General features: G+C 35.8%; 2 protein-coding genes across 3 annotated transcripts in view; both read right to left on the minus strand.

Annotated features, from left to right (window-relative positions):
• The window catches only part of LOC125657867 (ATP-dependent RNA helicase DHX58-like), an 18,307-nt gene extending 9,713 nt beyond the window's left edge, over positions 1 to 8,594 (minus strand). Inside the window, exons 1-8 of the mRNA XM_048888728.2 lie at positions 8,478 to 8,594; positions 5,009 to 5,105; positions 4,757 to 4,888; positions 4,030 to 4,377; positions 3,376 to 3,843; positions 2,875 to 3,042; positions 2,420 to 2,502; positions 1,399 to 1,650 (exon numbers count right to left, since the gene is read on the minus strand). Coding sequence (XP_048744685.2) covers positions 1,399 to 1,650; positions 2,420 to 2,502; positions 2,875 to 3,042; positions 3,376 to 3,843; positions 4,030 to 4,377; positions 4,757 to 4,888; positions 5,009 to 5,093 — 1,536 coding nt within the window. The 5' untranslated portion in view covers positions 5,094 to 5,105; positions 8,478 to 8,594. The remainder of the gene's footprint in view (positions 1 to 1,398; positions 1,651 to 2,419; positions 2,503 to 2,874; positions 3,043 to 3,375; positions 3,844 to 4,029; positions 4,378 to 4,756; positions 4,889 to 5,008; positions 5,106 to 8,477) is intronic.
• Positions 8,595 to 14,335: 5,741 nt separating this feature from the next.
• Positions 14,336 to 50,667, minus strand: LOC125657868 (cadherin-23-like). Of its 2 annotated transcripts, none has more exons than XM_048888731.2 (17): positions 50,480 to 50,667; positions 35,770 to 35,841; positions 35,368 to 35,538; positions 34,837 to 34,918; positions 32,024 to 32,202; positions 28,765 to 28,938; positions 27,105 to 27,220; positions 26,279 to 26,459; positions 25,963 to 26,124; positions 25,538 to 25,681; positions 25,310 to 25,432; positions 24,407 to 24,589; positions 23,185 to 23,375; positions 20,858 to 21,212; positions 20,193 to 20,589; positions 17,706 to 17,746; positions 14,336 to 15,449 (listed from the first exon to the last, which is right to left on the minus strand). In XM_048888731.2, the coding sequence occupies exons 1-17, from the start codon at positions 50,547 to 50,549 to the stop codon at positions 15,379 to 15,381; spliced, it is 2,712 nt and encodes a 903-aa protein (XP_048744688.2). In that variant the 5' UTR covers positions 50,550 to 50,667; the 3' UTR covers positions 14,336 to 15,378. The 2 variants fall into 2 exon arrangements, with proteins under 2 accessions (XP_048744688.2, XP_048744687.2); XM_048888730.2 differs by having other exon boundaries at positions 17,706 to 17,749; positions 50,480 to 50,665.
• Between the last annotated feature and the right edge of the window lie 21,422 nt (positions 50,668 to 72,089).

A 72,089-nucleotide genomic window follows, 5' to 3' on the forward strand; every position in this document is an offset into this window, starting at 1 on the left:
CACGCAGCAGATCTGGAGACTAGCGTGACTTTGTCACAGCCCATCAGTAGCCATGACAGTCATTCGTTTCTATGTGACTAAAATTATCCAAATATAAAAACTAAATACATGTACGAATTCGCTTCAGAGTAAAAATCGATTTTATCTTTACCAATTAAAGCCCATGGTGAACATTTTGGAAGTTGAAATGTTTTAAAAAGTTATCTTCGAGACCACCAGGGAGGGGGCATTTGTACAATGACTGTGTATGCTTTCATTCTGGGATTTTGTCTCAGCCGAACTAAAAAAAGATGTGGTCAAATCAGAATTTACATCATTCAAAAGGTTACAACACGTTTGTATGACAAAGGATAATTGGTTGTGTCGCAACACTTATCTGAGTCACCCATAGCTCTTTATACAAAGACTCCGAAATTAAGAAACTACATGTGGTAATGCAAAATCTAAAACTACCAAGAGTGGTTACAGAGACTTTGTTTAAACGAAACTGAATCTATTAACGATGCTTGCATGGTGATATATTTTGTAGCCTTATGAGTCTGGGGGGAAAGGTTTTACCGTTTTCCTAACCATGCAATCCTTAATGTGGTTCCATCCTGTCCCACGGGGGTCATGGCGTACAACTGCGAACATGAGGAACGCTTGCGTATTGATTTATTAATGTTATAATTCAACTTATCGAGTGATAGACCTGCAAGAAGAAATTATAAACCACGGGATTCTGAATGCCTGTTATAGTTAGAAACGTGTTATGTCATTTGAGGACTCCAGTCCTTTTAGACCAAAGGCTAGCGTAAAAAAGGACCTTTTGTGGTTCTCTTGACAATTTTAAAAGACTTTTCTCATGGTACGGTCCGTTGCAACGCCTTAAACCCTATTTTGTCTCTCCTTTGAATCTACTCTACGTTAGGAAGCTCCCTGAAAGTTTGCGAATGTTTCTTGGTCAAATGGTTTTAAGGAGAATATTTTTGAAATCCAATAATTTATCTCAATTCTAAAATCACCCCCCCCCCCCCTTTGAAAGGAACATGGACCTTTAATTGAATAGAATTGAATTCCCTCTGCATGAGGATTTTTTGTGTGTTAAGTCTGGTGGGTTTTAAAAAGTTCAACAAGTAAACAAGTAAAAAGACAAATGGAAATACTTCGATCCGGATAGCTTATTTGAGCCTTCTTGTCAGATAAACAGTACTTCTTTCTGACAAAGCATGATGACCATTTATAAAAAATTTGAAACGATCCAAAAAGTAAGAAGACCTCTTCTGGATCTCGTGGAACACAGTTATCAACGAATAGCAGACGAACGCCAAGAGATGGTCAACACTTACCTTGTCCTTAACCAATATATACTACAAATATATAGAGTTCACAAAGTACAAAACTGTTAGACTGTTGAACCTGCGGTAAGTTATCTTTTCCCTGTCGCTTTAAGGTCAGGTACTGCTTCATGACGTTGTTGTAAGGTTCTCGCTTCCGTGTGTGATGGCACTCGTCTAAGATCAGTAGAGATATATCCGGAAGGGAGATCTGCTTGCTGTTCATGTTGTTCAGTAGGATCTGTGGAGTCATGAAGAAAACTTGATGCTCATCCTTCGCAGCAGTCAACTTCCGTCCCATGGCTGCAGTCTTATCCGTTTTTAGATAATAAACCTTTAGAAATGAGAAGTATGAAAACTGTTTAATGAGGAGAACTACATTATCATAATGGTTGATTTCCTTTTGATAAATGTAAATATCAACAATACATGTTTATTCCTTTTAAATCTAATCGCTTAACTAGGTAGCTCTGTGGGCTAACGTGTCAACTTGTGACCTGTACTTCATGCGTTAGAGTCTTCTGGGGTTTTAATTTTTTCCCCAGATTGCTTTTTACTAAAACTATTTTTCACTAAATCTGTTGAATTTGAAAGTTTTCAATTTCAACATATTATTGTACACATCCCCCACTTTCAAGCCATATCACATTTCCCTGGTGTGTTATTCATCCTTAAAGTTCAACGTGAAAAGGGCAAAATAAACATTTAATATTTTATAAAAGGAAAGGCGAAAATCATAACCAGCGAGCGACCAACCCAATAACTCCTATAAGGAATATAAAATAGAGAACTGGGCAAACACGAACCCCCTGGGATCAGGTGATTAGGAGGAGTAAGCATCCCCTGTCGACCGAACACGCCCACCGTAAGCCCCACATCCCGATCAAACAAACGGAGTAACCCGTAAACAAAATCAGTGTGCCAAGAACGGCCTAACAATTGGTATGAAAGAAGTCAGACGATGTCTGATCCAATGACAGGTTGTATTGGCAAATTAGATCTTTATAACGACCATAGAATTTGCGAAATCCTGACTTTGAACGAGACAAAAGTAAGAAATAAAGGTTCGAAATTGCATATACATTCATAACCATCGTACTTACCTTATAATTGTAAAGAAACTTTGTGAATATTTCATACTGCTGCTCCACAAGGGCATTGGTTCGAGCCAGGAAAACAACACATGCTGTAATATCATAAGATTACTTCATTGGTTCGAGCCAAGAAAACAACACATGCTGTAAAGTTCTAAAATTATTTCATTGGTTCGAGCCAAGAAAACAACACATGCTGTAAAGTTCTAAAATTATTTCATTGGTTCGAGCCAGGGAAACAACACATGCTGTAACGTTATAAGATTCAGTCTCCTGTAACAAGTCAACTACTAAAGTTTAAGAAGAGAATTCAAGTATCACCAATATAGATGTTTTCACAACTGTACCTTACTTCCGGTGTGCCTTACTCTCAACGTTACTAGGAAAGGAATATTACTTCAAATATATAAACTACATCTGAAGGACATTAAGTATGAGATATGTCATATGAAAGTAGTTTGTACCGTCGTTTTTCTTGGAGAGGTGTTCTTGAGTTACATACAGAGCCACATAAGTTTTTCCTGTCCCTGTTTCTGCACAGAGTATTGTGTTTTGGTCTTCGATCGCCAGTTCCGCTAATTCTAGCTGGTACTCCCTCATCTCTAATAATGGAAAGGCTTCTTTCTCTGTTGCTGTAAACATAAACACGCTTTCAGATTAAAACAATTCTTATAAGATGTGTTATTATGCGATAAGAAGAAATAAAAATATTTCCTCATTTTTGAAGATAATATTTTAGATATTTTGGTTTCATTTGTAAAACAAGGCACGTCCTCAAACAATAGTATAGGTGAGAAGTTCACAGGAAACTTTATCTCTTGGAAATGCATTTTGTATTGCAAGTCAAGTTATGGAAAAGTGCAAATGATTGAAGGGAAATGTAAAAACCATTGTACTTTATGCCCATTTTGTTATAAATTCTTTTGTAAGCTTCCTCATCACAGGTTCGTAAATTAAAACAACACCTTCGTCTGCGTCTTTCTCGTCTTTTTCCGAAATAGTTAGGTCTGTCTCCATTCGCAGTCTAGAACGTTCTACTGTGGCGTCCAGTTCCGCCTCTATTTTTGCCACCATACCAGTCGTCAATTCACTGGTTCCAACCGGTGTTTGTGGTCCGTTATCAGTCTCCTGCACGTGTGCACTTTCAACTGGTTCAGTCAGCCCTGCTTCGATATCAGCAGGCGTGACATGCGTTTCTGAATTTAAAATAGATGAAGACAAACTTATTCCTGTCTCAATGTCGAGTTCTCCTGAACATGTCCCTTCTCGACTTGATATGGTGTCAATTTCCAATGCTGTTTTAAGTTCTGTCTCATCCAGTTCACTTCTTGATTTGGCGTCTGTACTCTGCTCTCCGCTATTCTCGTTACGTTTTGGTTCCTCTTGTTGCAATTGAGTGGCTTGGACTATTTTCGGTTCTGTTTCATCCTTTTCTATAAAAAAAAAAAAAAAACAAAAAAAAAAACACCAGTATGGTCGAATTTTTTAAAATTTATTTCTTTCATTCACTATGGAGAGGTGAAAACTGCAAATCAAGGCATCATAGCGTATAAGAAATTTAATATGATTATTGAGAATGCTTCAATCTATATACGTATATACGTTAGTAATAGAATTACTTGTGATATAGTCACGCAGTTTCTGTGATAACTCTTTGTGTTTCATTGATGAGAAAATACGGGATAAATCTTCAATCCATTTCGACATCTCGTTCCTTCTCCACAATCGGTCTAGAAAAACCAAGATGGCTGCATTATCACTCCCGGTCATCTCCTTTTCATATATGATGTTCTGACTGTCTTCGCTTGATATCGATTTTCTATCGACCATTTCTTTTTGTACCTCTGGTGTTAGCATGTCTTGTATGCATACGATATTTTCTGGTTGTAGTAATACTTCGCAATATAGCTTTCGAACGCTGTCGGGGACATCTGCATCCTTCAATGCAGCTATAACGTGTTCAAAATCTACAATAAAAATGGTTATGAACTTATGAATTATATATAACTTGAGTAGACAGATTGAGTGTATATTGTTTAACGTCCTTTTCGAGAACCTTTCATTGATATGGAGACGTTACTATTGCAGGATAAGGACTGCACAATTAGGCTTATGCTCGACGCTCACAGCTTTTGAGCAGGGAGGGATCTTTTATCGTGCCACACCTGCTGTGACACGGGGCCTTGGTTTTTACGGTCTTATCTGAAGGACCGCATCATTTAGTCGCCTCTTACGACAAGAAGGGATACAAAATACCTATTCTAATCTGGATCCCCACGACAGTTGAATATTCAGAAGTAAAACTGAATTCACAAGCTAATGAAAACATGAATTATTCGTGTGTACCATTTCTCTTCAGTGCTTTGTAAAAAATGTTCCACTTGTCATTGTGTTGACAGTTTTCCATTAGATCCATGAGAACGTGCATGGAGCGTTTAGGACCTTCCCGTCCAGCCGCCCGTACTTGTAGCTTACCATCTGAAAGAATACATTGAGTCAAGCATCTTTATTTAATCTTCTCTTGAACAGTATGGTATTTATGACTTTAGCAAGCATTGCATCTTTCAAAATTCTTCTTCTATAAATGTCGTACTATACCTCTGTCTATGATGTCACTGAGGTCAGATAGGAGATCGGTACCTCCAATACACTCCTCCAACAGGGGTCGATATATAGACACCATCGTTACGCTATACTGGAAGATACGATTTGTATAATTCATGAGATTGATCACTGTTCGTTATCGTCACCTCTCATCATTGAGAATTGTGTATCAAGGAAATGTTTAGATTTCAAATAAATCAGAATTATGTATCAAGGGATTGCAATGATTTTAGATCATTGAGAATTATGTATTCTACCACGGTTATTGCAAAGATCAAAGGAATACCGCGGTCATTATTCTATGATATACCTTCATACGCATCAACTGATTATGTGAAAAATGATACACATCTCGTTTAAATTGCACTTTGAATTTTGCTGATGCAATAAAGTTGATGAAAAGTGAAGATAACGAACAGTGATCAATCTCATAACTCCTATAAGCAATACGATGACTAATAATTCAATCTTAAAATCATAAAAATCAATCAATATATGTTGTAAAGCAAATTTCATAAATGACTGAAGAACATTGGTCAATCAGTATAAACCAATCGTCTACATTTTGAGAGCAATACACATGTAAACATGGCGATGCACAGAAAAGTTTTTTTCTTGAGCTGTATTCAAAGCAATTGATATCATCCGTTAACATCAAACTAAATACTTGAAATATTTTCTCAAAATAGATTCAGAATACCCCTACCATTTCCATTTTAATAATGTAGGCCGTTTCGGAAACTGTCATGACATGACAGTGACCTAATTAGTAGCTACATAGGAAAACGATCAGTTGTATATTTCTGAGCCGTAGTAGAATAAAAATAAAGTTCTTGTTTTCATGTATGTTGTAGGATACCCTCCTTGGTCTCGAAATGTTGTTTGAAATATAAAAGCCTCGGCTAACGCCTAGGCTTTTATATTTCAAAACAATATTTCTCGACCTCGGAGGTTATCCTGCAACATACAAGAAAACGTGATCATTAGTCCATTTCTTAATTGAGAGATGGTCGTTATAATGATCTAGTTTCCTAATACAACCTGTCATTAGGTGAAAAGGTGAAGATAATGAACTGTAATCAATCTCATAACTCCTATAAGGAATAGAAAAGAAAGAGTTGGGCAAATACGGACCCCTGGATATATCAGAAGTGGGATCAGGCGCCTAGGAGTAAATATCCCCTATCGCCCGGTGACACCCGCCGTGAGCCCTATATCTTAATCAAGTAAACGGAGTAATCTTAACTTCTGAACTCCGGTATTGATCTTTAACATTTTTTAATATTGGCCTTCCGACAAACTGCTCTCATTGACCAGAACTTCTATTCCCAATCTACTTCACACAAAACGGTATTTTTTTTTTCTCAAAAATTTCTCCTAACTCTTACTTTGATGAAATATTTACAGCATCATTTGAAAATTTCATAGTAAGTCTACAACCCCCTATTGTAGGGATGTGTTGAATTCTAGTTTGAGGGTACGTAGTTAATTTTTTTTTATGTAAGTGTGGGCAATTTTCTAATTAAAAATTGTGCATATAGTGTTGTCTGGCTGCATTACTTCTTTGTAACAACTTTTTGAAAAATCATGCCAACAACTAGATATTTCTTAACCATTAAGGTGTTTATTTCATCGAAATTGAGGGGAAAATGTCTCTATGAGAAGCGTTTAAAAAGATAATGTTTTATGGAAATATATAAGGAAAACATCTCCCTGGGAACATTTTGTCACGTGACTGAATAATATATAAACGTTCTGTGCAGCGAATACGTTCTCACAATTAACATACATAATGTACAGTGCTATATACACGTACTATACGTATTGTTTCTTAAAATTCGAAACGTCGTCCTACAATACACTATATTGATATGGTTGATACCCAGTTAGATTCCATACGGGTGTAAATATGTATGATTCATATAACATGATACAGCATTCAGTTCTAGTGCATGTTGAGTTCGTACATATATATACCGTGGATGAATGCAGACTCAGCAGAAATGGACAAACTTATAGGTAACGCGATATCTCGAGTTGTTCAATCATAGCAAGACGCAGTTCTTACTGTAGGGCAAAATTTCACTTGTGAAATATTCACCTATACGAAAAGCAGTACATGCAATCACAAATAGAGTAATTAACAGAGAGCGCCTTACATACTCACTGTTCCCATTCATAAAGTGAAAAACTGAGCAAGATTTTGTTTTGATGCAGAGTATAACAAGAGACGGTGCTGTAGGAAAATGACCACGTGTACAACATATTTGTATAATGCTTAATATGATTTGACGAGTGTTAAATTTCATTGTAACAAATATTCACGTGGAAATCACACAATCCTTAATAGCTTTGCCTCGCCAGCACCCCCACACAGGCGCGCGACGCGAATACAGTATTTTCATGACATTATATAGCAATCCATTCAATAATAAAACATAGTTCATTCAAGGAATTGATAACAATACACATCTACATCAAACATTTATCACTTTCCTCGAGTGTTGAATTGAAAGAGTTCGCTTGTAAGAGTGAATAAATCCACTAGCGACAGTTTTCCCTGCACTACACCGGGCTCAGAGTGGCCTTTCAGTACACATCAGAACCTCCCACAAAGAAAACTATGAATTATGAATTTAATAACCTTCAAAAAGTATTAAAATTGATTCATGACTTTTAATCAATTTATGAAACAGACATCCTACTTACCGAGCCGAGGCATTAATTAGCCTGTGCTGTGTAGATTTAAAATTAGATATGGAAAAACCCATGTTCTAAATTTAGAATATCGCCTTACTACAAACATTATTAACATACCATTTCTTTACATGTATTTCATAATAAATATTCGCCTATAGCCTAAGACTTAACATTGTTTAATATTTGGTACATATATTACATGTAGCACTGCATGGCGCTCACCTGTACACAGTATGATGGCGCGGATCACCTGTACACAGTATGATGGCGCGGATCACCTGTACACAGTATGATGGCGCTAGTCACCTGTACACAGTATGATGGCGCTAGTCACCTGTACACAGTATGATGGCGCTAGTCACCTGTACACAGTATGATGGCGCTAGTCACCTGTACACAGTATGATGGCGCTAGTCACCTGTACACAGTATGATGGCGCTAGTCACCTGTACACAGTATGATGGCGCGGATCACCTGTACACAGTATGATGGCGCTAGTCACCTGTACACAGTATGATGGCGCTAGTCACCTGTACACAGTATGATGGCGCTAGTCACCTGTACACAGTATGATGGCGCTAGTCACCTGTACACAGTATGATGGCGCGGATCACCTGTACATAGTATGATGACGTACGTGGTTTGCATTTCAACAGACATATAAATTGTGTATCATTGTCTCTGATTTCAATAAACCAATTTTAAGTACATTTTACTGTTGTAACCTGATCTAATTCATCATAGTCATTATCAGTGTACTTACAGTGGACGACTGCGCATGTACATTCACTTGTCATTGAAGACGCTGAGATTAATGGAGTCAAACACAGATCATTTTGAAAAAGTAAGATTCCAGTAAATAATATCGAAAGTAAAATGTAAGGCGGGCCGGAACTGCCACCCGGAACTATTCTGTTACAAAACAGAAAATCTGCAAATGTCGGATTCTGGATTTGTATATATAACGGAAACCAGATTAAAGAGTCAATTAAGGCTGATATGTACACATGTATCTGGTCCAGTTATCCCGGGTTTAATATTTGGATTCCTTGATTATGTTCAACACCTCAATAAAGACAAAGGTTAAAGGACACAACGCATGTTTCTAAACTTTTTCATTTTTTCAGCAAAATTAACTCTTTTTATGCCTAAAACTACTTTAAATGTGTTTTAAATGAAATATTTTGCGCAGTTTTCGAGTTTGAAAGCGATGAAATTCAAATCTTGCGATATGCATATTTTCTTTCGCTAGTTTACGCGCCATTTTGTGTGACGTCATATGCGCCCTCGGGTTTGAAAACATCTATTAGCCATTTCATAAACAGATTAGATTTAATCGACAAAAAACCAATTGTCACGTTAACGGCTTGTAAATAATAATGCATTAAGATGTTTTGTGCCGTGATCGGGTGTACTAGTTGTCGGTAGAAAGGATTTAGACTGAGTATTTTTCAATTTTTCGAAGGAAGGTACGAGAAAAAAGACGTGGATATTTTTTTTTGTTGGAGCAAGAACTTTACCTTTAAAAACACACCCAGTCACCTTTTCAAACATCGCTTGGACAGAGACCCTGATAAACTGCGAGAAAATGGATATATCGAAGCTATAAGCACTGGTAGGCCTATAACATACATTCTGTTTTGCTCTTCAAATTCAATACACACTCGGATCAACTGACCTTCACCTTGTAACAACATATATCGACGATACAATGTAACTTCTACCAACAGGTAGATTTACAACAACAATAAATAAAGATACAAAATAATTGAACTTTTAATTATACAAATAATAGAATATTGTATTTCCTAACTTTAAATTGAATTATAAAATTATTTCTTTATTGAACTCGTAGCATATTGAGTGCGTCAGTAGGCTATAACGCCGTGCTCCCACTTCGTACTTCCTAAAGACGTGCAGATCACAATTCAAAAATAGTAATAAGATTGCTTTATCAAAATAAAATAATGTGATTACCACTTTAAATTTGAATATTTTTATTGATTTGTGTGTGTGTTGTCTTTTTCTTTTTTTCCGAAATGCACGCGTGACAATAGCTTGGCATAGGGCCTAGTTGTCAACAATTTAACGTAAGGAATAACATCCCCAAACAGTTTGTAGACAGCGGCCCATATAAACATTATTTACTCACAATATTGCCGATTTTATACACGCTTTACTCGCTATATTTGGGTATTTGCATCGTTATATGTGCGCACTGGTGGCGAACACATATAAAACTCGGACAATTTATCAACATCGATTAAAATGTTGCCCATGGTAAATTAATTAGGCCCCTAAAAGTTGAGTTTTTAATAATATCTCGCAGTACTTTCACAATCCGAAGGGCGCATGTGACGTCACTGTACCACGTGACTACCTACCTAATTAACTTGACTTTTTGAAATCGGGGCTTAGATTTAAGTCTGTATTGTGGTTAAATATCGCAAAATTTCGGCAAACGAACTATTAGAATTAATTACTATAAGCATAAAGAAGACAAAATGCATGTAATATTGTATACTTTGAAAACATGAGATGTGTCCTTTAAGTTTTATAAATTTATTGATTTAAAGAATTCATTGATGTATTTTGGCAAAAAATGTAAATGATAACAGGAAACAAATAAATATTAAAAAGAGCTAGATGAATAAATTTGAAGCTGTAAATGTAAATATCAAGAATTTAACTTAGATAAATACTTTGAAACTTACAATGAAATACAAATGTAAATGAGTCTCAAAAAATAAGAGAGAGGAGAGTAAAGGGATCCAAAAACAGTTCAGTAGATAGTGAAATTGAGGCCTTGTTCATAAAAAGAGAGAGAGAGAGAGAGAGAGAGAGAGAGAGAGAGAACCTTTAGGTTCTTTGTCCCTTGCCAAAGTGATATGAATTTACCACTGAATGGGCTTTTATAGTACCCATGACCAGTGAAGGTGACCATGTAAATTTATGAGACAGATTTTGATTTGCTAACAAAAATAACTTTAGCCAATAGAAATTACAAAAACAAACATACTTTAGGAAACATGATTTCAAAACAACATACATGTGTAAAGCATGTGTTTACCAAATAAGGTTTACTTAGACTTATAATTATAGAGAAATGCACAGAGTATACTTAAATGGAATGAAGGTAAAAGTAATTTAATATTTACTTACTTACTTAGTCCTCTTCGTGCTGGTCAGCACATAAGGCCGTCACCAGAGACTTCCATGTTGGTCTGTCTTTCGCTCATTTCTGGACCTGTCCCCAACTCCAGTTGTTATCTTTCATTTCTTTCTCCACCGATCTTCTCCAGGTCTCTCTTGGTCTTCCTCTCTTTCTCTTGCCAGTTTGTGTCCATTTCAAAGCAACCCTTGGGATGGAAGTTGGGTACATTCTGCATATATGTCCTATCCACATCCATTTTCTCTTTCTGATCGTCTGGGATAGAGGAGTGGTGTTTGTTCTTTTGTACAGTTCGTCATTTGAGATGGTGTTAGGCCAGAAGATGTGCAATATTCTGCGAAGACAACAGGTCTGAAATACATCCAGCTTGTTGGAAATAGACTCGGTTACTTTCCAAGATTCAGCAACGTATAGTAGGACCCCAAGCACGTTGCTCTTGAAGATCTTAGTTTTGGTGTTGGTGCTAAACTTTGTTGACTTTCAGATGTTCCGCAGAGCAGCATACGCTCCTGTGGCTTTAGAAATGCGAGCTTGTACATCTGCCTCTGAATCCCCCTCAGTGGTGATCTTGCTTCCTAGGTATAGGAACTTGGTTTCATCTTCTATGTTAGAGAGATAGGTTCCTCTGATACGGTGTTGACCTTCATGATCTTAGTTTTGGACGTGTTTATATGAAGGCCAATTGTTTCAGCTGTTTTTGCGAGCTGGGTGGTGTTTTTAATATTTAAGGGCTATGAATTATATTGAGTGAAAAAGAATGCAATAAATATTTTTAAAAATGCCACACACACACACACACACACACACACACACACATACACATATATATATATATATACAGGCACAGGGTTTTGACACAATCTGAGCAAACTTGTGTATATAGTATAATACGAGTAAAGAGATCTAGCAAGCTGTCATCAAATTCCAGGTTGCTCGCTTCAAAATCCCCAAAACTTCGGTATTAATCGTGATAATGCATGAAAAGTTTTCCCACTCGAAAGCTAGAATATTGCTCTGTTTTGTAATACAAGGGATCTTTATGAACATATTTGAGGGGATAGAAGAGGAATGATCTCGTTCCTTCAGCTTTTCCATCAGTTTGTCAGAGGGTGGGGCTTATGTCATTGTTAGATACATGTATAAATCTATTATCCTCACTTTTTTCTTAATTTTCATCATTTAAACACAATAGCTTTCGTTGCATCAGGGAACCAGACGCAAAGAGAAGTTTTTTTTAAAGGTTTTATTTCGTTAGTTAAACTAACACTCGTACACGTTAGACTTCTCCCAATAAACTCACTTTAAATAGATTGATTGATTGTATATTGTTTAACGTCCCTCTCGAGAATCTTTCACCCATATGAAGACGTCGCCATTGCCGATGAAGGGCTGCAAAATTTAGGCATATGTTCGGCGCTTATGGCCATTGAGCAGGAAGGGATCTTTATCGTGCCACACCTACTTTTCAAAGGCTGGAAATTCCGAGATAAATAAAGTAGAATATATGATATACATTTTCAATTTTGAAAATACACGAGGGTGTGAACTGTCACGCTTCACCGGTGAAATAAATTCTATATCCAACAACAGGACATTTCTATATACGTATCTATTTGTCTGTCTGTCTGTCAAAAATATAAGTTTACTTTGAGTTTTATAACTAAGTATTCATTCTTAAATTGAAAATACAACAAAACCATGTTCAATTTCCTGTTCTCTTTGTTTAAAACTGCAACAATGAATATACGAATAAATTAAGATTCGACGGTGTAAAACACTCTTTTTGAAAGCCATCTGGGTTAATCACATTATTGAAATTATTACATAAAACATGCACATTTCAGTAAATCAATGGGGAAAAATGGAGGAAATGTGTTTAAAAATATTTGGTTCTGAAATGTCCTCTCTCAAGAGTAATTGTTCTTAATCTACCAGGGCTCAATTACAATGGGACTATTTTAATACCTGGTTTCAATGAATGCTAACAAGACATTTTTTTAAATAAACAGATAAATAACAATATATAATCGAGGATTAAGGAAACAGGAACATGATACAGAGAAATGTGAAACGAAGAAAAACGATTGGTAACAATTCAGAGTGAATGCATTTGTGCTATTTCTTTGTTGTTCCAAAACAAAATCAGCAGATATAAGTTTACACTCTTTAACAATGATGACGACACAAAACTAAAAAAAAAACCAAAAAAAAAAAAACCATGGTCACGCCATGTATAAGTTCACCATATCATGATAAAAACTTTGCACCTAGGTCACCACCGCGGTGGCCTAGAGGTTAGAGCGTTCGCCCCGCATGCGGAAGGCCGGGGTTCGAGTCCCGGACGCAACAGACCAAAGTCGTTAAAACAGGTGGTGACAGTTCCATCCCTCGGCATCAAGTGTGAATGTCACGGGTCCTCGGAGATGACCTTATCGCAATTCACCTTTGAATTAGAACGCTTTACCCGATATAGTATTGCGTTGTGTGACGACACAATTGAATGAGACGATTGAACAATTTGAATGACATGTTTGATGTAATACATCAAGAGTTTTCATTGGCCAATTACAGCCCGCCCACTTTCTCGAGCGGATTCAGTGTAACTGGAGAAATGTACATAGCTCTCTGGAAAGATCCACCTCTTATAAAAACCTTCGATTTACGGGTCACAAAAAGCTGCGGACGGTTGAGGCCTGAAATCGGTGTATTCTTGTGTTGCTGTCTCACAAACTCAATATAAAAAAACATATTTTCCTACTATATACTTGCGTCCAAACATACCTTCAAATATTCATTAAAGCCACACACCACCCGAAAACTCGCAGCTTCAAATGATTTCGTTTGTTGACGTAGCCATGTTAGGTAGCTGGTCAATTTGAACTCTTGCTATTGGTACAGTGTATCTATTCATAAAATCGGTTGTAAGTTATGTATTCGCTCTTCATTTATTATCAACACGAATAATTAATAGAAATTAAAACATTTTTGTACCAGTTTTTGTAAAGGTAAAATAAGCTCTAGATGAACGAAAATGCTACATAAGGACATTAGATGGCGACCGGCCGGCGCGGCCGCTCATGACTAATGAAAGCCGCACTTCCGTGAGTTTAGCTATTTCAATAATTATCATTTAATAGGATTGGGGTGGTATGTTATTTAAACAATTTAGCTAAAATATGTGTGGGGTATTAGTACACATCTAGACGCTATTGTGCCAATATGGAAATGAACTGGAATTCGAATTGACTGGCTACCTAACATACGTCTACGAACGAAATCATCAAAAACTGTGATCCGAGTTTTTGGGTCGTATGGGGCTTTAATAAATATTTGAAGGTATGTTTGGACACAAGTATAGTAGGAAAATATGTTAGGATTTTTTAATATTAAATTTATGAGACAACAACACAAGAATATAACTTTTTCTCTTTCTTCCTTTGAAGTTTTTTTTCCCAATCTAACATCTGGCCGTCATGTTTTCAAATGCTGACTACTCCCTTATAAGGGAATTTGGGCGGACTTATACATATGAACCAATGAGAGTTTCTGTTGCATTTCGCAATTGTATTACAAACAGATTCAATTGTGTCGTCACACAACGCAATGCTATATCGGCCAAAGCGTTCTAATTCAAAGGTGAATTGCGATAAAACGGAAGTCAAGTGATCACAGTGTCACAGTAGGTGTGACACGATAAAGAACCCTCACTGCTCAATGACCGTAAGCGCCAAGCAAAAGCTTAAATTTGAAGCCCTTCACCGGTCTTGGTGACGTCTCCATATGAGTGAAAAATACAATCAATCAATCTAGGTCACCACGTCATGGTGTACAACGACTATTTAGTGTCAGTTTTTAAAATTGCTGTCTCAATCGCATACATAATAAATAACGTTTAACCATCTGTATGTAGCTATGAAGTGGGGCGGTAGGTGATAAAATCCGCTGAAAAGGACTTCGAATTTTACAGGATTTGATCACATAACTATCATACTTCATATCATAAAGACTATTTGTTTCTATATTGCAGGATAAGGTCAGAATGAAAAGAGAGATGATAGCATCATTGCACAACATTTATTACACGGGATTTCCTGATGGTCAGCAGGTTTATGCATGCACAGACATATGGATCTGGATAGTTAGAGGTACGTTTTAAAGGAAGAAGCCAAAATGCATAGTATTGACTTATGAAAATAAACTTTCAAAATCATATTTTGAAGTTGAGAGATCAAAGACCATTAGACATAACCTGATGTTGGTACATTTCAAAGATTATTATGATGCTATGATAATAACTTAATTAGATGCTATTTCTTTTATGATGATGAAATGCCACGTCAAAAATAAAGAAAACAAAAGGAAAAAGAATTGGAAAATCAGGCACAGAGAAAGTTTATTATCTCCATTTATCTTCTTTGTTCATCCAACAAACATTCATGAATTCGTTTAAAGAAGATCGAATACTGCACATGTGCTTCCATTACTCCGGTGTTTAGCTAGGATTAAATGTATCCTCTATTCTCCATGCCTGCCACGTCTCGAAAGTTGATGGGGTTCGAACATCTACAAATATCGTAATCAAATGAGATTAGAATAGGAGAATTAACTCATCATTTCAGATTGGTTGGTTGGTATATATATATATATATATATATATATATATAGATATAGATATAGATATAGATATATATAGATAGATAGATAGATAGATAACGAAGTGATCAATCTCATAACTCCTCCAATAATAATCACAATCTCAAATGCTGTCTGACGTGTTTCATGCCGATTGTTAGTCCGTTCTTGGCACACTGATTTTGACTATGGATAACTCCGTTTACCTGATCAGGATATAGGGCTCAAGGCGGGTGTGACCGGTCGACAGGTGATAATAATGTGACAATCGTGTCACAACGATGTAACAATCGTGTTTGCCAATACAACCTATCGTTGGGTCAAATGCTGTCTGATACCAGAGGTGGGACCAGGTGCCTAGGAGGAGTAAGCATCCCCTGTCGATCGGTCACACCCGGCGTGAGCCCTATATCTTGATCAGGTAAACGAAGGTACCCGTAGTCAAATATCAAATCAAATCGATATATGATTGAAATTAGTATTGGTAAGAGGATCATATCAGGTTCACACGGAATTTGAAATATACTAGGCAAATAAGGAAACAATACAACGTAATACTCAGTTACAATTATTGTGGACTTAGATGAAACATACATGTATTTTGTTTGCTAATGTGCTCTTTAATAATCATCAGATGGTAAGCAAAACGCTAAAAGGTGGCATAGATTTTATACATCATTCCACTGTTTTTCGAGTTTCGTAAACTTGCCGATTACTTTAACCCAATTACTGTTTTTCGATTTCACGATGGTCTTTAAATGTCCGGTTTAATTGTGTTCACAAAGCGTGATTTAATCGTGCTCTCGAAATTTTTGTGAAACAATGCCACGGCTAGGTAAGGATGGTTCAGGTAAGAATGTACCAAAATGACGTTGAAGCTCGATTTGGTGTGTCTCGGATAACAATTACGAGACTTATGAGTCGTCTAAGAACGAATGGCACCAAGAACGACAGACCACGTAGCAGCCGTCCTAAAGTAATTACACAACGTCAAGACCGTCAAATTTGACTAGCACATCTACGTAACCGGTTTCTGCCTGCCACTGTTACAACAAACCAGACGGCTGGTAGGCACAGCAACATAATTTCTGCCCAGACGATACGTAATCGGCTGAGAGAGATATGAATACACCCAAGACGCCCAGTAGTTGAACCTATACAGCACGCTTACACTGGGCCAATGCACGTATATTTTGGAATCGTATTCGGTGGAAAAAATGTGCCGTTTAGAGATGAAATTCGGTTTCTTCTTCGTCGTGGTGATGGAAGGATAAGAGTCTATCGACGGCAAAAGGATCGATACCGTGACTCTTGTACGCCTGAAAGCAATAGATTTGGTGGTGGGAATGTAATGGTCTGAGCAAGGGTCACATATTGTGGACGCACAGAGCTAAATATAATCGAGGGCAGTCTTACTTGAGTCCGTTACCGAGACGAGATCCTATCTATTATAGTGCAGCCGTTTATTGCGAAGTTTGGAAATCACCATACGTTTCAGCAGTACAACGCTCGACATCGTGTGGTGCACATTTCTATGGAGTATCTCGAACAGAATAACATTGACGTTCTGCCATAGCCGGTGATATCTCCAGATCTCTCACCAATTAAGCATTTCTGGGATGAGCTTGACAGATGGATGCGCAGACGCCCGAGTCCACCGGAAATGACGGACCCGTTACGAGCCGCATTGCTAGAAGAGTGGAACATCTCACAGGCTGCAGAGCAAAGACTAATTGCGTCCACGAGGCGCAGATTGAGATAGACGGAAGAGGCGGACATACTCGTTATTAGTCTCAAATTTTGCATTCTGAAGCCTCCACTTTCATATAACCAATATATTTCATAAAAGTAAAATTTATATATAAATATGCAATTGTTGTTGTCTCTGGTTCACCTTCTTCTGTTTGATACAATATTCATATTTCCTACAAGGAATTATATGTTGTCTGTATCGTTTCTTTTTTGCCTAGTATATTCTGTAAAGCACAAAGATTGCCATGAACTCTTAATTAACTATGACTGCCCTAAATGATGAAATATTTTAATATAAAGCATAGAAAAATTCAATATTGTAGGGGTACCCACATCCGTCCCTGCCCGGGGTTGAACTCACAACCTGCGGAACCAAATATCTCTCTCTCTCTCTCTCTCTCTCTCTCTCTCTCAACTATCCACGTGAATACTTACCTGGTACCGGAGACGGTTCTCTAGAGACAATTCGTTTTTTACTGCTGAAACACAAGAATGGATTTGTTCACAATACACATGAAGAAATAGATTTCTACATAATATTCCACAAATAAACCTGATGAACATCAATTCAAAGATGGCTGGACATAAAAAAAAAATAAGAGTTGTGAGATCGCTTTTTTCTTATAACGATGTATCTACAAATTGTACCTCATCAAAAATCTATAGTTTTATTTTCCATTTCATCTTTTACTTTGGAATTAATTAAAATTTAAAGTGAAATAGAGAATGATATTCACATATCACCCTTTTTAAAGTTTGTACGACGAAACTTTGAACGTTTTTTACTATAATACTGAACTATAGATATTTGTTAGCGGTGATGCGACCATTTGTAAATCACTCAGCTCCAACTCGGCCGATCAGAATAGGCGTTAGTGTAAAATCTGTCTACACAGATGTATTATTTTCTTCGTTACGTGATGACGATGTATACATTATGATGGCTTGCTGCACAACAATTGGAAGCTGTGATATATGCATCTATATAATATCTAAGAGATATTTCTAATTAATATCATTTTCTATTTCACAAACCTTTGTAACTTGTTACTATCTTTCGGTTAAAAAATACTTTTCCTCTACGTTGGCTGTGTAATTATCTGATCTGACGCTTTGACATTTACCATTGTTTCATCAACAAATGTCAACAGCTACGATAATGCTCCAGGGTGAGGGACTCTTAAACTTGCATATAAACATAATTAACTGTAATTCACAATTGTAATTTCTTGCATTTGGCAGGGTAAAGAAGGAAAAATTGACGATTGACCTTCGGCTGATTCCGCAAAGGAGGACAATTAAAATCACTATTTGATATGTGTGTTACAAACATGTGACTTCACTTATTCAAATTCTTCTCATTTGTCCGGTTTCGAAACCTCATACAGAGCCAACCAAACGTGTGCTCGAATTTTTTTTAGCAAAAATGTTGTGCATTGAAAAGTCCGGTGCAGTCGATTCAACTGTATGATAATACGAAAATGACTATGTTGGAGAGTGATAAATTGGTTGTCACGGCTATTTCAACGAAAAGGAATAATGATTGAATTAGTACATTCGTCAACATTTGTAAATATCGAGTCATACGTAAATCTCTAGTTACGTAAATTTAAAAACAAACACCCATGCTCCTTCAATAACGGGTTGATAGTATATTGTTTAACGTCCCTCTCGAGAATTGTTCACTCGTATGGAGACGTCACCATTACAGGTGCAGGGCTGCAAAAGTTAGGCCTATGCTCGACACTTATGGCCATTAAGCAGGGGGGGGGATCTTTATCGTGCCTCACCTGCTGTGACACGGGACCTCGGTTTTTGCGATCTCATCCGAAAAACCGCACCATTTAGTCGCCTCTTACGTCAAGCAAGGGGTACCGAGGATTCTAACCCGGATCCCCAAGGGATCAATAATGGAAGGTTTTTATCTAATTTACTAAAGTTTTTAGAACATTGTTGTTAAAAAAAACATCTTACAAGTTATTCGGATTTAGACAAATAGTTGTTTGCAAGATGTTGAAATGCTTACAATTCACAGAAAAAAACACATGAAAATGATGTAACAAAGTACATGTACTGGGTTTCGATTTTTGCCAGGGAGAATTTTCGCTATATTGTTAAATGATTTGATATGAGTACAAACTTTGATTCACTTTGGATGGAAAAATCGATGCTGAATACAACACCAAAACTAGCCTTTAAGAAATGGCATTTTAGAGGAATATAATTGACACATCTGCAACCAAAGAAAGTTCGTCGCCGAATAATGTGCCCATCGATCACCAACTTTAGAACTATGATTCGGTAACAAGGGTTGAATATAGGATCTCAACATTCGTAAACGTTCTCTAGACGAAACGGACCGTGCCATGACCGTTGTCATCGACCCAGTTAACTCCGCCTGAAGAGTCCTTTATAGGACAAATGAGAACTCTGGATTAGATTTCTCAAAACAATCTTAAACTTAAATTAGAGTTCTCTTTTATTTGGCGGTCAAAATTTGAGTCAAATCTCAGACATCAGTCCAGGTTTCAACTTACTCTTTGTTTTTAGAAATCCAGGCCTGAACGAACAGATCACTAGCATTCAGTAGTTTGGGTATGTTCGATTGATTGATTACAGTTTTACGCCGTTTTTGCAATATTTAATTCATCTTATGGCGGTTAACTAATTGGGGTATGTTTGGTTGTGAGTGTTTGAGTTTCTCTGACGGCCCCCAGTGACTTACTAATTTTTGAAAATTTTGGAAACGGTCTTTTCTGTGCCAAGGGGCTTGTGATCCTTAACACGGGACGCCCTTTAACATACCATTTGACGGATATTGATTATGTTCGAAAAATTTACAGGGATCCATTAAATCTTTGCGATTGTAAAATTAGGTTTCCATTTAAAGTTGGACTAAAATGCCATGAAAATAAATCTTACGGTTTCCACTTCCTCTTCCGTCGGCACATCTTTTCACACGACCTCTTGATACTCTGAAAATCTGTATACCTGACAACGAGATACGTTATAAATGATAACAGACCAAGCAAAAGCGCCATACACGCCACAAACCAGGCCATGTTTCGCGTGTCCTCAAAGAAGGTCATATAGCGGTCAGTGGTGGTGGACACGGTGGTAGTTGTGGCAGCTGGAATTACGAGTGTTATTGTGGCGGAGTCTGTGAGACCACCACCATCTGTGGCAGTAATGGTGACCGTCAAAGTAGTTCCTGACGAGAATGCCCCCAGATTGGAGGTTACTAAAAGATCACCGGTGTTAGAAATTCCAAAGTAGTTACCGCCTGTTGATGCTTGGTTTATTGTGTAAGTAATATCACCTGAAATTCACATCATAGTAATACTGAATCACGGTTGCGTCAATAATCGGTTAAAAACAAAACATTGGAGAGGGGGACTTGTTCATTTATCCATTTTCTTATAGTTTTATGCGAATCTTTCAATGAAAACACATTCTAAATCAACATAGAAAAGCAAAGCAATGAGCTTTCATAAAATTTTATGAGTACTAAGCTAGTTGAAGTCTTTTAGTTGTTTGTAATCTTATACGATAAGCATCGAATTAAAGTCACAATTCTGACAACATACCAAACGTGCCAATGTCCCCATCCGTGGCGGGAAGACTAGCGATGATCGTACCAACGTCAGCTGTGGAGAAGGCATAGAACGAGTAGGAACTAGCGGTAAATGTGGGAGTGTTATCGTTAATGTTGTCGATGTTGACGTTTAGGGTAGCCGTGTCTGTCAGTTCGCCATCAGATACCGTCACTGTGCACGTTAATGACGTAGGGTTCCCAACGTCTACATCATAGTCGGTGCTTAATGTCACCAGTTTCGTTGTAGGATCCATAGTGATCTGTGGGCAATTTTGAGAGTACGTCTGGGTAGCCCCTGTATCGGGGTCACTCACCGAGAATGGTGGAGTACCAATAGAAGATCCTGCCTATTTAGAAAATGTTCCAGTGTTTAGAGGAAATTTTAGATCATTATAAGGAGAAGTAACACTCAAAGAAAATTGATATAAATGGAAACTGAATGCCACGTACAATGATATTTGTATGTTGAAAACTTTCAAATTGAATTTAGTTGGTGATCAAATGCAGTTCTCAGTAGATAGTAATTTGAAAAAAAAATCGAAATCCCCTCTAGACTCGATCCCACGATTTCAAGATCGGCAGTACGACGCATTAATCCACTGAATTACCAATCCGGGTAGTGAATTATAAAATACATATGTATCATAGAATATATTGCTGATATTTATTTTTCCATAGAAAATATTTCTGTTATTCCTTTTTGCAGTTGTGTTTCTAAAAGAAGTCAACCATTAGCCTTCTTTGGTAACCTCATCAATAAATGAAAGGGTTTACACATTGTAAAACTAGTACCCCTTAATGGTTTTGATTTAGATGTTAGACACCCGATTCCACTTCTGGTATGTCAAGGGATCCGTGTTTGCCCAACTCTTTGTTTCGTATTCATTATAAGAGTTATAATGTTGATCACTGTTCGTTATCGTCATCTTTTATTGATTATATCATGCTTGACAAAGCAGTCGTGGTGGCTCAGTGGTTAAAGCGTTTGTTCTGGGAGGTCGTGGGTTCGAGCTCCGCCGCGTGTATTTTGGTCGCGTCAAATCTCAGACGCGAAAATAGGTTGTAATTGCTCCTTCATCAAATCCATGGAGTAGTCGGATGTTTCGACCCAAAACGTGGGACACTTCAGCTCAAAGACCATTCGGTCCATATATTGTTTTCGTTCGAAACACATCGATCCATTTTTGAGGTAGATTAACTGTGAGGAAAATCGCATTGATGACGTCAGAGCGTTCGCTGGACCGTTCCCTTGTGAATAATGTGTAATTTATTACTGTTACCTCTATTATCTTGTCATATAATGTAAATAAAACCATTTACGTTACATTATAATATTCTTAGTTATTCTTTCTCTAATATAACAAGGCAATAAAGGATGAAATAAGAATGGAATGAAATAACATTCGAAAAAGTTATGCAGTGTATATATATATATATATATATATATATATATATATAAAGCACTAAATAATCACAACTAGGTACTGGAAATTTTCGCCCCAGCCCGGGGTCGAACCAGCGACGTACGGCACCCACCGCGTATATATATGAATTGTTTAATGTGCGTCTTTATTCCTTGTCAATGGACCGAAGTGTCAAAACTCTATGATGTAGAGTCGAAAATATCGGTGATAATATCAGGCAAAAAGGCTTAAGAGTCTCTGGGCCAACATATTGGGCAAACTATCAATTTTCTACATGCATATATTGTGTTGAGGAAAATACGGGTGAAATATAAGGCAAGCATATCCAAATGTCTCTTGCTCGAAAATCATTAGGCTGAAGTGTCAATGTGTTATATATGCTATTGAAACATAATAAACGGGTGATAAGGCAAGGAAAAACCATGGACTGAAAGGTTTCGGACAGAAAAAATTACATGTGCTGAAATGCCTTGTATCAAAATATCTTTGGGTCGAAGTATCTCAAAAGGTTGGACCAAAGTGTCGAACTGTTTAGACCGAAACGTCTGGGCCGAAGTGTACATGTCTTTGGACCAAAGTGCCTGACATTCACCCTCGGCATTTAGAAGTGACAGTCGCTGGTCCTTCAAGTGAGACCTTAAAAACCGAGGTCAAGTGTCATGGCAATCTATTGAATGATAAAGGACCCTGCTATCGCCCTGTGCGCCATGCATAGGTATAAATTTGTTGCACTTAACGTACAGCTGGTGATGTCTCAATAGGAATTAGGGTTGGTTAGTTGTATAGTGTTTAACGTTCCACTCGAGAATTTTTCACTCATGTGGAGACGTCACCATTGCTGGTGAAGGACTGATTGAAAAAATAAACAAAAATAATCATACGTGACAGGACGTACCAGACCTTCATTCCCTGTAATAGTGTAAGTGGAAAGGAGAAACGCTGGAGCCTCGTTTTGGTTGGTGATGGATATTGTGACGGTTCCACTGACCGAGGCTTGACCATCAGACACGTAGGCAGTCAACAAGAATGTCGTGGTTCCTACTGTCTCGAAGTCAATATTTGTAGACGTTGTCTTAATGGCACCGGCTTAAAAATGGATTTACGCATCGTTTTAGTAAATATGTATTGTCTAGAATCATAAATGGTTTGTGAGAAATATAAAAACATATCAAAATCATCAAAGACTTTTACATAATTAATTCATCTTAACAATTGTCAAATTCGGGAAAGTGATCAGCACGTTAATGATACAGCTTTGTAAGTATAAGTTGTATTCGCCATATCAATCAGGTCGGATGACCAATCAACTTCCTGCTGGAACCATGAAACTGATAATCCAATACTAGTGCTCTATTGTCATGACATCATGAATTGATAATCCAATACAGTGCTCTATTGTCATGACATCATGAATTAATAATCCAATACAGTGCTCTATTGTCATGACATCATGAATTGATAATCCAATACAGTGCTCTATTGTCATGACATCATGAATTGATAATCCAATACAGTGCTCTATTGTCATGACATCATGAATTGATAATCCAATACAGTGCTCTATTGTCATGACATCATGAATTGATAATCCAATACAGTGCTCTATTGTCATGACATCATGAATTGATAATCCAATACAGTGCTCTATTGTCATGACATCATGAATTGATAATCCAATACAGTGCTCTATTGTCATGACATCATGAATTGATAATCCAATACAGTGCTCTATTGTCATGACATCATGAATTGATAATCCAATACAGTGCTCTATTGTCATGACATCATGAATTAATAATCCAATACAGTGCTCTATTGTCATGACATCATGAATTGATAATCCAATACAGTGCTCTATTGTCATGACATCATGAATTGATAATCCAATACAGTGCTCTATTGTCATGACATCATGAATTAATAATCCAATACAGTGCTCTATTGTCATGACATCATGAATTGATAATCCAATACAGTGCTCTATTGTCATGACATCATGAATTGATAATCCAATACAGTGCTCTATTGTCATGACATCATGAATTGATAATCCAATACAGTGCTCCATTGAAGCGAGTTTGTATTTACCATAGAATAAGATTCAATTACTGACTTACTGCTGGAGTCGATGGTGAAATAAAGATGTCCACTGGTCGGTGAGATGGTGGACGTCCATGTGTGGGTGTCCAGAGAATTGATGTCAGATTTGGTCACCGTGAAGATAGTGGTAGAGGCTGCTGTATTCTCAGGAACAGACACTGTTGTCGGCAGGTTGGTCACCAACGGCGGGGTGTTGACATCTGTCAACAGATGATAACTTAAAGCTGAATAAGATTTCCGGCTAAGGTCCATCACAATATATCAACATTACATTGCTTGAACGATGTATTGCTGTTCCCAAAATCAATATATTACACGATGTATTGCTGTTCCCACAATCAATATATTACATTTTGGGCTCTATTACCGTGACAGTGCATTTCTTCTATCATTGTGAGGGAAAATTCAACGTTGGAATTCCCATGTTAAAACGCATTTCCGGTAAATCAGCCGATCTAAGGCCTGGTCGTTCAGAAACTAGAAATAGTGTTCTAAGGCCAGTCCCTTAAACGCTGCAATAGTTCAATACATTGGACGTTGGAAACAGGATCGCATTTGTAGGATCGTGATTGTTAACGGTCCTGCATAGCGTGCTACGAGAAGATGTGAGCAATGCGTGCATGCATCTTGATAAATATTGTACGTCTACGATTTAAACGGCTGGGAATTCCAACATGTAAAAAAGAAATTCCTTTTTGGAAAATGAACTACAATACTTCATGCCGGCATGTTTTTCATGAAGGACTAACGCGCTTTATGAAGTATACCATTGTGAAGCCTCGCGTTTGATACCCCACGTATTATCAAATATGACACTTGTTCCTGAATTGAAAGCTGGAGTATGTTTGTTTATCATTCTAATAAAACAGCTACATTTAAAAAAAATGACGAAAGATCGAAACTCTTTAACATTCACTGACCTGTGATTTTAACGGTCAAGCTTCGTGGTCCAACCAAAGTATGCCCATCATAAACGTATATGTACATGTCGTACGCCGTGTCATTGAGTCCTGCCAGGGTTTTATCCACCAGAATGGCTCCGGCTACAAAAACATAAGAACTAGTTACGAACCGTTATACCCTTCAAAATACGCTTTTACCAAAATAATGAATTGCATGTATAATTGAAGTGAATAAAAAGTAATCACAATCATAGATCTTAAATGGACACGTGACAGGAGTACACGTCATGTTGTAGAACAGCTGGTCGTTTTCCTGATCTGTTGACGTCACAGTAAACACTGTTGTACCAATGGAGGCCCCCGAGGATGCTACGTCTACAGAGTTGGCCGCTGTGTATAATGTTAAGATATAAAAAATATATCAGATACAATGTCATTTTTTAGATCCTTTGGACTTCTCGTAAACCCCGATACATGTCTACTGTCAATGGGAGAAAATAATTTGTATGTTGTTAAGCTTGTTTTCGTCAACAAATATCCAACACCCTTGGAATTCTGTCATGAAATTCAGCGAAATTAGTAGTGTCCTAAGAACAGGATTATTTACATTTCACCTCCAATATCAAATAGTTCATTTTAATCTAATACACATTTAATGGATTATGACGTACTTGATGGCAGGTTTGTGATGACAGGTGGCTGGTTGCGGAGAACATAAATGGTGAAGGTCCCGCTAGTCGTCTCCTTGGTGTCAGTACAGTTTACGTTGACAGTATAAGTTTTCTCGGTATCGTAGTCCAGTCCAGCGCCCGCCCGTAAACTAATGGCGTAATCTGAACAAACATTTAACAAATACAATGCATCGTGTTCCGATATCAAAAATGGACTATACAAAAAATTGACTGAAATTGGTCGTGTTTAATATACTCAATTATTTTATCAAACATTTGACAACATTTTTCTTTAGACGATATATAATATGCTTACTCGATGTTCCTACTGCGTATCTTAGATATAACGCTGTCAGAGTAGGTGTGACACTGGTAATGGTACACGTGACCGTGTCGGCCAATGAGGCGTCAGTTACGTCGAGGACAATTAGCTGTGTCTCCACACTCACATCCTCGCTGACTTCTACTGAGGCTGGGAGGTTGTTTATCACTGGAGGCTGGAGAAATGACACGTCAGGTTTTTGTCAGGTGTGTATAGTTAGATGATTTATGCACAATACAAGTGGTACGCTAATTTTGTATTGTATTGTTTATTACCAAGAACCATGCAGTTCATAGGTTTAGTACGTGATTGTTTTGTTACAGGAATTTTATGTAACATTCTTATCGCAGATACAATGTATCAAGCTCGAATGTCTGTTATTCAAATACAAGTTATACATTTGTATACTTCATAATTGAAATGTTTTCATAATGCCATTTTAAAAGAAGTCAATAATTGTTTATTTCTTTATAGTACATTCTGTAATTTTACAAGTACATCTTACTTACAAAATAATGAAAATGTGTTACATGTACATCCACATTCACGAATATTACATTTGGTTTGTTGTTTACTAAGAGAGCCAAGTACCAGGCAAACAGCTTCGTACATTATTTCTCTATTTTGTATTGTTGATGTTTATAGGAGCTATGAGATTGATCACTGTTCGATATTCACCTTCCATGTTCCACATATCATTATGATCTACAACTCGTTCATCTTATGACACTTGAGAAACTTCCGTCGACGAGTGATATATAACATATATATATATTGTAACCGTATATTCAATAATAATGATTAAGGAATAAGAACTTACAAAGTTTGTGACAGTGAGAGTAAACGTGTGATCGGCAAAATTACCACACAAGTCAGTGGCTCTAAAAACAAACACTGTGTTTCCAATAGGTAGTTGCGAAACAGTGGAAAGGACACCTGCAAAGAAAGTCCAAGCTGATAAGAATATTCTTCAAAGACTAAACATTAAATGCGAAATTACGGTAGTGGTCAATAGTGGCCTGGTGAAACGTACTCGTAATATGAAAAGCAATAAAATATCTAAGAATGTTCAACATAAGATTTATGCAGTCAGAGGAAGAATACCGATTGTCTTCATAAAATATCGATACTCCGTGATGTTCTTCAGATTGCTGCAGGACGTGTGGACCCGGGGTCCACGCAGAATATATATATATATATATATATATATATATATATATATATATATATGCGGGGTTAGACCGGTTGCTATGTGACAAAATTAGCTTGCACATGCCCTAGTGCTTGTTTAGAGGGACTGGCAGTGTTTCACAAGGAGAATTAAACAAAATTATCCTTATATTTTGCCCCCCCCCCCCCAATAAAAAACGTTGTTAATACAACAATTTATATTACGGAGTATAATTCATTCATCTATACATGCACATACACGACAACATATTCACTCCAAAACGCTTAATCAAAATGGGGGAAAAAGATGTTTAAGCTTGTGAGCATCAATATTTTTGTAAGAATTGTATCATTGGATTAAGGTATTTTATTACCATATTTACCGGTATATCATTAGATTAAGGTATTTTGTTACCATATTTACCGGTATATCATTGGATTAAGGTATTTTGTTACCATATTTACCGGTATATCATTAGATTAAGGTATTTTGTTACCATATTTACCGGTATATCATTGGATTAAGGTATTTTGTTACCATATTTACCGGTGTATCATTAGATTAAGGTATTTTGTTACCATATTTACCGGTATATCATTGGATTAAGGTATTTTGTTACCATATTTACCGGTATATCATTAGATTAAGGTATTTTGTTACCATATTTACCGGTATATCATTGGATTAAGGTATTTTGTTACCATATTTACCGGTATATCATTGGATTAAGGTATTTTGTTACCATATTTACCGGTATATCATTAGATTAAGGTATTTTAATACCATATTTACCGGTATATCATTAGATTAAGGTTGGTTGGTTGTATTTTGTTTAACGTCCCGCCCGAGAATTTTTCGCTCATATAGAGACGTCACCATTGCCGGTGAAGAGCTGCAAAATTTCGGTCTATGCTCGGCGGTTATGGCCTTTGAACATGGATGGATCTTTATCGTGCCACACCTGATGTGACATATGACCTCTCATCCGAAGGACCGCCCTATTAAGTCGCCTCTTACGACAAGTAAGGATTACTGAGAACCTAGTTTAACCGGAATCCCTACCATTAAGGTATGAAACGCAAACGTCATAATCTAGACCGAACTGTGTTCCTTGTTGAATTTGAACTTTAAGGCTGGGATCAAATACCAGGATGAGTCTTAATTCCGAGGTTAAAACTAGAAAAATAATTTAACTGTGCGACATCTAACTCCGGACACGACAAACGTCCGGATTTTCACCAACCCGTTTTAAAAGGAGTCTTGTTATAGTACATCAATATGTTAAAAAAGAGAAAAAGAGAGAACGAACCTGTTGTGGGGTCAAAGCTGACGGCGGCATTCGCTGGGGTGGCAGACTGAAGTGAGAGGGTGAGTGTATCCCCAGGATCTGTGGCTACCACGGTGAGGAGAGTGGTTCCTACTGTCGTGTCGTTAGTGACCGCCTTGGTGGTGTCCAGGCCAGCAGCAAATGTTGGAACTGCCCCTGTGAGTACCAGTGATGCATTTGAATTATGATTTTAATACCAAATGTAGTCTGATTAGTTTTTATATTAAGGTTTTAACTATATAAAACTGACATTGTTCTTTTAGACCGATTTCAGTTCATTGTATTTAATCAATATGATATACATTGTTTAACATTGTAATATGTGATACATATTTGTTTCACCTTCAATAAAATTCTCACATCCAATAAAAACACACCGGTCGCGGTAGCTCAGTGGCAGAGCGTTCGCTTCGTAACCTGGCCTGGAGGTTATAAAACTTTTACCGTACTTGTACTCAAACTCAGCCATATCTCTTTTGAGTACAACTCTGAGCAAGTTCAAAACATACTCGAAACATCTTGAGCATGTGCTCCATTTGAGGTTGAGATTGATTCTATAAAAGTTTTATAACCTTGACTTTTGAGTATGATTATGATTTAGAGCACAGAGTTTGAGTATGAAAACGTGCTCCAAAACGTTTTATAACCTCCAGGCCAAGAGGTCGTGAGTTCGAGCCTAGCTCACGCCATGGCTGCGTCAAACCTAAGACGTTAAGATAGGTGGTGATTGCTCCTAAGCTAAACGCTCGGCATTTAGAAGTGAGAATGACTGGTGTGTCGCTGCAAGTGTGGACACGATAAAGAACCTGCTACGGCCCTGAGTGCTAAGCATAGGTCTAACATTGTGGTACTTCACCTACAGCTGGTGATGTCTCAATATGAGTGAAATATTCTCGACGGGACGTAAAATAATCAATCAATCATAGTATAATACATGAAAATATTTTTTTCTGCTTCTCACAAAGAAAGCAAATACTAGTACATCAAACAATTGGCTCATATTTAACGGTAGTGTATTTACTATGGAGAACAACGTCAAGAAACAGACCATTTTTTATGGATGTATCTATAAAGAGATACCATGTTATGGGGTAGTCCCTGAAATAGATATCAAGATTTGACATCTTAACAGTCAGTTTCCGCTTAAGTCAATCAATCGTGATTTCTTGTAGATATTCTAGCCCTTTTTTTTTTTTTTTTTTGGTAATCATTTTCAACATGTCATTATCAAAATTGTGAACGAGAAAAAAGCCATCAAGCTCGACTCTAATGCCGTATCTTCTTATTTAGAATTAAAAAGACGTAAGCATAATGCCCAACTTACCGGGAAATAAGAAAGATTTCAAAAATGCTTGACATTTCAACTCAGAACATCTGCGCTTATGTTTGTTGTTGTTTTATTATCTTTCTTCTTTTTTTTTCTTTTTTTTTGTTCTACAGGAATGTTAAAATTGATATAATGTCGTATTTCCCCGCATCGTTACATACCCACTCAACTTGTCTTCATCGTTTAGAATGTTTACCCTCTCTAAATATATTTCAAGAGATGCCGTGCGGTGTGACAATTCACTACAAAAATATTACACGTTTTAATTGAAAAATTAAATAATATAATACTTAAGTCAATAATTCAAAAACAAAGTTTTCGTAGATGTTGCAGGATAACGTCTGAAGTTGTGAAATGTTGACGTATCTAATTCAACGGGGTCATAATTTCGCGGAATTGCATACGACTTATTATTTTCAATAATTCTTATGATTATCAATTGAATATTCAGTTATCGACTTTATTGTTGTTTTAACAAAACACGATGTGAAAGTGAGATGTTAATTAATTTTCTCATAATCATTTATTAAGTAGGAATGTGCATGTATATCGCAGAATAACGACCGCGGTACTCCTTTGATTTTTACAATAACCGTTGTAGAATTCGCAATATACATTATTTTGGTGTTCCCGGTAAACACTGTATAGTAATGAGTACCTTAAATAACAGAATTTAAAGAACTCTATCAAATATCAAACAGATTGACTACATCATTGTAATGGCTTCTTAATTAAAGCATTGGGGATCATATAACTGATTCCTAAACAGAATGAGCTCATCAACTGATAGACAGAATGAAGTTGTAGATCTTCACCCTTTCTCAAATGTATAGGTCAATATGTTTCAGAATAAGTTGATGTATCCATTGATATTGGTAGATAGATCGAGGACTTCTGCAATGATGTAAAAATTGTGCAGGTTGAATTAACTTACATTATTCAGTGTAGTGTTCTCATTACGGCAGTGGCTCCTTCGCGTTTATGGCAAAAGGGCGAGGGAAAAGGGGCGAAAGTGCATAGGCGAGGGGAAAGGAGCGGAAGTGGGGCGAAAGTGCGAAGACGAAATGGCTAACGTTTGAAGTTGCATAGGCGAATGAGCGAAATCAATATGACTTGATATTTAGTTCTTCCACGTTGGCTGTGCTAATACTGAAATAAGATAATTGGTATCTAAGTAAATTATTTTGGAATGAAAGGCGAAGATAATGAACAGTGTTCAATCCCATAACTCCCATAAGGAATACAAAATAAAGAGTTGGGTAAACACGGACCCCTGCAAATACCAGAGGTGGGATCAGGTGTTTAGAAGGAGTACATCCCCTGTCGACCGTTCAAACCCACCGTGAGTAAAATTTGTTCATGTTCGCACAATGATCTTTTATACCCTTAGTTCCACTGTACCTGTGTATGGTAGTGCAATAGCTCTACAACTTCATTGTTATTTCGGATTTCAAACATTTCGGTTGAGCATCACTGAAGAGACATTGTTTGTCGAAATGTGCATCTGGTGCATCAAAATTGGTACGGTATAAGTTTTACATTGATATTTTTAGATATACATATTGCGAAAGATTAATTATCAATAATCAAATTGATAAAAAAAAAATGCACAGAGGAATTGACATCTATAGTCTCATACTAATGTACATGTAAGTCCTATTCCAACAAACAAATCTACCAAAATATTCACAATCTCGCACTTCTGCTTCGTCGTTTTCAAAGTTTCGCTCCTTCGCATAAAAAAATCGATTCTTCACATCTTTTTTTCTATGAGCGAAGGAGCGAAACATCCCTCTCCCTAACTTTGCTTGTTCTTCGCCCTCTTTCTCTCCTACTTGTTTTCTATTGATAACATCTTCAAATAAAGGACAATGTATTATCATAACAAACTACACAGATTTCAGAGTATTTTACCGGGGCCTAGAGTCGCTTTTAGTCCAAACTCGATGTTTGTTTCTGTGGTGTAGGTAACAAACGTTGACGTAGTAGATACTGTGTGCCCGGATGTTGTGGAAAACTGTACTTCCTCTGAGCTACTCCCCACTCCATTGTTTGTTTTATCATATGCAACTATCGTATTCCCGGAAGACTTGCTACAAGAGAAAATAATAGGTTTTATATATCAAAGGTAGCGTTTGTTTTGATTTGTTCGTTTTGTGTGTGGGGGTGGGTGGGTGTTCTGGTCGGGCTCCGAGTCCTGCACGTGCAATTCTCTCTCTCTCTCTCTCTCTCTCTCTCTCTCACGCGAACTCTAGGCAAGCGGACGTGTATTGAAATGCGCAGCATTGTAGCCGTTGTATTTGTCGAGTTTTTGTAAGTTGTTCTGGTTATTTGTTAATGTATGTGTTTCTAAGTGTTTTTCCGGTGTTTTCGTTTATAGGAAATCACTTTAGTTTGATTATTCAGTCGTATGTAAGACAATCGGAGAGTAATGAATAGGAAGAACTAGATGGTTTGTCACAATGAATAAAATGTATACGGGGAATATCAAAATCTCGTGTTAGACACGTTGATACTAAGATGCATGCCATCTATCCTTCTGTGTTGAGTAAACCAGAAGGGATAAAAGAATTAGATTGCATGAAGACAATGTACTGCGTGTACAGTGTAACAACAATGTCTCTGTAAGGTTCATGAATTACTGCGACTGTATTTTTAATTCTATAACCTTTAATTCTATAAATTTTAATTCTATAACCTTTAATTCTATATTTGGTATTCCAAATCAGACTCTTAAGTTCCCTTTCAAAAGGTGAAATTCTTGAAAATCGAGTTTCAGTTTTAAACATACTTAATATCCCAGTCAGTAGTAAGAAAAGAACGATTATGAGTTACCGTACCTATACTGGATTCCAAAACTTCACAAAACACTAACAAATAAAGATACGTCACAGGGTTCAGTTCTACCGAGCCCCTATCTTTCCTTCTCATCAAACATATTAACTGCTGTGAAGGAGAAACTTCCAACGTATTGTGCCATAACAGATGCGAGAAACGGTGTGACTAGATTGTCCATATAACCTATCAGTGGGTCAAATGCTGTTTAACGTGTTTCATACCGATTGTTAGGCCGTTCTTGGTACACTGATTTTGACTACTTGTTTCCCTCTATACTAATCTGATACGATGATATACTAACAATCCTATATATCCGTCATGTACATATAGAATATCACACTCTAATGTTGATCTCGGACCTGGGATTGGCCCCGAGAGTTGATATCGGCCCGAGCCCGTAGGGCGAGGGCCGAGATCACTTGAGGGGCAATCCCAGGTCCGAGATCAACATTAGAGTGTGATATTGTTTATATCATATACCTAAAACACAACAAGTTGATAAACATTTTTTTTTAAATTGGGGGGGGGGGGGGGATTGACCCAAACATAAATACATGGTATACTGTACAACGATATTTGACTATTTTATTCCTTCAGTGAGTTTACTTTAATGGTTATGTTTCCAGTACTATTGGCATTGTGAAACATGCTAAAGTCTGGGTTTTGTAACTTTATTCCACTGCTGGTCACAATAATTGGATGATTAATCATGGACATCCCCTCATGTGGTCTAGAATCTGGACGTTTCAATTAACTGAACTGCTTAGCTGAGAAACTCGTCATATCTATCGCTGTGCTGTTCATGTACATGTATATACTATTAAGCAGCTCCTAGGGGCTTGCTAATGAATACTAAAATTGGAAATAAGTGAATTATTTTTATTTCTTTTTTCGGATTTACCAAACTCGCCCGTTTTCATTATTTCATATCATTTGTAAGAGTTGTAGAACTTTGTTTACGTGGCGTCATCGTATGAACGGGAATGTTTACAGATCTGATGCTGCTATTTATTTGCTTAGGGAATGTTACCTTATACTGAACTAAGTTTTTTTTTTTACCGTTTCCCATCTATTTAGCATCTATAAGTCGTTGAAAAACGTCGGAAGATATTGGTTCTGCTTTTCTCGTTTTATTGCCAAGTCCTCGGGATTTTAGATTTCAGAAATCGTTTTAAAGCAGTTTTCTACATCAAAATTACCGTAAATTAACATTTTGATCTCCATTAGGACCGGGAATTTCTAATCATGCTTTAGTATCACCTTCCATAATCCTCCTACTGTTTTCTGTCGCCTAGAACGTTGATTGTTTTTAAATGAAGTTAAACGTGTTATTGTTCTAAATAAACAATTGTTACTTGGGTTACCCCCCTTTGCTTAGATACTCGCTACAATTTAGCGCTGTTTTTGAAAACGTTTTTATTTAATTTTTCTGCTTAAATTAAATTTTGTCGTGGAAGAAAGTATAATATATTTTAAAAAAAATTGTGTCCAACATCATTTTTTCATGTAGTTATGTTAGATTTCAAAAGATTAAAGAAGAAATAGCCATTTGAAATTTGAGGGCGAGACAGCCCCTTGACAACGGGCCGAGACAGAGATATCTCGGCCCTTAGGGCGAGACAACCCTACCTACTTGCAGCTGTATCACCCTAGCCAAGATAGGTGTATCAGGGCTGATACACTACTAGGTATATGATATAGCTATTTGTTGTGTCTCTATAATAATCTGATACGATGACTTACTAACAATCCTATATATCCGTCATGTACAGCTATTTGTTGTGTCTCTATAATAATCTGATACGATGACTTACTAACAATCCTATATAGCCGTCATGTAAAGCTAGTTTCTGTGTCTCTATAATAATCTGATACAATGATATACTCACAATCCTATATAATCCCCGTCCTGGACAGCTATTTGTTGTGCTGCTGCAATAGGTTCTGGTTTGACGGTGCTAATATCTCCAGCTGAATAAAATATTGGTCTGTGTTAATTTATGTTACATACATGATATAATCTATAATTCATGAAGTGATATGAAAGATAGCAACTGAAAAACTGTAAGTGACAGTCATTGGATCATACATGTATTATCTAGGAAGAAAAACATTTTACATTGTACTTTTTTGTGTTTTGGAAGGACAGAGTGAATCCCCTAGGTTACCGGATATGGTTATACAAATAATACAAATCCTAAACCTTTTGATTGTCATTTCTATACACAACAACTTTCAAGTAATACCTGAAAGTCTCACGTTGTACAATAGAATATTTCAAGTTACGAAATCTAACGTATCAAAACATCCTAGATATATAACAACATCGTCTTCTCTCTTACACCAATATCAAATTATTCCTTCATGTATACAGTAGGAAATTCTAGATTAAAGTCTATATCAGAGAATATCAGACCTACCAACAACAGTTATTGCGTTCACACCAACCAAAGTCCATGTTCCTGAAACGTTTCGCCATACTTCAGCATACAGGGTTCCAGTGGTAGCGATATCGATATCCCACTGTGTCACGAAACCACAGCAGGAGATTTTATAGTCATCGTCAGTGGTTTGTAGCAGAAATGTTGTCCCTACAGCAATGAATTCATGTAAAAATAAATCACTATTTCTTTTTTATCTATTGCACATGTATAACGATTCTCAAAACACATTTGTGAACCAGAATAGACAGATTGATATGCTCATCAATTATAATTTATCCCTAAATAACGGAGAAGTTTCCATAATATGCATGTACCACCGATTTATGTACATGCACTTTGAAACTTGAAGAATGTCGTGTTTATTGTAGACTTGCTTACCAGTTAACACGGTTTCTGTATTGTCAACAGTAGGGTTTTTACCGGCCGTCTGCCCGGCGGTACATTGACCTTCTGCAACAAAAATATCCATCAATGTATATATCTCATTCACACGTCGTTAAGTTTGTAGTCTACAAAACGGATATTACATGCCATAGGATTTTATAAAACATGATTTATCTCTAAAACGAAATCCTCCATCAACCGCAGATCGAACATTCCTCTACGTCAAGAAAAGAAGACCTTCAAAATTCCTAATTAACAATTATGCATGTATTTGACAATCTTTATATTTCCAATGTTTATATCATCGATATCTTTACCTAAATGAAATGAGGGTCATTTCCTCGTAAATGTGAAGAGTGTGCGCACCACGGTATGGATCTTGATCAATGTAGTACGACTATTTTAACGACCAGAATATTCCGACTGGAATGAAAGTAATTGTTAATCTAAAAACTAAATTTTATTTCATGAGGTATGTTGGCGTAAAGCGTAGCAGCTCATACTCTCGTGTATTTTTAAAACTGAAATTCATTTCTTAAACATTCCCGATAAGGGAGTGGCCATTTTGCATCAATCTGTACCCAGAGTTATCGTTCCTTACACTCGATACATACAATATTATTCCACATGTAAATCCACCTTTTTTACGGTTAATAAAATTATGAACTACTTTATGATATATCAGGAAAATGTAGGACAAGCAACTATTTGTAGTTTTTTCCCCATTACTATGCATTCTTCATGTACCTATGTATAGGCCTGGTGCAATGGAATTACCCAATATCTGCGATTCAACCCAAATCAATGCTTCTTGTGTCACAGGCCTCATCGGTGAGAACGGTTCAGAATTACGGCAAATAATGAACCAGATGTTCGGGTGGATTAAACCCAGATTCATTCAATTCAATTCTTTATTGTCCTTGAGTTATACAACTCATCGGAATACATCTAGTACATGTACATTTATATACACAATATATTAGTCTAGTCAATCTAGCAAATCACCTCAAAGTAATTGCAACAGAAACAAACTCGACGGAATTTAATAAACAAAAGCGTGATTAACAACATACAAAAAATCGGACAAAATCGGACAATGGGAAATATTTAAAATTTAGACTTAAATGTTGTAGTAAACCATCGATATTTTGTGATGTTTACGGCACGCCGTACACGTAAAGGGGAGTAACTTAACTGTGACAGTCATCGGAATAAAGTTATACACGACGATCTAAAGTGCATGTAATAAAAAACGCGATTAAACAGCTTAACAGTTGTATTAAAAAGGTGATTTTAAGACCTTCTATATACATACAATATTGCTCAACATCTCATATTCTTTGCCGACTTCCATTCCCGGGGAACTTTCGCGAATAAAGCTTCAAAATATTTTGTTTGACCCTCTACTGAATTAATTTTAATTATAAAACACAATATTTACTTTAGAAGTTATGAATAATCAATTATAAATGAAATCTTAAAGAATTAGTGTCAATTTACAAGGGGGAATTACGTTTGTTAAAAAAGAAAGTATGGAAAGCCATTCGGGTTAAAAGTTTCAGTTATTTTGTATCTTCATCATTTGAGCAAGCGTTTTGTATTAAAAACTTTTATAAAACTAAGTAAGTAAAGTATTTTTGCTTTTCTTTTTCAAATTCAGGTTTGGGGAGTCATTCATGGGTAATAATAATGATAATAAAACATTGATAATATAAATAATAAAAATCAATGTAAGTAAACACTTGCGCATAGTATCATGATTTGATGTAAAATCGAGTAGTTGCTCTTTCTAATTAGTCTTGGGCTCACGACCTGTGGAACCACATCTAGCAGCATGCGAACAGCGCGCTAGACCGCCTGGCCATCTATTCAAGACAAAACTTGTTTTCGATGACGATGGAATTCTCGCCACGCTGGCACACGATCATTGAGAATGGAAATGGGATACAGTTATTTATCGTAAATTTTAGAGGATCATACAAAATGCACATTGTGTTTGAAATGTCTATATATAAAGCACAGATATAGCAACGAACTCTGGAATAAACATAACTGCCCTAAGGGACGAAATCAATGTCGGATGAAAATTTAAATTCAATTAGTTAGGGGGAGGGGAATAAAAAAAACCGCAAGTTTCTGTCATCCGACATGGATTACACTTTAGTGGAAAAAGGAAAAAGACAAGCGACTGTTGAATACCACATAATATCTAAAACATACATGTATTAATGAACATTTAATAGATTTAATGTACACTTTCATTTGTGAATAAACAGTAGAAAAGGTATACAGAGGTATACAGAGTGTTATTTATAATCGTACGTTTCTTTTCTTGTTATTCGATTAGTTTCAACATTTGTCATATTAAGTTTTAAAGGGGAGGGGGGGTTCTTGGTGAAAACTATGTGAACTTAGTTTTTTGTGAGACATTGAATTTTTTATCTTGCCCCTAACTGAAGAATATCGTTAAAACCAGACGTCTTTTTAGGAAACAAAGTTTGTCAATCCTTGCCCTTTCTACATGCATTCACAGGATGCGACACAACGTCAAAAATGTTCGGCATCGGAACAGGTCCTGTATAGTCAAAATGTAGACAAATCGCGAAAAAATTCTGTATATGATTAGTTTTTAAATGGAGGCAGGCTACTGACAAACAAGTTGATGGTGAAGGGGTTTCAACTGTTTCGTTTAAAGTCAGCATTTCGCGAATTATATGGTCGTTATAGCAATCTACTTTGCCAATACAACCTATCATTGGGTCAAATCTGTCTGACTTGTTTCATATAGATTGTTAGGCCGTTTTTGGCACAATGATATTGAATAAGGGTAACTCCGTTTGCCTTATTAAGATATAGAGCTCACGGCGGGTGTGACCGGTCAACAGGGGTGCTTACTCCCTATGGACCATAGGCACCTGATCCCACTTCTGGTATATCCAGGGGTCCGTGTTTGCCCATCTCTCTATTTTGTATTGCTTATAGGAGTTACGAGATGGATCACTGTTCGTTATCTTCACCTTCCTATATGAGGATTTCACAGAGAAAAAGATATATTCTGGTGTCGATGTCATATCGACTTTGTACGATGGAATACCATAGAGACACTTATAGGAGATTTGCTTTGTGAAGAATTGTCTAACACAATATCATTTTATAAGTTCAGTCACTGCCACTAACTACTAACTACAGCTGCAGAAAAGGAGCACTGCAAGAATTTTTTAAGTCATAGAGTGGACTAAAGAAATGATTAATTTGGATCCTTCGAATTAGGACTTATCACTGCTTTCAGCAATTCTTGTATCCGTTAAAACTAAATTACAAGTCGCGCCAGATAAACTTTTGAACGTTTTTCGCTGTCATTAATGCAAGGCAAATTGTGACACTAACCGTTGTACTTGTAAAAACATGGACTGAACTGTACTGCAATTACTCAAATGATCACTCATATAATTATCAGGCACGTAGCAATAATGGCTCTACACCTTTTATCATTACATGCAAAGTTGATAAATTTTTACGTACAAAGGTCGATTTTTAGACAGATTGGTTGCCCTTCCTCCTCTTTTTTTTTTAAAAAAAATAGCATTGTCGTGAACTGTACACAGTGGAAGTGTAAAATTGAACTGAGAGAACAACCTTAGCCCCCCCCCCCCCCCCCCCACCACCACCACCACCACCACCACACACACCATCAAGGATTTTTTATAACTTTGGATTAAAATTTACGTGTCAATTTTCAGGCAATATTGTGAAATTATCTTCACACCCCCCCCCCTTTTTATTTTACGATGCTGCGTGCCTGATTCATTTTGCTTTTAATTCTATGTGTCCATTGTTTTTAAAACAGATTACTCCTGAAATTCTCGGTATTAATTGCACAATAATTTGGATAGAACTAAACATCAAATACGGCTATAACCCCCCCCCCCCCCCCCCCCCCCCATCTTTCCCAAACTCTAGAACTTGACGAAGTGCACGTATTAAAGATTTCCTTATAAAATCGAAGAAACTGAACCTTGTTTCGTCATAGATGTAGTACAAACTGTTAAAACTCAGCTTAATAAAGAATTTGGTAACGTAAGCTTTACTATACACTGTTTGTTTTAAAATACTACATGTATTTATGTGAAACATAGGACCGGAATGGTAAGCGCGCCTCCAACTTCCGATGTAAGGGGAGTAACTGCAAAAATGTAGGTCATCTTTTACAGACCATTTTTGAAGGGGCACTTGTTTTGTGTTAACAGTTTATTTTAATGTATAAATCTTCATGTGGTAACTCAAATATGCCTAATGGACAGGAAAAAGTATTTTCTTCCAAAATCCAGTTTTTAACGATTTTTGTTGGAAAATGAAGATTTCAGCCCAAAATTCGGCAAGGGAAAATAAATTTTGGTGCAGAAAAGTTTAGTTGTGGATTTGGACGTTTTATTCTTAAATTTATATGATCACTGTCATATCTTCTATAAAACAGTCATTTCCTATCATTTCCAGTTTTTCACTATTTTTGTTTTAGAAAAAGGTAGGTTTTCCTACCTAAAATGGTATTTTTCATATATATTGCCAATAATCTATATATCTTACTTGTTGAACAGTTTTTAAAATAAATCCTAACTTCAATTTTTTATTGGTAGACTCAAATGTATGACAAAATGTGGGTTTTCTTCTTAAAATTTCAATCTTTAACAATTATATTCAAAAAAGCAAGATTTTACCCAAAAATTACAGTCAAGGAAAGAATATATTCTGCTGTAAAAAAAATTAATCGAACATTTCCAGGTTGAAATTTGAGATATGAAACTTATTTTTACTGTATGTTACATAAAATGGACATTTTCTTAAATTTCCAGTTTTTAGCGATTTTCATGAAAAAACACATCCTTTTACCCCAAAATTCCAATTTTCCCATGGAAATACAAAAGCCGATTTTTAATATGTTGTTTGCATGTGTTTTCTTGCATGAATAATCAAAATTTCATTTCTGTTGCAATTAGTTTGAGGTTTTGCTCATTTTTGAGCTAGATTGACTAGACTATATCTAATAGTATAAGATAAATGTTCTTGTGTGAAATGATGACATGTTATCTGGATCCATTGGACAGGTTTCATCTTGTATAAAGTTTTGATTAGAAGAGAACAAATTGTCAGAAACGTCCTTAATCCTATCCTGTATTATAATGCATTATTCATTTTAATTGATCTACATGTACAATGTATTAAAAACTACCTTCTCTAGCCATGTTATATTCACTGATTCATCTGTTGACCAAATCTAAGAGAGTCCACAGTCATTCAGTGTAGATTTGATGAGATTACATCAAGAGTAGTCATGTTGCTTTAGAGCGTGAAATACCTTCCATGATAAGTTATCATCTTGTGAAACATTTAATTTACACCAAGAGTTTATCATTCGTACTTTTATATTAACTGCGATAGGGTATCTACCTAGTTCGCCATCCATCATAAGATTTGGTGTAGATGATTTTAGAAAAATTTGCAAAATTTTAAATGAAATTTTTCAATTAATGGGTATTGTTTGTAAGCCTATATTTCACATCCATACAAAAACAAGCTTGACAATCTAATCAAACATATTTAATCTGCAATCAATACAAAGGTTGTGCTTTCTATATTTTGGCACCATACATAGCTTTTGTTGCTTTTTGAAATAACTTTGATATTTGAGCTAAATGAACCCTTTGTACAAAATAGCACACCAAGGTATTTAGAATTGTCTACAATTTCTAAAAATTCACCACCAAGCGTAAACCGGTCGTCTGTATTAAAAGTCTTTTTTTTTTAAATACAACCTTAATTTTGTTGATATTAAACTTTGAATGCCAACGTTTGCGATAATCTTTTAAATCTTCAAGTTGGTATTGTAAGATTGTATCGTCAGCATATAGTCAAAGATGAAGCAACTGAAGATACAGAACAAACTCTTTTTCTACTTTTGTAGAAATAAACATGATAAACCTTTTACTTGATTGGAATAAATAAAGTTTTCAAGACGATTTAGATATATCGCAAATAGAAATGGGGATAGATATTCCCCTTGTCTGACCCCCATCGTATAGGGGAATGATATAACTCTTGACTTAATGTTATTGTACAGTTGTGTTCTCACATTGAAACATTTTGTCATCTATAGTACTCAGTAATATTTTGTTGCAAAGTCCTAGACACCAGACAGTCAAATGCCTTTTCAAAAACAATACAAGCACACTACCACGTGTTTCTGTGATATTTTGACATTTCAATCAATATGTATAAGGTAAATATATGATCTATGGTAGAGTATGTTTTCCTAAATCCAGCGAGCGCTTGATTTTCTAGAATAAGTTGAGCCGTATTTGGATATTGATTTAGCCTATTGTTCAAGATTGAGGTGAAAAGTTTACACAAACAGTTGATGAAACTAACAGGTCTATCATTTTTGGGTTCTCTGTTATCGCCTTTGTTTTTATACATTGGAATAATATTACCAACTGTCCATTGGGAAGGTATGATCCCTGAATTAAAAATTTTATTGAGCAATATGACCTAAAGATTGACATAACATTTCCAGTGGATGTTATGTGTTCATGAACAATTCCGTCATAACCACAAGATTTATTATTTTTCAAATATCTAATACATTTTGTAACTTCTTCAAGCGTAATTGGTTGATTAATGCTCTTGTTAAATCTTAAGTTTGACAATTTCCAATTCTCCTTCAGACATTTCATCACAGTCATCGATTAATTCTGTGTTACAGCATTCTTTATAAAATATGATTTGATTTTTTCCCCCATTTTATTCAGGTATAAAATATCATAGAATGTCATGATTGTAAATTTAAAATAACAAATTGAAACCTGGCATAATCTATAGCGCTATGCTATAAATCAACATTACAACACTTATTAATAAATCCAGAGTTTAAAATTCCAATCTTCTTTTGGGTTGTAAGATTTTAAATATTGTAATTTCTTTTTCATATCTCCTCTATGACTACTTTGAGCAGCTTTTAATTTTCGTTGATGCAATCTTTCTTTCTCATGTAGATCTTGTTTTAAAATGACACCACCAAATTGTTTGAACAATCTTATGTGAACTACGGATATGCAACCGGCCAAACTAATTAAAATCCACCCGTAACGTCAATATTTTGTTCGAGCACTCCATTATTTTTCAGGAATGAAGCATTCGGAAAGTATTTCAACCTTTATATGTAAAAATGCTTCCAACGTAGAAAAAAGACATAATTTAAACAAAATTAATAAATGCACAAATTTTAGTTTTTATTTGCGGTTACATTTACAGTGACATGTAGTTGATCCTCAGATTTGACAGATCCGCGACCTTTGTTATTGTATCAGTGTCACTCTCGTTGTGTCCTTGGGGAATTTCACTCAGATTCCATTTTTGTGTCGTAGCTTTGCGTTTAAAATTCATAACTGTAATTACACCCCATTTCTTTTTCTCATTTAACACAATTTTTTTCCCTTCTATTTTTATTTTCATACAACTCTCACGCAACCACCTATATTACAAATATTATCTTTTATACTTATATGTATGTGTATGCTGATCTATAGCTCTGATTATGTGTATGTTGTTCACCTTATATTTCATTATGTATAAATTTGTATATCTGATGTGCCAGATGGCACAAAGAAATAAACTGAACTGAACTGAAAATTGCGGGTAGAATTCGATCTATGACCAGTCACGTTTGAAATTACCTTCTCGTCTACACCAGCATGATAAAGTCGGGTACCTGCTGACGCCCGTAATGAGTGGTTTGTTCTATCTCCATGTAAACCTCCTTGTTTGCAAAGATCGGACACTATATTGGCACGCTTATGCCTGCCGAGGGGTTACGTAGAATATCATTGGTTTTCGGTTCGTTTAGAAAGTGGATGGAGATCAAAAGTGTCATAGTTTTACATCGACGCACATATTTTTCATAATATATAACGATACATCTTTAAAGTAGTTCCTAGTTTTCATATGCTTTTTGGAAACTTTTCCAAGTTTGAGTCCTCATTGATTATTTTTAGATGTATCCACCGTATATCTAAGAAATTCCCCATGTTCATTCTCACACTCAGCTAGTTGAAAACGGCCCCCTCTTCGCACATTCCGATACTCCAGCCCATCATGTAATGCAAAATATAGTCCTTTCAGGTACAATGTTGTATACAGAAACTTTTGAGGCGTGTCTCCACCTAGGACACCGCTGGACCACAAAATGTTTTCTTCATCCTCCGTCATTGACATCGCATGCCAATATTATCCTTTGCCTTTGTTTCATTACATTGTCCAAAATGTTTCTAATTTGCAAACACTCATCAACTAATAACTTGTAGCTATGCCCTAGGGTTTCTATATGTCAGCTTGGGTCATGTCTTGGGCAAATCTTTATTGGTTCTGACAACAACAGCCACTGCTCCTCTGTCACAACCAATAAAGATTTGCCAGTAGCTACACATTTCAATGGCAATAATCACCAATGGGGGGACATGGCAGTAGTGGTTATTGACCATGATCAAAGGTGGTCAGATACCGAGAGAAAACAGAAGAAAAATTCTGGATGCACAGGTTGAAGTCGAACCGCTGTATCAACAAATCTACTGATTTCACCAGGATGATCGTATCCTGTTTAACGTCCCTCTCGAGAATTTTTCACTCATATGGAGACGTCACCATGACCGGGGAAGGGCTTCAAATTTAGGCCTTTGCTTGGCGCTTACGGCAATTGAGCAGTGAGGGTTCTTTAGCGTGCCACACCTAATGTGACACGGGGCATCCGTTTTTAAGGTAATCTCCGAGGACCCATGACATTCACACCTGATGCCGAGCGCTTGGCGATGGAACTGTCATTGCCTGTTTTAACGACTTAAGTCTGTCGCGACAGGGATTCGAACCCTGGCCTCCCGCATGCAGGGCGAACGCTCTAACTCTAACCTCTAGGCCACCGCGGCGGTCACCAGGAAGAATATATGGCTAAACCCTTACTAGTACAGGGGCTTCTTCTAGACCTACTTGTCTGATCATGTCCCTAACATTAGTACTACGTCCATTTTTAAAACATTTTTGCAAATCTCTGTTCACAGAATCACCCCCCCCCCCCCCCCCCCTTTCACCGATTTTTATATTGATGCTTTCTTGGATGACATTTGTATTGCGTTTAAGAGAATGACAACACACTACCATCCCACATACAAACTCTGTCGACCACGAAGATCCAACTCTTTATACAGCAAATATCCATTACATTTTGGTCAACCAGAATAGCGTTCATTTACCCTGTTGTCCGGAATTACAAGTAGTTGAAAATTTGCTACAGGGATACAATGCTAAAAGCTAATATATTCTTATTGTGTACTACTTGCACTCGATTGACACCTGTGACCCAGATTGTTCTAGAGTTCGATGTTTACTTCTTTAGTGACGTAATGGTTACAGCATTGTCTTTCAATATTGTCCTAGAAAATTCATTCTTATCATAAATACATTGTAAATTTTTATGATAAAAAGCTCTGGTTAGACAAGCACTTTAGGCATTTGGATTATATTATAACTGGGAACTAGGATTTTGGAATTAACTACATACTATATTGTATGTGTAGATTCAGCTCCTCACGGACTTATTCACCTATTGTAGATACTGGTTACCTGACCTAGTACCTCCACTCTATTTCCTGAAGCTATATACTCTAAGGAATATTGAGGCAAAGGCCATAGTCAAGGCCCTTACCCAATTTTTTTTTTTTTTTTTTTTTTTTTAGTTTTTTTTAGTTTTTTTAGTTTTTAGTTTTGTAGGAATCCTAAGCCTATTCAGTCAGACCAAGGTTCAAATTTTATGTCAGAGTTGTTTCAACAGGTCATGCATGAGTTAGGTGTTAGGCAGTATAAGTCTACTGCTTAGCATCCCAGGTCTCAGGGGGACGCTTGAACATTGCCATCATTGAAACCCTTAAACCTATGAGAAGACATATCGTTATCTGTATGATAAAGACTGGGATGAAGGGGTTGACCTTGTTTTATTTGCTGCACGAGAAGCAGTTCTGGAGTCTCTAGGATTCGGTCCCTTTTAATTAGTATTTGGCAATACAGTTAAGAGGTCCTTTGAAATTGCTGAACGAAAAACTAGTGTTCTAAATCTTTTAGACAATGTATCTAATTTCAAGAAAGACTCCATAATGCTTGTAAATTGGCACAAGAAAATCTCTCAAGTTTTCGAGCCAAAACATGAAAGTTTGGTATGACATAGATGCTAGGAATAGATTTTTAAACCAGGTGATAAAGTTCTTGTTTTTTTAGAATAGCAGTACTTAAGAACACAAGTGCAGTACATGCTGGACAATGACATTATCGAACCAATTAAAAGTGACTGGAGCTCACTTTGAATTCTCGTACCGAAATCTGATGGTACCTACCGGTTATATTGACTTAAGAAAAGTGAATTCTGTCATGAAAACAGACTCTTATCCGATTCTTAGAATTGATAGCTGTATTGACAAGACGAAAATGCGAAATTTGTTAGTAAATTTGATCTGTTGAAGGGTTACTGGCAAGTGCCAGTGACCAAAAGAGCCAAAGAAATATCTGCATTTGTGACTCCCGATGACCTATTTCAATACAGTGATGTCGTTTGGTATGAATAATGCTCCAGAGACCTTTCAGAAGATAATTCATTCCCTTCTTTATGACCTTGAAGGATGTGAAGCCTACATTGATAATGTTATCATCTACAGCAACACATGGGAGGAACATTTATAAATCATGAGTGAGTTTTTCGACATGCTGGCAAAGGCAAACTTAACAGTGAACCTTGCAAAGAGTAACCTTTGTCATGTTACTGTTGAGTATTTAGATCATAAATTAGGTCAGGGTTATGTTACACATATTATGGCTGAAGTGAAAGTTATTGCACAGTTCCCAATTCCTGCAAACAAGAAAGACTTAATGAGATTTTGGGCATGACCGGTTTTTACAGAAAATTTTGTCCAAATGTTTCTTCAACAGTTGATCCACTTACCAAATTTGCTAAAGAGGGCTAGATTTGTATGGACAAAGGACTGCGACGAATCATTTTGTAAAATTATATCTGTTCTCATGAGTAGCCCGGTTCTTTCAGCTCCTGATTTTTCTAAGTAATTCAAGTAGATGCAAGTGATGTAGGAATCGGTGCTGCTTTGTTTCAAGAACACAGTGACAATGTAGATAGAGTGTTTCTTATTCTTCAAAGAAACTTTTCAAATGTCAACAGAATTACTCAACCATTGAAAACTAATGTGTTGCTTTGTTCTTAGCTTTACAACATTTTGATGTTTATTTTAATGTTTATTTTGATGTTTATTTTAATGTTACTGGGCATCCAATTCTTGTTTTACGGATCACAACCCTCTCACTTCTTTGCATAAAATGTCAAAAAAGAATTTTTAAAAACCTTCAAAAGATAGAGTTTATTATTGCAAGAGTATGACATTGATATCAAAGGCAAAGGCAATGTTATAACAGAAGCCTTATCAAGAGTGTTATGAGTATGTTTTGTTGTTACTTTGATGGATGCATACCTATACACATGTGTATACGTGTATTAGAGAATTTCAGTTTTCATTGTCATTCATACTTTGGAAGGGGGTGTTGTGTACTACTTGCACTCGACTGACACCTGTGACCTAGATTGTTCTAAATTTCGATGTTTACTTCTTCAGTAGAAAGATTACGTAATTGTTGCATCATTGTCTTTCAACATTGTACTGAAAATCCATTTTTATTATAGATACACTGTAAATTTTTATGATAAAAAAGCTCTGGTTAGACAAGCACTTTAGGCATTTGGATTATTTTATAACTGGGAACTAGGATTTTAGAATCATCTATTTTGTGTGTGTAGATTCACCTCGGCAAAGACTTATTCACCTATTGTAAATTAGTACTTTGCTATTGTTACAATTTTCTTTCAATAATTGTAAATAAATCTTATTAATTGTTTAATTGTCTCTGCTAGTAAATTCTGCTGCTTTAAGGGTAAGCTTGTTCTGTGCATAGCTAGTTCTTTTTAAATAGGGACAGGCAGGCAACTGACAAATAAGTTAATGTTACAGGGGTTTCAACATCACAGTTAGCATTTTGCTAATTTTGTGGTCGTTATAACGATCTACTTTACCAATACAACCTGTCTTTGGCTCAAATGCTGTCTGGCATGTTTCATACCAATTGAGGCCGTTCTTTACACACTGATTCGTGTTCACCCTACTCTTAATTTTATATTCTTTATATGAGATCGGTCACTGTTCGTTATCTTCATCTTTTCATAGTACCGAAGATAGAAACTATGAGGTAGATGCTTGTATGTAAAACTTATACGGTACCAATTTTGATGCACCAGATGCGCATTTCGACAAATGTCTCTTCAGTGATGCTCAACCGAAATGTTTGAAATCCGAAATAACAATGAAGTTTTAGAGCTATTTAAGGGAAAAACAGTGTGCCAAAAAAAAGTGGAGTCAAATTCGTCTAAGGATAAGAGCTATGCGTGAGGGAGATAATCCTTAATTTTGAAATGAATTTCTAAATTTTGTAACAGCAATTAATTATACATCCGTATTTTCAAGCTAGTAACTGTATAAATTTTATCATAGCGACCTGTCAAAAAATGAATGCATCTCTTTTATAAATAAATCATTTAGCAACTGATTGCAACTGGAAAGAAATAATTATTTCTTTTCAAAATAATGGTTATTCCAAACATTTTCAAGTAATTCTGGTTCCGTAGGGACCCAGGTTTGAATAGGTCCTCAATACCCCCTGCTTGTCGTCAGAGGCTACTAAATGGGGCGGTCCTTCGGATGAGACCGTAAAATCCAAGGTCCCTTGTCATAGCAGCTGTGACACGATAAAGATCCCCATCTGCCCCAAAGGTCGTAGGCGCCGATTCATATGATTGAAAAATTCTCCTGCAGGACGTTAAATAATTCACATTCACAACCAACCAATTGTGATATAAATTAATATCTTCGAACACATGATTATACATATACAACGATTGTGTGTACAGTGTATCTAATATTTTTAACCAATATTTCAAAATTATTTTCTTTTCTTACAGGTAATCCTCCCTATTCTTATAATGCAATACTGTTTTGGGGACTACAGCACTTGGCATAAGTATTTCTCATTAAAAAGATTACCACTATATATTTCATACAAAACCATATATTTTCAAACAATTGTCCTAAATTAATTTTTTGATCAATTTTGACGAAATAAAAAGTACTGATCTCGGACGTATTCACCGTAGCATTTTTAATTTCAGAATAATTATATCATAATCCATTGTAAAGATATGGCAATTTTGATACGAAGTTTAATTTGAGGGTACTTTTTTAAAAATTGGTTTTTGTACACATATATAACAAGTCATATATAATTATCATTATGTGCGTGGAGAGAAACAGTGAGAAAGAGAGAAAAAGAGAGAGAGAGAGAGAGAGAGAGAGAGAGGCATGTTTTAATAAGTAAATAGTAAGTTCCATCTGTTCCATTGAGTATCAATTTTTTTTCTTTTCAACATTCTTGTATGCGACATATTTGTGTGTTTCATAAAATAATCTCATTTGTGATATTGCAGCGGGCAAGTGTAAAGGTTTCTTAGTGCATCTTGCAGTATAGACATAATACTTCAGGAATAAAATGATAATGTTTTGTATATCACTATTGTTTTCAATACAAGCTAAAATAAAGGATTTCTTTGTAATTGTTATCTGTTTGAATTCTAATTTGAGAGTACTTATTCTTTGAATAAGTATGCGTAATTTGGGAATAAAAAAATCAACATAATGAATAAAATAGTATCTCTCTGCATTATTTCATCGCAATTTTTTTTTCTAAATGATGACAGTTACCGCTGATATCTCTAAACCAAATGATGTATATTTCATCTAAATAGAGGGAAAATTTACTCGAAGGGAAAATTTTGAAAATATATGGTTTGGTATATATATATATATATATATATATATATATCGGAAATTTTCTTTGAGAAAATACTTATGGCCAAGTATTTTTGATACGCATAATTCTTTTACAAAATTCCAAATGTACTTTTTTGGTATGATATATATAGTGGAAATTTTCTTTGAGAAAATACTTATGGCCAAGTATTTTTGATGCGCATAATTCTTTTACAAAATTCCAAATGTACTTTTTCTGTAAAAACCCTGACTTCACAGCAAAAATTCAAAACGCTGCTTACTAATGTATCAAATACGTGCAATTTAATTTCGATATTCAGCGTGTTTTCATTACACAGTTTCACTGTATGAAACATGGTTTCCCTGTCTGTGATGTTAAGATGTTTTGAGTTCTACTCAATTTTCCTTTATAAAAAGATTAAATCCTAATTAACAAAAACTATCCGCGTGGATCATCAATGTGAATACCATTATAGGATTGATGCCTGTCCTGTATTGCGTTTCCACTTCCAGCAAGTAACACAGTGTCATCAGCATAAAGGAACAAAAATAATGACTTTTTTTCGATTCAAAAATTGTCTAGCATATTTTCAATCAAATAGTTTTCAAAAGCATTTTCCTATATAGAAAATATATTTTTTTTTAACGGAGAAGGGGTAGATATCCCGCGATTTTCGACATACCAATATACTGAAACAGCCGCCGTAAAAAGAGGAGCCAGCAATAAAGCTTACCTATATGTTTGACATCCCACATTATACATGTAAACTGGAATAAAATAAGAATAACACGTACACTCTCCATTTCCACAAGTGAATTCGAGTAATATTATAAATTTTGCGTTCAAAACATTCTTCAATCAGAAAGCACATGATTCGCTGCTCGCGATGGATAACTTTTTATAGAGTTTTAACGCTATTGACATCTTTTTCTTCGAGTCACAAAATAAACCCATTGAATAATGAAAAGCATTTGTTCTTTTTTTCCCCAATTTATCAAAAGATGAATCGTGTGAACTCAGACAGTAATAATTTGAGTAAACTTTGGTATAGATAGTTCGTAATGCTCTCTACCAATGATATTCTTACGGGATGTTCCATTGCATTCGACGATTTGATTAAACACAGCCGGTATGTATATTCAGATATCCGGAATGTAGACCAAAGATCGAGGAATTCATTTTAAAGAATCTGGTATATTTTGTACAACACGATTTATTGCCATGATTTAAATGTTTTGGTGCATGTATTATAAGATTGTATTGTTATTTTAGGAATGAAAGCAGTTTCTACTCAAGCGAAGCCGTCCCAACACAACCACAAAGCCCTATTTCTCACATAACCCCATGGGCCTTGGTTTGATCAAATATGAGTTTATGCTACATCGTAATGTTTGCATATTGATATGACTAATTATGACTTCTTTAGCTATTTATTCCCGTGTAGAATTCTGATACACTATTGGCCTTAGCTTACCTCCAGCGACCATGATTCAAACAGACTTAAATTTGCACTACCTGAAAATGACTGCATACTAATAATGGCACAATTGCTCTCGGGAAGACTTTATTAAATCCTCCTCTACACCGGTATATTTCCCTGTAAAACTTGGGATCTCTATCGTGGCCCTGCTCTACTTCCTGGTGACATGGTTTGATGAAACTTGAATCTGCACTATCCGAGGATGCTCGAAAATTAATATAACTAACCCTGGCCTCGCTGTTCTTGAGACGATGATTTTAAAAAGTGTTTCCTATATATCTGTATATTTTTATGTAACGCTTAAAACATCGTATCAGGAAAAGCTCGCATTAGTTTCATATTTTCTAACCCAGTGGTTCTTGAAAGGAAGATTTCTAAATGGCCCACCCTATTTACATTTTGTTAAAACGGTGACAGAGTCCAGGGGGATTAAGGGGAGCGTGTTCATTAAAAAAAAAATCATATTTAACTCGCCAGAACATTACGAAGTAATTGTCTGAAACTCTCCATTCCTGAAAAATAATTGAGCGCTATTACAATAGAATGACGTCACATGTTAATTTTAATCCGTGAATCGTTTAGTTGGAAATTTTATAAAGATGCTGCTTAGCTATCGCCATTTAAGGATTCATCGCATGTTTCCAAAGTACCAGTTTTGAAAATGATATGCATTGTGTCTTTTTTATGCTTATAGTAATTAATTATAATAGTTAGTCCGCCGAAATTTTGCGATAGTTAACATCATCATGAAAGATACACTTACACTGCATGTTTTATGATTAACCATTCAATAAAGATAGGAAGAATAATTTTGTAAGGTACAATTCAATGTACAGTTTAAAAACTATTTCACAGTTTTGTATTATGAGAAACATTTAAACATGATATATAACGATGGGTGATTGAAATTGATATTCGCGAGTGTCATTGAATCCGAGCGATTAAAAGAAAATATATATAGTGTAGTTTGTTTTTAACGTATTTTCATTGAAATATCAAATGGTCTAGAGACATAATCTTTACTTCAACTTACTGTTTTCTCAATTTGAAAATTATTATGTGTCATACACATTGGATTAGAACACCCCCCCCACCCCCCTCCCCGAGATAAATTTAATCATACAAGTGGAACAAGGTTTAATAACACAGTTCACAGAATTTACTTAAATCTGCAATTTATGAACAGCATCAACATTACTGATATTGGTGTGTAGTGCTATTGTCCCTGCATAGCAGGTCTGTGCTGACTAAATCAAGCATAAATAAGTCGATTAAACAGATTTCTATCGTCAGTATACTTTTTACAAGGAAAAAAGAAATTATTAAAATCTTCATTTTTACCACAACAAAAAGCACTATGTGAAGTGTCACGTTTGTGTCAATCATGATTGAGTGAACAGTTATGCCTTAGTTTAGTGTGAACCGGGTGTGTTTATGAAACACCGACGCCCCCATGGCAGCAGAAAGTGCAAAAACATGCCCCCTAACGCCCCCCCCACCCCACCCCCCAACCCCACGGATGAGGGGACACATAGTAATTCTAGATTACATATTGGAACAAAAAACTGATCTTTGTTTCGAGTGTTGTACTTAATATATATTTTCATAATTTAGGAGAACTATATTGCGTAAATATTCAAGTACGCTTCCCATGTTAATTTTGAACATCGTAGTTGTTTTTGCAATTCTAATTAATTTAATTCAATCTTTGCAATTTAAAGTTTCTCATTTAGTTTCGAAATGTACTGATTCTTTAGACACACAATAGGAAGACCAGTAACAAGTCTAGCTATATATAGCTGTACCTCAGCAAGGTTTTCAGCGTCTTGTAAAGAGCAGCCATCCCAAACAGTTGATACAAGTGTAGATTTAATAATTAGTAGATGAAGCGTACAATTTTGATAGATTTGTTCTACCCATGTTAAACTTTTTGTCAAAAGGCCATTTTTGAAAGAACTGCTTACAATGCTATACGTTGTAATAAAATAATTCCATTCAATGTATAATATCGATATTTATCTATAGTCATTGTAGACACCATTAACATTTCAAGCTTTTACACATACGTTTGAATAAAAGGGAATCGCTGAAAAATAGAAATCGGGTAAAACACGTAATTTACGGTAACATCAATCAATCCACCCGGTTTCATGTTGCTTCCATTCTGAATAACATAGGAATTAACCACTAATGCTTTATTTCCCATACTTCGCCCTAGATTTTATTTTTAGAATATATAACAATGAGACGAACTTTGGTACGACAAAAATTATTCGAAAACCTTTGCACTTGAGTAGCACCTCCAAAAGGTGTCCTTTATTTAGTTCAAATTCTTTTCTGCATTGATTTAAAAACCAACAGATGTTCCACCTCAAGCAAATATTTTACCTAAGTTCTTTAGGTGAACACTTCTTAATATATGGGAAATATACAATGTAGGTAACACACGGGTTTTTTGTTTGTTTGTTTATTGTTGTTTAAACTTCATTCATAGCAAAAATGATAATTCCTTAGGTTGCAACCATGAATGAGAAACTATTTCGTTCTATCCTACATTTCAAAATTAAACTATATCTGATTTGTTTACAAAATATGTATTTTGAAACTTAACTTTATATATTCTGTAAACTATACAGCGAACTGGAGAGGGACCACGCTGTAAACTATACAGCGAACTGGGGAGGGACCACGCTGTAAACTATACAGCGAACTGGGGAGGGACCACGCTGTAAACTATACAGTGAACTGGGGAGGGACCACGCTGTAAACTATACAGCGAACTGGGGAGGGACCACGCTGTAAACTATACAGCGAACTGGGGAGGGACTACGCTGATTTTGCCATTGGTTGTCTTGTTCTGACGTAACCTTAAAAATCCACAAGGCAATCTACTGTCGAGCTTTATCATTATTTGAATATTCATTTTATTACAGCAATAATAATCTAACATTTTAAAATATCATTATTGCCCTTTTTAAATTTTCTCAAACTTTCTGTACTTGTCAGTTAACACGAGTGAACAGCCATGGTCTTGCCTGCTTTACACTGTATATTAGCTATATCCATGCTGAAATATCACAATAGAAACACACTACTGACCGACGTACAAGGGAAGGGGGATGTGTGTCTTATGATTTGGATTCTTACACAACATTATAACCTAATTTGCATGAGAAATATTCGTTAGATGTTGTTAACTAATTAGTTCAACTCGTAGCAAAGCGTTCAGCAAGACCTATTGGATTCCAGTTTGAAAATAAGGAGAAGCAGGATAGTAAAAGACAGTTTACAAAGCTGAGTTGTGTATATACATGTAGTCTATTTCCACAACAGAAAAACATTTTTCACGATCTTTTTCACCCTGATGATTCTCAAACTCGGATAAAAATGGATTTCAGTTTAATTTTTTTGAAAGACATGCCACCCTTTTAATTTAAAGAATGAGAAAAAATACGTCAGCCACTATTCAGGATTTGAAATATATTATGAAAATATTATTATCATAGATTGTTCATGATATCACGCAGGGGATACATGCTTACTCCTTCCAAGCACCTGTTTCCATATCTGGTGTTTCCAGGGTCCGTTCATTATTTTCACATTCATCAGAATAAATTCTCCATGAATTAAATATATGGATTCATCAGGAGAAATTGTCCAAATTATGTTTAAAGAAATTGTCTGGATAAAAAAATTCACTGACGTAAACCGGACAAATTCTTTATAACTATGATTTCAAGAACTCATGCAGATAGACTCTGTGTTAGTGTTAAATTTCTTTTCCATGTGACATTAATCAAGAAATAAATTTCATTTTTGAAAATACATGAGGGTTATATAATGAACTGGGACGCTTCGCGCCCACATACTTCACAAAGCGAATTAGCACTTCAGGAAAAGTATGCTGAGGGGAGGCGGCGCACTTCATCTCCTTATGTACGTATGTATTTTCAAAAATGAAATCAAAAATTATTTTTCTATATATACAGTCTGCTTTCAATTATGTAGGAATCCCCAGCTGTTAAAATGGATGTACTATATTTATCGACATTCATCAAGGGCGGTCGCTGACCCAATGATTTTGTAAAAAGTAGATTTTTAAAAAAGAATGAAAAAAAAAAAAATACAAAATTAGATTGTAACGGCGATATTTGCTTATTGGAGCGGCGATCTGTGGTCATGACGATGGAGAAGCTGAAATCAACCGTTTGTCATAAAGACTACTGAAAGCCGCGTAGCCGTAACTTTACCTATTTGAATAATTGTTATTTAACAAAACTGGGATGATTTATTATCTAAAATATTTAACCAAAAATATTTGTGGGGATATTAATTCACATCTAGACGTTATTGTGTAAGTATGGAAGTAAAGCGGGATACGAATGAACTAGCTACCTCACATGGCTACGTCAACGAACGATATCATTAAAAGCTGGAAGTCTTCGACTCGTAAGTGGCTTTAATGGATATTTGAAGGTACATTTGGACACAAGTATGGTAGGAAAATATGTTAGGATTTTTTTATATATCAAATTTATGAGACGGCGCTACAAGAATATATAGCGATATAAGACATAGCGATATAAGACCTCATCGGTAAGAAGGGAAATGCCGCGCTTTATATTATTAATAAATATTTCTTCACTTAGGGCAGTTATATTTATTTAAGAGTTCATTGCTATTTCAGTGCTTTATATAAAATATTTCAAATGCAATGTGTATTTTGTATGATTCTCTTAAATGTACGTTCAAAAACTGTAATTCAACTCCATCCTCAATGATCGTGTAGTGTGTGACAGCGTGGCGGCCAGAATTCCATCGTCATCGAAAGCAAGTTTTTAGGCCGAGTATCTAATTTACGCCAAAATGTAGGCAGGTGTAACGACGAAAAGTGACCCCAGTAGAATATATAAATAAAAAATGTATAGTTTCCATAATTGTAATCCTCTTTGATTTTACTCTGGGTAAATAATGTGCAAAAATTCAAAATAAATTCTCAAACTTTTTTTTTCTGCAGAAGTTCTAAGAAAGGTTAAAAAGATTTGAACCCTTTTGAAGTTTTCAGCTAAGTAATTTTTATCGTGTGGTGGCTAAAAAAAATAGAACCTTTTTATTTATTTTAATGAATAAATGTTGTTGAAATAGACCTGAAATTCAAATTATGGTTATTATGTTTGATGTGTTGCTAGGCAACCAAATTACGGGAATAACAAGCAAAAAATATTTCCTGTTTGGATTAGGTATACCCTATAACTATATGTAATATTAGTATTTTTAAAGAGGGGACCGGAAATGGCTTTTGTCCTATCTTGTTCTTTTCCTCCTGGCCATGTACGTCTTTCCTATACAAAAATTAAGCTTTCTTGCTGTATGATACGAGGTTTAAAAATATAAAAGGGTTTTTAGGATAAAAGTGAAAAAATAATCTTTTTTTTTTTTCTTTCATCGAAAATCCTCCTTTAAGGATTATATTAACAAAATGCATATGTGCATGGTAATGCAGATTATACATCTATAATGATCAAGGAAGAGGAGTATATTGCCAGTATTTCTATCACAATCGTAGGACACTATTGGTATTTCTTATGCCCCCGAGATAGAAGATCGGGGACATATTGTTTTAGTCTCGTCCGTCTTTCTGTCCTAGTCACTCGTCCACAAACTTTACAGTGAAATACCCTGAAGTGTGGAGCGTGCATTATCGGAATTGTTTTGACTGACTATGGTCCAATCAGAACGTAGTAGGCGGAGCCAAGACATTCTCGTTGTCTTGAGAGAAAAAGTATCTCGTGTATGTCATGGTCGGGAAATCAAAACAGCTGTTGATCAATACACATAACACATATGCATTTTTTATTTATCAAATTGTTACCTAAAACGCTTGAAAGATTTTTTTTTTCTTCTAAAACTGAAAAGGAAAAATAATTAAAGGTAAATGGAATTGACAATAATTATTCGCGTTTCTTTCTAGAGCTACCTTTCTTTGCCTTTACGTTGCTACATTTGATAAACTTGTGCAGTAAACCGGTCCAGATAACGAACGGATGTAAACAAAAAGTGCGGTACTATTTTTAAAGTGTGTTGGAAATATCCATGCGAAAAATTATAGCTATACTAATGAATAATAATCGGGGGGGGGGGGTTGCAATTATAATGTAACTTGTAGTCATAATCAAACAAACAAACAAAAACCAAACGAACAATACTATAAGGGATATGCGCTGTTCAACTATTTTGCTTACCTAGATATGTATACATATTAATTCAAACACTCATGTTCACTACAACTTGGAATCCACCTAACCATTTCAGTTTACGGTATATACACGTGCTTGTCGTATAGAAAATTCCCAATTTTATTCATGGTTATATACCCAGGTAACTCTGTTATAATATAACAAGAATTACTAAATTTTAGTATCAAAGTCTCATTCAGATTGAGGTCATACATTTAGTGCGGGGGGGGGGGGTGTTAAACAGTATACTTAATATTCTGCTCGTTTAGGCCACATGAAAAAAAAAATTAGTACAAGAGGGATTTCGCAAATTAATTTCTCAAAATTTAAAATTGTCAATGGAATCAAAGAAATTAAACAAGATGAATTTCTGCAATTACTCTGGGTATATCAACAATTGAAATGAAATGAATTGTGTTCTGTTTTTCCCTATGTATTTGCCTAACAAGAATATATATTACCCAAACCAGTTTTGTTTTGTTTTTTGTATAAAAAAAGTGACACAGGGTCATAATTCTACGGGGTCATTTTTCTACAATCCACACGGAGAAAAATGAGTCCAAGGCCATAATTTCTACAAAAGAGTGGGTCATTTTTGTAATATTCTACGGGGGTCACTTTTCGTCGTTATACCAGCCTAAATCGCATTTCACAAAGGAGCGTATATACTGGGCGTAAATCCGAGATAGTACCCGATATTGAGCATACTCAATTGCTACATGTTTTGGGTTTCGAGACTATTTTAAAACATTGAGGTGGATCAAAATGTTTTTAAAAGCTCTAAACGAATTTTGCTGAGAAATTAACGAAATATACTTACAAATGTACTGTAAATGATAACTAATCCAATAGTTTATGATTGTTTAACTACATGTTATTAGAGACATCATGTTATGTGCATAACATCACAGGAACCGGTAATTCTGTCTGCAATAATGATACTAGGAGTGTATACTAAACCACCCCCTATTCAATGAGAAAAAAAAACCAACTTAATTTTAATAGGGTGGTATAGTATATATATATATATCCAATAATAAAAGTCAAGAAACACAAAACTCGAATAACATTTCACTGTTAGCGCTTTCGGCTTTAATGCCTCTTCAGACAGTTATAAAACATTATTATTATTATATATTTTTATAACTGTCTGAAGAGGCATTAAAGCCGAAAGCGCTAACAGTGAAATGTTATTCGAGTTTTGTGTTTCTTGACTTTTATTATTGGATGTATTTACTGTATCAAATACCGAATTCTTTATTTACAAACTATATATATATATATATATATATATATATATATATATATATATATATATATATATATATATTTATAAACCCCTAATAAGAGTTAAGGAAATTATTGAATTGTGTCATTTATTCTTCTGAAGAATACTGCATATTTCAATAAACTATGATACACGTAAGTAGACTCAGTCCCATTGAGTTTCTATCTTATCAAAGTCTAAAATAATTTATGAATTGAACTATGTTATCATAATCAGACCAGTGGCAGATTTAAGGGGAGGGGCGACCCCCCCCCCCCCTAAAAAATTCAAATTTAAGGTAAATCATGGTCTCTTGCTTAGAAAAATGTAAGCGACAAAAGAAGCAATAAATTTTTCCACTCTCGGAGAAATAAATGACAAAATCTTTTGATTTATTGAATTACTTTTATTGGAAAAACTTACATTTGTTCCAAAAACCCCTATATTTTGAGTCATTTTATTGATTTCAACTTAAAATTACTACATAGAAGACCTATTTCAAGCCCTATAAAATCTTTAAAATCCAGGAGCTTCAGGGGACTCAATGCGGCCCCCAGACCCCCTACCTTATAAAATTGTCCCCCTCCCTAACCACAATTCCTGGATCCACCCCTACACTAGATAAAAGGTAGGTTTACATGTATTGCATATTTCTTCAGCAAATATATTGCGTGTATAACTTCTAGATTTCAACAGTGCATTGTAGGAAAACATGTATGTTTCGTGCATTGCTACTGCCGTCTGATTCAGTATTCAAGACATTATAATATAATGGCGTCCTCAAATTCACAGAGTAAAATCGCAGATGCTTTGGTCATAATATATAAATACACATCTAACCGTATACATACATGTATATGTATAAGGTTAAATGTGTATTCATATATTATGACCAAAGCACATGTGAACAAAATCAGTAAAAGAAGACTTAATTGGATGGCTGATGAAATACAAGTACTAGCATCATCAATTCGATATTCTGTTTGCAAAATTTTCTAGTGATATCACTTCGGAGAATATGAAGGGAATCTGGAACGAAATCACCAAATAGTAAGTAGTCTAGTCTTTTAAGAGTTGAAATATACTGAAGGTTCAGATAAATATTAAAACCCACTTCCCCCAAAATTTAAAATAAGGACTCAATATGTAGTCGTTACCCTCTTTCATATATTATCATCATGACTTGGAGGATATGAAAATTGTAAATTATAGGTCAGTAGATAGAATTCCTTTTTTGTTGTTGTAAACTTGGTTGATTGGAATGAATGAATCTTTAAACGGTCAACATTAATGTTCCTTGATTATAGAATAGAATTATTCTAAAATATGCATGTAACTTATTACGTTCCATGATTTTTTGTATAAATGAAAGTAAAGTTAAAAATTTTCAAAATGAAAGCTTCCAATATTATCATCATATAAACATGTTGCCCAAAAGTTTATTCGCAGAAACATTTTTCGCTATATATTTCATACTAAACAGCAATTTTTCAAATAGTAGGTCTGACTTTATGTTTTACATTAAATTAATGCAATGGATTCCACTTTTAAGCAGAATTGTTTGAAGTTTATGACGATAGGAATTAGATATTTCTTATATGGATTTTTTTTTAAAATCAAATTTGATTCAGAGTCAATATGACCGGTCTCTGAAAACCCTTTCTCTTCTTATCTGCCGCTGTCTGCGTTGCTTCAAAATTAGCTGCAATAATGTAGCCCTATCCGATTTTTTTTATTCTGACGTTTTCGGGATTGGGCTACAATTCCATAGGATCTCCATAATGGTGCAAAATAATTTAATGAATAACCGATAATAAGCTCCGTGTATTAGTCATAAATGTTGTTTATACTAAAATGAGTACCAACTTTGTGCTCGGGCATGTCTAATAAAGGTGTTTTTCATTAAACATCATGTACAACATGCAAAATTCTTCGTCTGCTCCGCCATGCTTATTATCACGAGATCTCGTGAGTGGATCTACTGAAAACCCTTACAGGAGTTTGAAATTTTATCAATCAAGTGAATTTTATTGACTTTATTGATGAAATTTCAAACTCCTGTGAAGACATAAACATTGGCAATCTGCGCGAAAATGTAGTTACTCGATCGAGTCATTCCGACAAAAGAGAGGGAAATCATATGGATGCAGAAATAATTTACTCTCTGTTGTTCATTTTATAACTTGATATCAAATCTAAACCTTTTTAATACCAACGAAATACCTTTCGCCTCCGTACTTGTCCATTGATGTAAATACTACCTTATATGGCATATGCAAATAACTTGACATCAAACATGGCGTACAAATATGAATCGAGAAATTGGAATATATCGAAATTGTTGAAAACGGTGGAATAGAGTCTCACAAATCATAAGTTGCGGGTTGTAAATTTATATATTGACTAAGAAACATAGAATATCATTTTATTTACGTAAAGAAAGTCAGCAAATGTTTAGAATGGTCGAAAATGTTGCGGGAGTGAATCACTCCCACATTTGCACCATTACGGATATTTTAACGAGTATTAGCCCTCTCCCAAATAAAAAAAATTGGAGAGGGCTACATTATTGCAGCTACTTCAAAATCAACACCGTCGCCATTATTCGCTTAATTGTTTACAGACTAAGCGTTACACCAAGTCATGAGCAGGCCTAAATTTAAGCCATAAGTTTAGTCGGGTGCAAACGTAGTATATATTATGAAATGCAACTTAGTCAGGTTTTATTATTTACTCGGGTTTTTACGCCCGACTCAACTAACGTCTGGTCGTACGCCTTTTTGTGAAACGGGCCCCTGGTCACATGATGCTAGGAAATTTGGTTTCTGGGGTCCTGAGTTCAAGCCCAGGTAGGGGCGAAAGTGGGTATCCAAATAGGATAAACCGAAATTTCCAGTGCTTTATATTACATGTAGATATTTCTTCACTTAGGGCAGTGATGTTTTTTAAGAGTTCATTGTTATTTCGGTGTTTTACATGTATCTATCTTACTCAACAATTACGTCAGTGTATACAGCAAGGGGAATTCCTCGATGTGTAGACAGCACGGTAAAATGAGTCAATATATTCCAAGGGCGGCGATGTGTAGAGAACTTGGTGCTTGGAAACACATCTGATATGGTAGGGAAATCACAATCAACTGGGGTTCTAGCAATTCACTTACGGTAAGGACCTCATCACACATCCGGGTACAACAGGTATAGACGGCTTACTCCAAGTCAACTCGTCTAGAATCACTACACTCCTCCCTCTCCCATTGTAAGATAGAACCCCATTAAGTAAAATTAGGAGTATACACGGGTAGTAGTGTAAATTAATGCCAATGATTTATTTTATTTTTAGTGCAAATAAAATATACAAGTTGCAAAACATAAACTTTTATTGGATTCTATAATGGTCTTCCATATTTCTCTATTAAGATATGTAGTAATGTAATTATGACCTTAATGGCTTTCCTTATGATTAAACCATGCATGCAGTTGTTGTTCATGGTCTATTTAGTTCATTTTGATTGGCTAGGCTTAGTGTCAAAGGTTATATGTCATGGGTTTTGTGAGTTATGCTGGATTTTTAGATAGTCAGTTGTATTCACTAGCAGAGTGTTGAAGGGTGGTTTTCTTTGCATATCTTTTGGAGGTAAGAAAATGAATCTGAACATATTAATTAGTGTGAATGTGCTAATGAATGAAAGGAATGAAATAATGTATTTTTTATTTCATATTTAACAAAGGAGTAAAATAGAATTAATATTTTATACAGGTTCCTTGAAAATCAGTTATCTTCCTAGTTTTGATATTTTGGCTCTGGTACCATATATCTGGTAAGATCATTGTTTTGTGTGCATTTCTGTAATGTTTAGTGTATTTGTCATATAATTTCTTTTGTGTGTGTTCGATGTGTACTGTACCATGTAGTTTACATAAATTTCATATATGATCAAATTTATTATATTTCAATGCGATATGGATAAAAAAAACAAAACTCATTTTGAAATTTAAATGTATTTTATCAATTTTTTTTAACCTTCACACAAAATAATGGATCAGCAATATTGTGTTCATTGTATTGAAATTGGTTTCCTAGTATTTGTATATTTTATCTGTATATTTTATGTGGTGTGTGATTGTGTATGCTTATAATTGTTGGTTATGTTTCAGAGCTGCTATTTACATACAAAACTTATACGGTACCAATTTTGATGCACCAGATGCGCACTTCGACAAATAATGTCTCTTCAGTGATGCTCAACCGAAATGTTTGAAATCCGAAATAACAATGAAGTTTTAGAGCTATTATAGGGAAAAACAGTGTGCCTAAAGAGTGGAGTCAAATTCGGTTAAGGATAAGACCTATGCGTGAGGGAGATAATCCTTAATTTTGAAATGAATTTCTAAATTTTATAACAGCAATTAAATATACATCCGTATTTTCAAGCTAGTAACGAAGTACTTAGCTACCGGGCTGTAGAGACCCTCGGGGACTAACAGTCCACCAGCAGAGGCCTCGACCCAGGGGTCATAATGTAAAACTTATACGGTACCAATTTTGATGCACCAGATGCACATTTCGACAAATAATATCTCTTCAGTGATGCTCAACCGAAATGTTTGAAATCCGAAATAACAATGAAGTTTTAGAGCTATTATAGGGGAAAACAGTGTGCCAAACATGTCAGAAATAGACTTATTTCTTCAATAAAATTCATAACCTATCACGGATGGTCTATATGATCATTAGAACTGGTTTGCCACCCCGTAACATACATTAAAATGTTAAATTTATTAAATTGGATGAAGGTAACAATCAAATATCTTTGATCCACCCCTAAGAACAATAAACAATGTTTGGTGAAGGTACCAATATAGTATCTCCACATATAGATAAAACACAGTTGACGACGCTAGGTTGATATCTTCCTATATACAATGTCTGACTGAAGGAACCAAATTAGTATCTCCACATATAGATAGTTGAAGTCTCAGGTTGACATTTTCTCAATACAAAATATAGAAAAACTCGGCTCAATCAAATGGCACGAGGACACCAGAACTCCATTGTTTAGGGTGAGCTGTAGCAAATCTGGCGTCTCATATCCAGATGAACTGCTACGAAAGCTGCAGTCTCTCCGAGGTAATCTGGTGCACTGACTGCAGATGCTTCCAGGGGAAAATAAGGAAAATAGACGTTGGGAAACCTCCTCAGACAGCACTCCAATAAATCTGCCGTTCCATGTAAAATGGACATGCAAGCACAGATCTTTGCTGCAATGCATCTCCATCAACATCAGGCAACAGTGAACATCTGAACAATACACATCCTCTGCTGGCCCTCGCAAATGAGAAACAAGTGGTTGAGTGGTCTTAATAAATCTCAACATCTTGATGAAAACTTCCCCCTACTGAAGACATTCAATGAGTGATATTGCTGTATCCAACCCACACTCTCCTAACGCCACAACCTGTGGGTGATACAGTAACTGTTGAAGCTCCATCCCTTTGTACACTGTGTGGATCTGATAGTGTTTTGGGTGCACGCCTACCGCGACTCTCGAAGGTCCTGGCAAAGTGAAGGCAATGTATGGATACGTCTTGGGTTCGCTTTAGACGATTATCTCTCCGATTACTCTCACCGGAATCGCTGGTTTACATGCGACTTGCTCCGACACACTAAACTCAATCAGATCTTCTACTGTGTGTCTATCATCATATCCCCAGATCACCCGACATGTACGGTCCAAGTGGAAGTGACTGCCAAACACAGCTGGTGCACAACTATGTCCGGTCGCTTCTCTCTCGTCCGCGCTAGTCTCGTCTATCATCACAACCTCTTCCATTACCAACTCCTCAACCACGGTCTGAGTCTTTTGATGAACAACAGTACTTGCGGCAACCAACGGCCTGTCAAGTTTAGTCGCCTAGTCTGTGGTAGACAAAAATGGTTACTCACTGGATTAATATTAAATTCAGAGTATTTGTACCGGTCGCGGTAGCTCAGTGATAGAGCGTTTGTTTCGTAACAGAAAGGTCGTGAGTTCGAGCCCCGCTCGTGTCATGGCCGCGTCAACCTAAAACGTTAAAATAGGCAGTGATTGTCACAGGCACCTGAAGTGTGGATAACTTGTATAAATCTTATGTACATACCCCCCTCCAGAATGAAATTATTTTATACAGAACCAAAAATGTGTCCAAAAAATGTTATTTCCTCACCGATCACCCTCATCAGTCGTTCTGAAGAGTCAGTTTGTACCTTCTGTAAGCTTTAGAGATGACCACTTGTGAGATACTAATATATGTAATATTTTATTATACCGGTAGAAGGCCATTCTCTAAAGCTTACAAAAAGCGTGAAACGATTACATGAATCGAAAGAGGGATGGGATAGACCGGGAATTCACACATTTCAGAGAAATTATAGCCACCCCAAAAAAATATCAAAAAAGGGGGGGGTAGTAATATCCATACTTCAGGTATCTGTGGTAAAAACTAAAGTGAAACCAAACGAGACTTAGATACCCTATCACTGGTCAACAGGAGATGCTTACTCCTCCTAGGCATCTGATCACTGTTCGTTATCTTCACTTTTCATACTCAAAATCTGCCTATTTTTGCATATGATTTTATCAAATCGAGCTACGATAAATACGTGTGCCCCGAATATTTCTCATTAACACAAGCATACATAAGCTTTGTAAAATACTAATTTTCTGCTCTCAGAAGGTGCAATAAACTCAATTAAATTTTGTGTTTTCAGTATACTAGAAATTTTTCTTCAAGAATACCCCAAATGTTAACTTAAAGTTGGGTCTTTAATATCATTGAAGAAATATCTAAAACCAAGGTATCATTAATCTTCACAAGTCAGATAATGAAAAACATTACTCCTGTCTCTTGAAGATTATGCTCCTTCATCGGTAAATATTTAAACTCAAAACAGTCAAAGCAATGGCTAAAACATACGCTTATAATTCTCATCTTATTGTTAGAGGAGATTTTAGTTATCTTTTTAAAAAAATCAATGAGGATCTAAGTATTAAAGAGTTTTGAAGCATCATAAAGAAAACATATTATTCGTTTATGACGAGCTCTGAGAGAGAACGATCCAGAATTTCGATGCAGCGGTGAGAAAACATCGGAGGGAATAATTGATTAATACCTAAATGCATACACTAGTATCGAAATGTAAATGATCAATAGGGAAAATAAAGTAAAACAAAAGATATACAATAACTAGGAGTAAAATGAAAAGTCAACCATGTGCAAATAAAATGAAATATTACATCAGGATTTCCAGGCTTTAAGCTGATGACATACTCGTAAAATAATAAAATAAGATTTCTATCAGTAAACAGAGCTGACAAACTAACAAATATATAACAAATATCAATAGATGATTTAAAAAAACGGATACATTTTTAGCGTTCTATTCGATTAGATCTGAAACATTTTATTCTATTTCTTCCATTAGAAAGAAGAATTGTATGAACGAGTTAACACTTATAAAGGAGACCTAAACCAAAACGATTCTTGTCGAGTAATCTTCAAGGGAAAACATTATGTTATAAAAAATTTATGTATTCAGAGGGAATATATTAAATAGGTAATAAGTTTACAAAACAATATGAATGCTACTGGAAAGCGTTTTCATTCGAAGTAGTGCGGCGTAATGCGCGTGCAGATTGATACATTCCCCTAACAGTTCAAAAGGAATCAACTGTGGACGACCGCAACCAATATCGAAAACACGATCTCGCTTACAATGTCTATTCAAACAAAGCAGATCTCTCGTCATCGATTTATATTATGTAGTATCTATCTATGTAGTGACTTTATTAAGCATTACTTGACTTGAGTAAGCGTTATGGAGTTATCAGATTGATTAATGTTTCTTTTCTTCACCTTCTTATGTAACCCGAATAAGCGTTGGAATTGGACTTCGAGTTAGCGTTATGGAATTTGACTTTGGTGAAAATTTATCCCAAACGGCAGCGATTGTCTTTTCTACAATCGCAATAATTCTATTAGTTTGTGGAATTCCATCTAACGTGTTGTTTCTTTGGACTTTACTGAAAATCAAACGCCTCAGAGTAATCCACAACACCTTCATAGGAAATCTGGCCGTGTCTGATTTCCTTATCACCACCTATCTCCTACCATTTAATTTACTATTTCTTCTCAATAAAGACGCCAGGATTCCGGACCGTCTCTGTCAGATAAACGGGATCTTAGCTAATGTTATGTTCAGCTCATCTGTGATTTCAGTGTCCACGATAGCTGTCCATCGGTACGTCAAGATATGTCATTATAGCTTGTGCGCGCGCATTTACACAAAGACAAGCGTCTCAGTGATAATAGCTGCAGTATGGGTCACAGGTTCTCTATTTGCACTACCGCTCTTCTGGATGGAACACTCGCTTATTTTCGATCCAACTATACAGATGTGCGTCTACAATCGGTATGTCAGTCAAACCTATTCCATTGTATTTCTGTGTGTTTGTATTTTTGCTCCTGTTGGCATTACAGTGATTTGCTATTATAAGATCTATGTGTACGTGCAAAGGCACAAAACACAGCTTATGACTTGGAACAATAGAATTGGACAAACAAGATTTAGAAGAGACGTCCGCTCTACAAAGTCGGCATTCGTTGTGTTTGTGTTCTACCTTGTTTCATATTCCTTGTTTGGTGTGGTGGCAACTTTCTTCAATAAACACTCTGACGTTTCTATAGAAATCCATGCTATATCTATATATATGTCGTATGCAAACAGTTGTATCAACACGATTATCTATGGTGTTATGAATAAAGAGATGTTAAAGGCGTATAAAGAAGCAATATTCTGTTGTAGATCTCGGCAAATTCAAGACGTACAGTCAGATCGTTAAATAAAACCAGCTCGAGGAGTCTACTTGTATCGATGATGTGAAGCTGACTGAAATCTGCAATGAAATTTGAATGTTTTTAGTCCTGTCGTTGTGACTTTGATTTGTATTTACGTATACAAATGAAACAATTGAATACATGCATGACTTTTATTCTTATGTCACAGGATGAAATATTTCAAACTTGATATACTAATATAATTTCATTACGTTGCTCATCATTTCATCGTAAGCCGTTTTATATCATTCATATTCATCTGGATGAACGCTGACTGATAGAGGGAGGACTGTGAAAAGTCAGTATGGTTTGGGTATGGTTATGAGTATTTTGTGAGTTGTTTTACTGGTTTTGGTGCTATATAAGCGAGATTCGTGCCAATTCCAGACACCAACCCGACAACACTCCAACCCTGACTTTTTCATCAAATACAAGACGGTTACATTTATACTGTATACACACGTATTTAACTCCCCTTTCCATTTGGGAATTGAAGTGGGACGTACCTCATTAATATTTAAATAATTAGAAATAGAACGGCAGATATGGAAAACATTACAGATATACTGTAGTATTTACGTATATTGTCATATCAAAGAAACGAAGTTTCACCGCATTTTCTATTTTCCCGAGTTTACGGTAAGAGTGTGAACTTGCTCTATTGGTGAATATTAATCTATTACATTACTTCATAGATATTTTGAAATCATTATTTTAATATAACTAAAAGTAAATATGATAGAGTGAGAGAGTACTTAAGATTATTTTATATATTTTCAAATCATCGTCCAGAATTAGGATACAATAAACAGCTAAAAGAACCTGAACCACCAGTTTGTGTTTTTCATCAAATACAAGACGGTTACATGTATACTCCATACACAAGTATTTAACTCCCCTTTTCATTTGGGAATTGAAGTGGGAAGTACCTCATTGATATTTAAATAATTAGAAATAGAACGACAGATATGGAAAACATTACATAAGAAGGCAATTATCAGCCAGTGGAGCAAAATGTATCTAACACCAATAGGAAGCGTAACTGTACTTAAAACTTTGGTGCTGCCTCTTCTAAATCATATTCTGATGTCTATTCCTAATCCGTCTGATGCTTTTTGTAAAGAATTGGAAAAACTCTTTTACTCCTTTGTATGGTATGGTCCTAGCCACCGTATTAAGAAAATGGTGGTTTACGAATGATTGATATAAAAGCCTTTATTGCATCATAAATTTTTTTTTTTGATGAGACCATTAATCTTTACAGATAAAGGCTTTGAACTCTTCATTCCCAAGCTTGATTTCACCAAATTAACTACATGTGGAATAGATTATATAAATGAAATTAAAACAACACTCAAAAATGTCTTTTGGATAAATGTCTTTAATGCTTGGATATGCTTAATTCAGAAGGACAAGGCAAAAAATCTGTTTAGTATAACATACAATATGTAAATGATATCATACATGAAGATGGTACTTTTTATTGTGCGAACATTTTGTAGTCTAAATCAAGCCACTTACGGTGTTTAGATGTATGTACGCAACCAGATGCAAGAGAAAATTTGGAGACAAATTTTGATAGCTGTTGGCAGAACTAAAATGAATTTTGAGAAAGATTCTCAGTGGAGTACAAACCATAAGCACCGAGAGGAGATGCTCAAACTTGACGGTTCTGTAGTAAGCAATTCGCACCAATCTGTTGGATCAGTTGCGTTGATCCGTCATCACGGTCTAAACTTCAAAATGCCAAAGTTATGAGGCTAATTGCTGAGCATAAACTGAGAAAACTGAAAGAAAACAGGAATTTGAAAAAGCACGCAACGATCTAGAAATAAAACAAGAAATATTCGAACAAAGTGCTGAAGTTAAAGGGGCTAAAATAGTCCAGGGCGTTTGGCAATAAATATTGAATAACGAAGTGACAGCGAAGCCCAATCAGGAAACCATAGTCACTGATCCAGTGTTACATGAAAGGTGAAGATAACGAACTGTGATCAATCTCATAACTCATATAAGCAATACAAAATAGAGAGTTGGGAAAACACGGTACATGGTACAATGTAGATTACCTAGGCAGTTCGAGGTACAATCAACATTTGACCAAGGTGTAAAGATCATGGAGGATTCCAGTATGTACAGCTATTCCACAACTGACGGAAAATGTGCACATTACTGAAACAGTTCAAACTTCACAGCAAACGGACGACAAAGAAAATGCCTTTGGAAAACTTGCGAAAGCTCTGCAAGAGGGTTTCACCCTACCAAAGCCAGAATTACTAACATTTAGTGGAAACTCTATTGAATACTGTAAGTTTATTAAGAACATTGAGATACATGTAGAAAGGTTAGAGATTACCAAATGGGACTGAACAACTTGATTCGGTATTGTAAAGGTGAGGCAAAATCCTCAATTGAGGAATATGTGCTTTTAAAACCCGAAGAAGGTTATGGAATGGCAAGAGAAATATTATTCTTGCATTATGGCAGGCCATATTTAGTTGCTAGGTCATTTATTGAGAAAATTGTTTACGGCAATGAAATCAAAGCATCAAATTGTCAAAACGTGCCTAAGAAATGCAAAAGTGTGAAATCACATTGTCAAAATTAGGATTCAAGTCAGATAATGACAACTCAAATAACCTTAGATGTAATGTTAGGAGATTGCCTACTCATTTGAGAGCCAAGTGGGTAGATGTGGCTCATTCAATTACAGATTCGAGTAGAGAGCAGCTGTTCTCTGATTTGTCAAGGTTTGTTGACAAAAAGGCAAGAATTTCTTCTCCTATGTTCGGTCTTGAACTTTTTCGTGAAACCAACTCAAGATCACAGCCGAAAAAAGACGTACAATCTCTCATGAAGCTGATAGGAAGATAAAGGGCAGAGTCACTACATTAGTTACGCAACGTAAAACAGACAACTCAAACAATGAGCGATATTGTAGATACTGTTCAGGTTCATGTGTAGATCTGCAGTTTTGTGTCAAGTGTATGAGTTTAGATGAAAGCTTTTGATTGCTACGCAAACTCAAATCACGTTACAATTGTTTAAAAGGAAATCCTTTTTACAGCAAATGTAGAAAAACCAAAAGTTTGTTCCGTGTCAGGTTGTAATGAATGATGGAAGTCAAATAATTGTTCAACAATTAAATGCGAATGAAAACCAATCAAGTGTTGATCAATCGTCAGGACATTGCACAGCTACGAAAATTGTTTGGCATAATTCAAGTTACTATCAAGGAAAAAGAAGGTAGGTCTTTGCAGACATATGCACAGCCTGACGACGGAGCTGACAAAACTGTGACGAACGTCTTCTAAATGTCTGTGATATTGCAAGAAAACCAGTCATATACCAAAATGTCAACCATAACGTCGAGAAATAAGATAACTGTTGGGAAAGAGGTCAATTTAGATATAAAACTTTGATCGGGGATCATGTGATAGAGTTACAGAGAATGTTGTCTATAAAAAAAACTTTCAGCCGAGAAAAATGCTGATTTAAGTTCATTCTCCTACTATTCAGACCTCAATATCCCACAGATGATGTGATGTTGTTGCTTGGTACAACCAACCTTATCGCACACATTTTGCTTGAAGTACGTGCCATCGATGTACACCAGTATAACGTAGAAAATGATTCAATCGGATTCAAAGTAAAACCTGACAAGAAACCTCTTACAAAGCCAGGAATAGTGTCCACTGTAAGCGCAATCCATGGTCCGTTAGGACTGATGTCCCTTGTAACACTTCACACGAAGGCCTTGGTACAAAGACTATGTCGATTGAACATTGGATGGGATGATCAAATGCCAGAATTCGAAGATGTCAGACTAGAATGACAAACCTGGCAACTCACTTTATCTTTTATAGAAAACATATCAGTTCAGCGATGCTGTGTACCAAACCATTTTGAGGACATCAAGAATATTCAACTGCATATCTTTAATGATGGGTCCAGAATGGGATACGGTACCGGCGCATAAGTACGAGTTGTGAATTTAGAAGATAATGTGGATGTTTCCCTTGTACTAGGAAAATTTAGATTAGCCCTATCAAAAACAGAGTACCCAACGTTTAGATCTGTAGTTGTTTGTCGTCTGTATGGAATTATATCGGAGGAATTAGAAATTCCAATAAAACAGGCATATTGTTGAACAGATTCTACAATTGTCACGGGGTATATAAGTAACGAAACACGCCGTTTCAAGACCTTTGTTAAGAATCGTCTTCGTGAAATTCAAGAAAGGGCAACTCCTGACCAATGGCGTTATGTTGATTCTCCATCAAACCCGGCTGATGTAGCTTTAATAATCACTGCATGTAATACCGAAAAACTGCAATCCGTTTTGGTTGAACGGATCTCATTGCTCAAAACTCAACTCAATGACCGCAATAATCGATAAACAAAGTCCCAGATATAGCTGAAAATGATACTGAAGTCAAGAAAGAAATTGCAGTATATGCAAGAACCATTGACAAACCTACCGA

Source organism: Ostrea edulis, chromosome 9, assembly GCF_947568905.1.
Source record: "Ostrea edulis chromosome 9, xbOstEdul1.1, whole genome shotgun sequence".
Lineage (NCBI taxonomy): Eukaryota > Metazoa > Mollusca > Bivalvia > Ostreida > Ostreidae > Ostrea > Ostrea edulis.

What these genes read in the sequence shown, in the direction of transcription:
- LOC125657868 (XM_048888730.2), bottom strand. Translation starts at nt 50,549, where the DNA reads ATGGAGAGTGTACGTGTTATTCTTATTTTATTCCAGTTTACATGTATA. An exon ending in CATCACAAACCTGCCATCAA is followed by an intron (nt 25,682 to 25,962) that starts GTACGTCATAAT and finishes CATTATACACAG; the next exon opens with CGGCCAACTCTGTAGACGTA. An exon ending in AGAACCGTCTCCGGTACCAG is followed by an intron (nt 15,450 to 17,705) that starts GTAAGTATTCAC and finishes CGATATTTGTAG; the next exon opens with ATGTTCGAACCCCATCAACT.